We start from the raw sequence: 69,706 nt of genomic DNA, 5'->3' as shown, positions 1-69,706 counted from the left end.
ATCGATTACAGCCGAGACTACAGATAATACATCATTAGAAGTATGCTCTATTTCGTATTTTGCAGGTTATTTGGCGAAAAAATGTTGGGATAAATTTGGATGTACAGATTGTAACTTATCAAAAAATAAGGATAATTTGAATGACAAAACGATTCTCTTGATATTATTCAGGGTCTACAATGATATTGAACCAACACAGGGACTCAAAGCTCCAACTGATGAATTTTTGGATATAGTAACAATATGCTTACACATTTTTGAAAAAACGTTTCCAAAAAAGGCAGGTAAGTCGTGGATGTCGCTCTGCTGTACAGTAGATTACAAGTGGGTTACTGTAATGGATGGAATTAAATTTGAATCCAATGATATTATATCATAGTATACGAAAAACGATTCTGAACGAAGACGGTTTATCTGTCTAGGATATATTATAGATTATTAAAAATTTTCAAATCTTAGATTTAAAAAGAAAAATTTGTATGAATTTCTAGTTTAAAATAATTTGCGAATTTTCGTGATTTTCGTGATTTTTACATAATAATATGTTGTCAAAATTCAATCTTTGAATACTTGTGAATAAAAATTGTGACTATATTTTTATTTTATTTTTCACCTGCTATTGTAAAAATATGTTAGGAGCCTTATATTAAATTTTCATATCTTAGATATAAAAGGAAAACTTTTTATGAATTTCTAGCATAAAATAATTTATGAATTTTCGTGATTTTTACGTATTGTGTCAAAATTCAAACTTTGAATGCTTATAAAAAAAAATTGTGACTATGAATTTATTTTATTTTTCAATCGCTATTGTAACAATATGTTAAGAGCCTTGTATTAAATTTTCAAGCTTTTCAAGCTAACAAATACATTTTTATCGATATTAATTTAAAAAAACTAATAATGATCGAACATTTTTAGTTTGTTTTTCTCGATTATTTAGAAAAGTATTAAGAATTTTTCACTTTTGACCCACTAAAGTACCAACTAGATTCACTTTCTGATCGAACGAGGTACTGAAGTCAAAAATCGAAGCACTTTTACTGCCCCGAAACGTGATGACAGACACAAAAAAAAGCACACATCATGATAAAATCAATACATTCATCGCTCCGCTCAGAATTTAAAATTAAAAGTGAAAAAATATTTTACACCAACTAAAAGAAAAAGCATTGCTGCAAATTAATAAAAAATATACAAACTTTCAGAACTTAAAATGTTATTGTCATTACATGTATGTAATTGAATTGTAATTTAGAACAACAATATTTAAAGAATGTAAATTAGAAAATTCGAAGATTGGAAAAAAAAAGTACAAAAGGCAGATAAGTTACGTATTTTACAAAATAAATAATTTTAACTGTAATATAATTTATACATTATATATAGAGCAGAGGACTTGTAGCATTTACATATTTTTTTTGCACAGACACAAAAATAGCAGAGTGTGAAACAAATACGTTTCATGCTTCCACAAAGCTAGTTTTGAAATTGTATTGTGCATATAAATGCATATTTTACGTTTTTTTGGTTTGTAGGGCATATTTTACACTTTTATACGCTATTATATATTTTTTGAGACATATTTTACTTGAATAGATTTTTTCCACAGTGACATTTTTATTTCAAACAATACAGTCAAAATGTTTGGATAAAAATGTATTTATTTTTAATTTTTGTCGTTTAATATGGTTTTTGACTGTGCTCGGGCACACATTTTTCTTAGAAGCGATAACGATTTTATCGTACACTACACCTACGACATCACCACCACAGATACGTGTGTACACCATACGGGCTTTTATTCGATTAGGATTAAAATTAGGACAGAAAAAAATTTTAAGTGCATATTTTAATTGCACATTATGGGTTTTTTTAGAGCATAAGCGCTTACATATTTAAAGGTTTTTTAGAGCTACGATTCCTCTGCCTTAATTATATATTACATGTATAATGTCATATAATAACCATATCTAATAAAAAAATTTTAAACTTTAAAGGTATCGTATGATTTCTATCCCTGTTATTAAAATATATTATAACATTTTTATTTGTCTTCAAAATATATTTAATTTAATAATTAGAACGAAATATTTATATTTATTTATAACGCTACGTCGCGCGTCAACATGCCGGCCGTCTCAGTGCTGAAACCTGTTTAACCCCGGCACCGCACTCGGCCATATAACAGTGGCTAAAAATGAAATACGAATTTATTAAATGTTTCTAGTTCTTATCGCCATCTACCGAGAGTTTTATTGTAGACCATCGAAAAACCGCCCAGTGAGCAATCTATAGTATTTATAATCAATGCTAGTAATACCTAAAATGCTCCTAACCTAACCTACCCATTAAATGTTTAATATTTAGCGAATTTTGAATTTCAAACACATTATCTCTGAAAATAATGTCATTTTTTTTTTGTACTGGTGTGCTTCGACAATATAGTACAAATTAATTGAGTCAATAAAGACTAATGTTTTGACAGTTTGGATGGTCTCTATGTTGGACTTACTGATACAACCTTATACCTGGTTTTCCCTCTTCATCAGATATATCTACTAGTGGGCAAACAAAGTGCACATATTATTTAAATCTCATTCTATTAATGGAAGTTTCTATTTTCTGATATACCGAGTGTCTTGTGATGTACCCATTACCGTAGAGGGATACTCGTCGCCCGGATAAATACCAGTTTTTTGCCGCTTTATCTATTTTCAGCAAAATAAACTCTATAAAATAGGTATCTTAATTTTTTTCAAAAATAAAAAAATGACTTTTTAACTTTCTTACCGAAAAATTTAAGTTAATTAAAAAAATTAAATACCTGTAACTCTTGTCTAAGTGAGTCTAATAAAAAAAAAAAAAAACAGATTTATGGTATATTTGTTATCTCAGGAGATATCGCAATGGGTAAATCTTCACGGGACACCCTATATACATATAAATATATGTATTTTTTCAAGTATTACCTTCCTATGTCCTATATATATATTTCAAGTAAGCCAACTGGCCAAGTGATTTAAAACCGAAAATTTCATCTTATAATAACATTAATAACTATATCTAGGTATCCTATATAATATTAATATATTATATGAGAAATGAGAATAATATACAAGATTATACATATTATATAAAATACTATACATTATGTATATGAACCTATAGTTGTTAATATATGTAATTTTTAGTTAAAAATCACTTGGCCTACTTGAAATATTTAATAGGTCCGGGCATTTTTGAAGTATGTACCTACCTATTTTGTGTTCAAATAGACACTCACTCAGTCACTCTAGACTCATTAGACTCCCAGTAATGAAATAATTCACTCACTTTCCTGACGATCTGCATCCAAACGATCCAAAAACAATAATGAAAACATTAATTATTTATTACCGATTCTATAGTATTTGTTATACAAGATATCATTCAGGGGCGTTTTTATGGGGGTGGCTGAGGGGGCTTCAGATGTAAATTTTCTAACTCATATAGGCTGAATTGGAAATTTCAGTTGAAGAAAATACCACAGCCCCCCCCCCCCAAAAAAAAAAAATATCTTAATACGCTCCTGATATCATTATACTACAATAACTATACCTAACCTTAGTGATGAACCTTAGACCAGTAGTTCCCAACCTTTTTAGCCGGCGGTGCCCTTTTGTTTGTACAAGTTTTGTTAGGTGCCCTTTTGTGAATATCACGAGGAACGTGATAAAAAAAATACTAGTTTTCATTCATATAACTGATTTAAATAATTTTACATATTATTAACAAATTATAATTTTATAGTCGAAAGTGAAAAAAAAATTGCTTTGATAGTGAAAAACTTATAATTAATGAGATATTTGAGGCTGCTCATTTTTGGAAAGTTTGGCAATATTTTTATCTGTTTTTATCTATTATTGAATTATTCGACACATATTAGAAACACTATATTTAATATTAGATATAGGTACAGATAGTATGCTAAGTAATATTGTACGTAAAATAATTTTTTGTCTTTTCTAACTACAGTACATATTTTTCATTCTCGGACGAGCTGTGGCGCCCCTTAAATTAGCTTGTGGTGCACAGTTTGGGGACCGCTGCCTTAGACTATAAGTCTATCTATTATAATAGACAATAGACGGAGCATATATAACGCCGGCGGGGTTTTGTGGTGCTGTAACTGCAAGATTCGTTACAGTGATGTATTATTAATTATTATAAGTCAAATGTCAAAATCAAAAACCAGACCAGTTGGTAGAAGAGTTAATACAAGTTAATTCAAAATATTCGTTAAATTATAGGTACCTACCATATTGGCTTATTAAATCAATTACCTAGGTCTAGGTGTATCTAAAACTTTAGTTTTCTGATATAATAATACTAATAAAATATTCAAACTAGTGTATAGTTTTATAGTATATATAGTTATGAACATGATATAATAAAGTATATTATATCATGGTTATGACCAATTATTTATATATAATACTTACCTTTATTATATTATAATATTGAGTTCGAGTTGTTGATCGAACTTAATGTTACATTAAAATTAGACTGACCATACAAAAATATCATTGAGACAAATATTTTTAAACTTAATAAACAGTGAATAAGGTCAACGTTGTGTGAATTAATATCTGTAATAGCTAGTTAAATATTTAATAGGTATATGAATTTTGTGTACGATTTATATAACCTTCATATACTGTACTCAATTTATCTATCAATTTTTCATCTTTTTTTCTACAAATATCTTCAAGTACAGTGCATAGGTTAAGTACATCATATGTACCTATTATATTATCAATCATTATTTGTTATTGGTATGCTTGGAAAAGTACGCAAATGAGTTTTATTTTAGATAAATATATTCAAAATTGATGAAGCCGATGAGAGATTGTACTCATTTTTAGATACCATATGTAGACATTAGTCAAAATTATGTTATATTAATATTATATTATATTTTTTCATTTTCGTCCATCTGCTGTATACTGACCTTACTGGCTTATGCATAATAATAATAAGTGTTTCCAATAGGTAGGCACCTATATACAAATTATAGTAATAGTAAGTTGGCGTATTTTTATTATTTTTTTTTCTTTTAAAGATAGTTAATGTTTTGTTTGAACAGCAAATTTTTATTGGTGGCAAATACGTGGTGTTTCTTTAACGTTTCAGTTTCACAACCTTGCAGCAAGTGCTGTTGAAATAGCAGCTGCATATGCTTATATATACCTACTTAAAATGGAACAACCAAAGAAGGTTGTCCAGTAAACATATACCAGGACTTCTGTTGTTATTGCAATTTAGTAGGTAATCATTTTGCTTTTTTGTTTTTATACTTGTGTAAACGCAGACTAGGCATTCAATTGTATTTTATAAATGATTTTTTAAAATCATATATATATATTTATTTAATTTTTATAAATAATGGAAATAGGTAAGGTACTTTATACCTAACATTCCCTGCAAGACGATATCTACTTATTGTAGCATGTAAGTAATAGCTTGTGGTGAGAAAAGTAGTCTATATATGAGTATATGAATATGACTATACGGTAGCCTGCAGTAGTTATAATTTAGGTACAATAGTAATTAAAGTTGTTTATATTACAATTCGACGTACATTTTCAATTTAAATATCTACTTAACTGTTAAGTGTTAATAAAAGTTATACATTTATAATAATAATTATATTAATGAGATGCTAATAAAATAACCTCACGTATGTAGGAATATATATATTTATTTTTTATTAATTTTGATTATAATTTATAATCTATAAACTATTACATATTATTTTATAGTTGATTAATATTATAATATTAAGTAATATTCAATTTCATTATTTTATTACTTTTATTTTAAACGCATAATCATAATGTAATTAAACATTTTTTAATATGTTCATTTTAGATTCTACATTGACATTGAGGTATCATTTTTTTTTGTCACATTTTTCGGAGCAATAAAAAATATGCTTTCGTCCATGAGCGGCTTATGTGGTAGCAAACTATAGATCTAGTAAGTACACTGGAAAATAAAAATAAAAACATTATCTACAAGAATTTTTTTTAAATAATTGGGGAAAATAAAAATGAGTTAAGAAAAACAGGAATTTTTAAGCAACAGACAATATGTTTGACAAAAAATAGATTTTGTTTTTTTTTTTATTTCAGAAATGTATAACTGTATAGAGATTTCAAACGTTTATAAAATATTCATGTTAGCATTTAATAGACATGAATTAATTTTCAAAATATTTCGTAACTAATTAGTTTTTTGCTGTCGTGCTACTAATCTGTAGATAAATATTTTAAATGTTAAAAAAATTTAATTTATGTATGAAATAATAATTTTTCTTGGGTAAAAATGCTTGAAAATTCAATTAAAGGTACCATAATATACATGTATGTCGTATATACAAGAATTATAAAAAAAAGAGTTTGAGTGCAATTTCACTAATGTTTAAATATTGACGAAATATTAGATATTCACTCATAAAATGGTAATTTGTTTTAATTCAATTTTTAGATATTAGTCGTAGGAACTTACAAACTGCAGTTACCTATATAAATTATAATTTTCCTTACTGAATAAAATTATTTAGACATTTAGACTAATAGTTTAAGTTAGGTATTTATCAAAAAATCAAATCAAAATCCTTCATTTAGTTTCCTTATAATATGTTAACAATTAGGCGGACATATTATATGTCTATATTATTTGGACTTTTTCTTATTCGGTCTACAGATTTTACTTATGAAAAAATAGGTCCACGAGAAACTTTGTCACACATTATACATTCATACACAATAATATATTATTACGTTTTATCGAGTCAGATATATAACGACTTGCCCGGAGTATACATATTATTATATTATGTTCGTATGATGAACTGGCACCTGTATATACGTTGACTCAACTGTTTTCAATGCTAACGTGAATGACGACGACAAATTTTATGACAAGCCGCGAGATGAATATAATAAATAAATAAGTACCACAACAGTACAACACTGTGGGAAACCAGTGTTGAACTATACTAAATGTGTATTGTGTAGTGTGTAACGAATGCTTGCAGTGACTGGGTGACTTGAGTATAAAAAAATTTGTACACTGCATAGGTATTACCTATAGTTGAGGAGTGCGTGGTGTAAAGTGGATAGTTGGGTAATCGTCTCGCCGTATTATTTATTTATTTATTATACTGCTCCGCTCACCTTGTGGAGAGCCGGTATTGTACACGGCACAATATAATAATATATATATGTATATAGGTACCTATAGTATTATATTTTTATATTAATACAAATATAATATTACTCATTAGATATGAAAGCAATGATGTAAAAATACATTAGGAAATTGGAAAACGAAGTTCGCGGTTAACTTTATATTAAGTACATAATAGGTATACCTACCTACGTGTCACTATTCCCAATGTATGGTCGTATATTCCTGATAATTAGGGAACAGAATTTGATGCAAAATAAATATTTTAATGGGTAGCATATGGCAATGCTTACCAAGTATATAATTCGATTCATAAACCTGGGAATTTAAAAATGAAACTTTTATTTTGGATTTTTTTTAAAGCATTTTTTTACATTTTAGATCATTTTTTATAAATGTGTATTGCTTGAAATTATAAGTTATAAAAATGTACATTAAATGTAAATTGTTTTAAATGTTCCGTTTATTGTCTCGTAGATAGATTAGTTATTTTTACGAAGACCGGCTGATTGTATCTATCTATTCTCTATACGCGGCTATACGTAATTCTTATCAAATAATCTAGATAACGTTACGATACGCGTTATAAAAGTAATTGGCGTCCGATTATAAGAAGGTACTCATAGAGCCGTTTTTTAGTAAATTTTTTTGGTGTTGAAGCATTTTTTTTAAGGCATTTTGTTGTATTTTTTTAGGACATTTTTTAAATTTTTCTCAGACATTAAAGTCCGTTTCCTATAGTGATAATTAATAATTACTTCTATGATATAATTATGTATCACAAATCGTATTATATAATTATTGTTATATATTATGGTCGTTATTGAGTATTGAGTTACCAATATAATAATCACGAGCTTAAATGTTATTATAAATTATTCGTATACCTACCTATGTGTACGTAAAACTGCGTTGGAATAAATTAATATATAGGTATCATTTATAAAATGTTAGAAATTAGCTTTAGAAAGGAATAAATCTTCAATTCATGCATATGCAATATGCATATCAGTTATCACTTATCAATTATTATAAAAATACATTTAGATTTTTGCACCATAATTTTACCGTTAACTTTTATTTCTTAGTTCATGCACTAAACTTACAACTTTTAAAATTTGTATTCTTTTGTTTGAACTACAAATACATAATTACATAAGTATATCTTAAATCGTGATTTGAACCGACGATGACGACTGATGAGAAACCGATGAAATATTCTTATGTGTACCTTTACTTATCAAATATCTGAAGGTATAACTACTATAAGACGCATACGATTAAAATAAACGAATTTAGATAATAATCAGTATTAATATTGAGATAAATTCGTTTTATCTATATCGTAAATAAACGTAAGACTTTAAATGTATGTGCGATGTGGCTCCACAATGTACTCTTTTGTAGTTTTGTTGTAAAAAAAAATCAAGAAAATCCAATAAGTAGTTTCAAATTTTACCCCATACAAAGATTTTCATTTCATATTTATATAGTTAAATAATATTTTTACCTATTATACGCAACAAAAATTTCAAAAAGATGGACAAGTGATGACTGTTCACCGCTTTTCTGTAGGTACAATAGTTATCGAGCATGTCATATTATAAGGAAGTATTACTGTATTGGGCGTATTTTTATTTAAAAAAACATTTCGCTCTATTTTTAAAAACTATTACACAAAATTATTGGAACTGATGAACACAAATTTGATGTTGAAGTTTGACGTTATAGTAAGACGGACACATCGCGTATGCGGCTGTAATATCTAATTAAATTCTATAGGTAAGTCTTAACATATTAATGGACCATGATCCATTGCTGTGACCTGTAGATAGGTCGTAGGTACTCAATGTCTCGTTGGCTAAGTATATAATATTCAACACCTACTTTACTGCAGGCATGCAGAAAAGCGAATTTCTCAGTTTTTCTCTCTAAAATATATGTACCTCAATCCCATATCGTGCATTTCGTCGTTGTATCTGTTTTATATATCTAATTAATATTTCTTAGGGCCTAGCCACACTATGCGTTTTGGCGGGTCCGGGTAAATCGGGTGCGTTTTGACCGGACGGTATTCACTATGCCACACTATGCGGTTTTGTTCCTGCCAAAACAGCCTTCTCCCACCATTTTTTTTCATTTTTTCATGAACCACAACAGTTCAAATGCTTGTATAGGACTGACGTATGATTCATTTGATACTTAACATCTCATTTAAGATTTAACTATAATTATTGAATACTTAGAGAAATATTGATATTATTCAGACACTGCTTAATTTTAAATCAAAACAATTTGATATTATTTTACAAGTAAGTAATTTATATTATATTATATTTTAATTTCGTAAGCTTTACACTTTTAAAATACATTAATTTATATTTAATCATATGTAATATAGCTTAAAAGTTATATTTAAGAATGAATCGGCAAAGGGTTAAAGTTGTTGCTGTAGCTGAGGCATTCGGTTTGTTAGACGAACCTGTAGAACGGAGGTACTGGGTGCATCCAATGAATAATGATCGAGAAAATAGTGAACAATTTAAAAAATTTTTTGAGAATATAAGGCGTTACCCGGAAAAATTTTTTGAATACTATCGAATGTCAGTCTCGAGTTTTGATGAGTTATTGGAAAATGTACGGCCTCACATAACGAAAACTACCACAACATTTCGTAATCCTATATGTGCCGAAGAACGCCTCACAATTACATTGAGGTGAGTTAAATTTTAAACATCAATAATAAATTTAGTTGCATAAATTATGAAAGAAAATACTAATAATTGTTGTGAATATAATTTTTATTTATATATGGTTATAAAAAATTACTTATATTATATAAACAAATAAAAATAATAATAAACAATACAAATTTAATTATATTAAAGGAGTATCCTTTTAAATATCTGACTTAGATATAAAATAACAATAAATAATTAAATGTTACAAATATAATTTTAAGGAGTGTCCTTTTCAATATCTAACTTAGATATAAAACAAAACAAAAAATAATAATAAGTAAATAAAATACAAATTTAATTGTATTAAAGAAGTATCTTTTTAAATATCTGACTTAGATATATAATAGGAAATTAAAAAAAAAAAATTTTTATTATTATTTTTTAAATTTTTTTTTTTAAATGCGAATGTTAAAAATATAAAAACATCATATTATTTATATTATATTTGTTCTTTATTTTGAATGCGTTCGGATTGTTCAGAAGTCGTTGGATAAGAAGAAGATGTATACGGATTATTAATTAGGGAATGCGGTGGATGTGGATTGAAATTAGTTTCGTACTGTGATAAAGAAATTGGAGGGACAAGAGGTTGATTATCGGGGAAACCAAGATTATATGGTGAATATGAAAATGATTGATTTTGAAATGGATATGATGTGGATGGAGTGCTTTGATGTAAATTTGACGGAGTTTGATTGCATTGGAAAACTGTAGGTTGAGTTTCTTTGGTTTGTGTCGAAATATTTTTAAAAAACTGTAATGTTAGCAATCGGAAATCCATTTTTTGGTCACAATTTAATTTCTTATAATCCGGTAACAAAGAGAATAAAAAAGCTTTATCTGGATCAGAACTAACATTGTCTTCTTCAGAAGCGGAAGTGGATAACGAATTTAAAAGGGCTCTCTGAAATGGCGTCATTTGGTTTTTTGTTTTTGACTTCGTTGAGGTTTTAGAATAATTATGTTTTGGGTAATTTGAAGTCGACATAATCACCTCATCCCCTTCAAATTCATCTGATTCAACATTGAGATCCCCTTCTTCGTTTTCTTCTGGATCTTCCGTAAAATTACCCGTCGTTCTATATAAAGTAAATTTTTTTTTGTTACAAAAAAATTTAAAAACAAAAAGAGCGGGTAGGTGGATGTCGCTCTGTTGTACAGTAGGTTACAAGTGAGTCTCTGTAATGGATTGTGTTAAATTTGAATCCAATGATATAATATTATTGTATAAGAAAGACGATTCTGAGCGAAGACGGTCAGTCATTATATTTTAAAATGCCATTGCATGTACCTATATAAAATATAACAATATACTCTAAAAGTTTCATAATGTAACAATAAATAATATTTTTAAATTATAACAAAATAACTAAAATCGTGATTCTTGGTTTAAATATGTAATTTTGTCCAAATTTGAAATTAAAATGTCTATAAAAAAGAAATGTGTTTATATATTTTTTAGATTTTTTGGTTACAGTATGAATTATTTATGAAAATCTTTAAAATGTTCAATCTTTAGTTATAAAAACATTTTAAATTTTTTTTATTACAATGATTTATAATTTTCGAGATTTTGATAATTTTTGTCAAGATTTGAACTTTAATGTTTCTAAAAAAAAAATCGTGCTTATGTATTTTCAATATTTTTCAACTGCTATTCTATCAATATACCAGGAACCTTGAAACCACCCCCAAAGTTAAAGTTTGAAATTTTATTTCGATATTTTATTGTATTATTTCGACTAGTTATGCTGTACACAGACAAAAAAAATAAAAAAACACACACATCATTGTAAAATCAATACATTCATCACTTCGTTCAGAATCTAAAATTGGAAACTGAAAATATTCGTAAACAGTTAAAATAAGTCAAAATATTTTGAAAACGGTATGGTGTGTAGAAACTGAAAAATCGAAACAAAATTTTGTCGAAAATCAATGTTGCGTAAAAATTCCCGTTTTCCCTTAATTTTCCATTTGTTTTTCACGGTACTTTTGAAAACTACTGAAAATTTTTTACTTTTGACCCCTCAGAGTACCAACTACATTCACTTTCCAATCAGATTAGGTACTATTGAAGAAAATATAAGCACTATAATGGAATGATGAATATATTTATTTTAATTTTAATATTAAAATTGAAGAATTTTGGTTTTCGAAAATATTGAAACAAAACATGATTAAGTATTGTTATTGTATCTAATATTATTTAATAATTATAACTTTTAACAATTATTGTAATTCTTTAAAAAAAGTATAACTACCTATCAAATTTAAACAATATATTGTTACCTTCTTTTTTCAATTGTATGCTGCAAAAATGAGAGGGATTCTGCATACACATATTTTCTTTTTTTAGCGCTATCGCCACTTTTCGCCTGATTTAAGAACTTTGAGTAATGATCACGAATATGCCGCCATTTGGTTTTCATTTCTTTAACTATAATTTATTAAAATAAAAATAATTACTTAATGAAAACTAATAAAATAATTTAAATTTAATAAATACCTAATAAAAGAATTTTAAGTTGTGTTGAATAGTGAATACCTATATGTATATGTCAATTGTTTTATTATTTATCTAACATATTTTAAATTGTTGATTTGTTATTAATTTTTTTATTTTGATCGGAACGATGATTTTACAAAGACTTTTATTTTTTAGTTAGTCTGTATACATGAAAAGTAATATACATATTTCTAAATAATTTGCAATTGTTCACGAATTTGGCAAAATTCAAATTTTAGACACTTATAAAAAATTATTGTAAAATTATACTCAACTTATATTTTTAATTACACCAATAACAATTTATGATCTTGTTATATACCTACGCCTATGTGGCTATGTAATAAATTTTAACAAAAATAATTTTAGAACAACTAATCAAAATCGATAGTCTCTTATGCGTATTAAATAACTTAAATAGTGTCAAAATATTTTTAAAATATTATTATGTATAATATAAAATGCTTAATATTAGACATTTGATGAAAATATTGCATAATGTACCTACTCAAAGCATTTTTTGACTACTTATCGTATATACAGACTCAAATAAAATACATAAAGATCATTGAAAATCGAATACATTATTCGCTCCGCTCAGAATCTATTATTTATATCAGTATTTTATTTTAAATTTTGGTAGGCACCTACCTATTCTATAAAACTAAACGATATGTAATTTTTTTTTTCATTAAAGATATTTATCAACTGGCACCTATTTTGCTGCTCTAAAATTTGATTTCCGAGTTGGAAGGAGTACGATCGGAATAATAGTTAAAGAAACGTGTCAAGTATTGTGGACAGTTTTACAGCCAACAGAGATGCCTGTGCCTACCACGAATGACTGGTTGGAGATTTCAAGTGTATTTAATGTTAAAACAAACTTTCCAAATTGCTTAGGCGCTATTGACGGCAAACATATCCGATGTAAAAATCCTAGTAATTCTGGATCATTGTTTTTCAATTATAAAAAGTTTTTTTCTGTGGTACTCATGGCTGTAGCCGATGCAAATTTACAATTCATCACAATCGATGTTGGGTCTTATGGTCGAGAAGGGGACTCCAATATATTTAAGGAATGCCCATTCGGCAAAATGTTATATGCTAAAAAACTTAATCTTCCTGAACCAAATCCTTTACCAAACACAAACAACAATCCACAGCCATATGTTTTTATTGGGGACGAAGCTTTCGCTCTACATTCAAATTTATTAAGACCATATCCTGGACGTAACCTAACTGATACTCGACGTGTATTTAATTATCGATTGAGTAGAGCAAGGCGGACAGTTGAGTGTGCTTTCGGAGTTCTTGCAAATAAATGGCGTGTGTTGCATACTCCCATACAAGTGGAACCTGAATTCACTGACATTATCATCAAAGCGTGTTGTATATTACATAATTTTGTTCGTAAGAGAGACGGAATCAATTTTGAAGATGCTGAAACCCATAGCCTGGATGACATAGAAGCTCGTGGAACAGGAACTCGTTCAGAAGGCATTGAAGTGAGGGATTACTTTGCTGACTATTTTATGGGCCCTGGTGCCGTAGATTTTCAGTATAAAGTATTATAAACTGCTTATTTAAAAAGATCCTTATTATTTTATTATTGGTAAATTAGTAATAATAAATTAAAATTGTAATAGATTTAGTTTTTTTTTTTTTATTTGGTTGAAAAAGTTTTATACCCAATGGAAATTAAAAATAATTACTAATAATCTTGTAATACTACAAATATATATTGCAAATTACCTATGGTAAAAATTTAAAAATATATAACATAATATTCTGCTTACCTTTATTTTCTTTTTCGGGTTCTGTTTTTTCTGTCCAATCTGGATACATGATTTCACCAATACTGAGCCAACTTTTTTGTTTAATGAACTTATCCATGTATTCTTTAGTACCCATTTCCCAAATAGATGGGTTACTTTGAATGCACGAAATGAATTTATCGGTATCAAAAACCATTTTTTTTTAAATATTTATTTAAATATTTTAAAAATATACAAAATTAAAATAATCAAAAAAACGCAGCGGCCAAAACGCACAGTGTGGCATACACGATATAAAACAATATGTTTTGATGATACGTCCTGCCGATTTGTTTCCCGCCCGACCGCAACATGTTGCGGTCGGTCAGCAGCAGGAATCGACCGGTCCCGACAAAACGTTCTAATGTGGCACCTATAATTAGAAACTATATGGTTTGTTGTTCCGGTCTACCGGATGCGTTTTACCCGGACCCGCCAAAACGCATAGTGTGGCTAGGCCCTTAGAATCCGCATTAAACGTCACGAAATGATTTAAGTTTTTTTGTGCATAACTTATACAATTCAATATTGCATATTTATTTTAATTTTTACACGTTTGTATAAGTACCTATACTATAACATCTTATACGTATATGATCCTATGTAAATAATTTATAAAACGCCGTGTAATGACCATCACTTATATAAGTGATATACATATATATATATATATATATATATATATATATACGTACTACATGTACACACTTCACATATGCTCATATGCATAATAAAGATATCGAGTGACAGTGGCGTATATAAGGGGGGGCCTAGTGGGCTGCAGCCCCTCCCGAAATTACAGTCTTAACTGTTAACTATATTGTAGTCTCTAGGTGCTAGATAATTATTGTTAGTCGCTATATATATTATAGCCCACCCCAAAAATTATTTCTATATACGCTACTGTCGAGTGATATAGTGATATATACATATATATATTGTATATTTATTATTTACATATATTATGTTACCTATATATGAATTTAAAGTTCAACCTTATATCGGTATATGTGGTATGTCCAATATACATTAAATTCGTATACCACAAAGTTGATTGGTTATACCTTATAATAAGTATTTACTAAAATATAAAGTATATGATCTTTACCTATAGTATAAGTAAGTTCACCATATACTTACGAATAAGTACACAATTGTATAGTTACAGTATTTAATAGGTAAATATGTTAACGTCTGTAATGATATGGGTACCTATTAATAATAACGAATTGCTCTCGGGAGTCATGCGTGGGAATCATACCTATCTATATAAACTTACAAAAGACATATTTATATGTTCAAATATTATTTAAACCAGTTTTTAAAATACACAAATTATTTTGCAATGTATAACTTTTGCGAAATTTTACCTATTTAAATGTTATCATGATATCTTATTACTGAGCGAAATACACATTATGTGTTTAAACTGTTTAAAGTTTAAACCTTTAAACCGTTTAAAGTGGTGGGAACTTGCATGGATAGATCATGTCATTCATATCCCTTTCAAGCGTGACCCACACTGAAATTTCCAATCGGGGGAGTGGGGTTATGTGGGATTATAATAATAAATACGCATACGATATGCTTAAACATATTATAAACCTACAATCTACATGTCTTATAACAATTTTTAACTTTTTCATACTGTAAGCCTAACGGTGGGGAAACCCAATAAGCCAACCATGTTTATGCCTCCATTATTTTAACTTTTTAATCACATTATACATATTTTTTTTACTATCTTTCTAACCTTCCTTAAAATAAATATTATAAAACTATTCTTCGAATCTTGTTTAAATTGATTACATACTTCGATATTTCAATTATTAGGTATAACCGTATTCTATTGTTTTCGTATTTATTCTTTGGAATTCTAACATCTATAATAGCCAATGTATTGTGTATATTTATGTCATTATATTTATATATATTCATTCTCTTAGTGGTTTTAAGCCACACCAAACTACTGAATGGCTTTAATTACGCCCTTATGTAATAATCTTATTTTTACTAATCGGGAACAGAATCTAGACCATTATTGAACCTAGCTATTACCTATGTAAGTTATAAATATACTACCAATGTCTAGATTTGCATGCAAAAACATTTATTAACGGGCGTATAGATTTAAACTGTTTGATTAAAGTAATTTTTGTGTTTCATAACCTGTAAAATCTAATCAAAAAAAATTTGTTTTAGATATTTGTGCACATTTTAGCAATATTTTAGCATATTTCCGTTATATTGGATTATATTTAGTAGATATTTTCAAGTTTTCATAGTTTTTTGGAAATACATATAGGTAGGTATTAGAAAAATTTATGAAGATCGAATGTCAGTATATTCTACTCCCATGACACTCCGAGACAAGATAACCTCCTATAGGCTATATATAATAGTAGGTATGGCTACAGACAACAAACCTAAAATATGATGCTTCCGGCTTCTATAAGTATAATATCATTTCAATTTTTTTTTAAAGAACATTTTCTAGTTATACATATACCTATTTTATGTGTATAGTGTATGGTTAACAATTTTAAAAGGTTGAATTGTGATTAGATATTGACAATAGTATTGTATAAGTATAATGCGTCGATTGCGTCGATTGCCTGGAATAATAAACCTAAATAATGAACCTATGTATCTATATATTAGAGATATGCTTATATAGTTATATAATACTGTATGTCATATACTGTGTGAATATATGATATAATAATTAATAATTAACGCTTGATAGATAATACCGTAACAGCATAATTTTTACACTGCTATCACCGATCAGATGTTACTGGAAGTAGGTATGTATCAAGTGGGTCGTGGGTGTACGCTCTATTGACAATTATTGAGTGTTGTGTGTAAAGGTTAGGTACTTAGGTAAGCTAGCTGTGTGCCATGTATATGTATAATTGATTTTTTTTGTATTTTAATATTGTTTAGATTTATTTTATACGTAAAAAATAAAATAAAAACCAATGAGATATTATGTGGTGTCATGGTGGTGAAATATTTATTTATTTAAATAAAATAGTATGTACCTTTACGAGACAAAAAATAAAATAATATAATATACTCGTAGTGTAGTTTGGGTCTTCGTTTAAAGAAAAATGAAAATGATAGACAAAAATAAGTATCTATGGAACTTTCAACAAAAGATATTTATATAATAAATTAATAATCATAATATTTGTTATTTAACTAATAAGTAATATTTATATCGTTGTAAGCTAATAACCATAGTTGTTGATGCTTAACCATGAATAACAATAAAAAAAAATTATAATATGCGGGTTCATACTTTTTATGTTTTTGTAGAATATTTCGTAAATCATAAATGGTAATTTCATGGTTTAAATAATTCAGTGTTTGTATAAACTATAATATAGGTAGGTATATCATTGGCCTCCTTACTGGTGGCATTGCTCATTAAAAAATTAATAAGAAGTTTGCAGTAGTGCCACAGAATACTCCCAAAATTGCATGAAAATAAATTAATAGTTAATAACAATATATAAATGAATATTTTAACATAGGGTCCTAAGGTATACTTTAAAAATCAAAATTTGAATACACTTATTGTTTAAGGAAAAAATAGAGGGTCAACTATATAATTCTGGAGTATTCAACGTCCCGTTCGGTCGTATAAATAAATATGTAGCCACGAATACTGACCGATGCCATCGAATAGGAAATATTAGTTATTATTTTTTTTCAAAGTACATATAAGTTATTACGCGTATTATTAATATAATATTATATCATTATCCATTATTGACTTTAAATAACAATAATTCTAAATTAGTATTCATAATTACATATAAGATACATTAAAATTAAATATAAAATAATTTTTGTACAATCCAACAAATTTAACTCAATTTGAATAACAGATTTTGAGAGGTTCTAAGTGAGTTATTTACTTGATTTACCATTAATTAGATGTGAAGATCATATAGTATCGTATAATAAATCTAAGGTATATGTATGTGGAACGAGACGCTGATAAGTGATTGTTGTACAACTATCGTCCACATCATGATCACATATTCACATTTTCAATTATTTGTATATTACATTTTATTTATATACACAGTGGAGAAGTGCAAAGTACCAAATGGTAGGCGTGTCGAGCTTTAAATTTAAATACGCAATGCGCTGAACTATAACGATTGCCCATTAGATGTTCACTATTTTTAAACCATAATAATATTACACAATAATAGATATTGTTTATTAGTGAGTAGTGGGGCAAATTAATAACAAAGCTGTGGTGGCCTTGAAGGCTTGGCATGGGTTCTGTGTTCTAAAGATGTAGTGTCGGGGTCGTCAAGGGAATACATTGAAGTTTGACGAATTGAATTGGAGGCAACCAGTTTTTACTTTTTATGAAATGCCGGTAAAAATGTAATATTATCGTGTTATTTTAATTTTTAAACTTTTAAAGCTTATCTATAAGTTAGCGGTGGTTAAGCAAACTGTAATAATTACCTACTCAAATGTAGAGGTAGGTAGGTACTTGACAACTGACAAGTACTACTTGTACCAAATACTATAAATGACAATACGGGACAAACAATGATAATTGTAGACGACATAGCCCCCTGAAAATACTCGGACGCGCTCTATGTGTCAAATACTGAATTTCATATTAATATACTAATACGAAGACCGCCCAATTTTAAAAAGCTATATCTCGCTAAAAATTAACAAAAATGATAATTCGAACGATAAAATTTAAAAAAAAATAACCTTATTAATTTAGGACACTTTAAATATGGGTTGCTAATTGAAAATCAAGTTGATAATGGTTTCACTATTAAATAAATGGGTGAAAAAATAAAAATTTCATACATTTTGAGAAAAGCATGAAACAAAATATACTGAAAAAAAATGATAAAGTCAAATAAAAAAAATCATATGTCATATAAAAAATCGATTTTGTCGAAAACTGGTTTTGCGTAAAAATTTCCGTTTCCCGATTTTTTTTTTTGAAAACTACTGGAAAATTTTTACTTTTGACCTCTATAATGTACCAAGGATACTTTCCTACTTTGCTATAGGTAACCACCTCTGATGTTTGAAATTAAAACATTATTTCGACAAGTTATGATTTACACACATACACAATAAAAAAAAAACATCATTGTAAAATCAATACATTCATCACTTAGTTCAGAATCTAAAAACACCCGCTCTCTGTTTTATTTTAAGGAATCTATAAATATAATATAAATATAAATATCTATAAATAGTATCCGATAACCAAAATAAACATTTATTTTTACAAACATAAATGTTTATAATAAATATGTGATATAAGGCATATAATATCTCTTTTCTATGTAATGAGCCTTCATGAATTTAATTTATAATTTAAAATAAAAAATAAAATGCCTTCACACAAAAGTTGTTCGTTTTGGAGTTGCACAAATAACAGCCGACGAAATCGAGGTTTAAGTTTTCATAAATTTCCATCAGATGATAATTAGTAAGTGTATAGTTATTCTAATTACTCAGGTAAGTACTATAGACTCAGTGGCGTAACAAAAAATTTTGGGCCCCACGCAAAAATAAAAAAATGGGCCCCTAATATATTGTTGTATCAAATATAACCCTTAAACCAATGGTCTCAAATTACTGTGGGCCCCCCGCAACGCATGGTCTGCAGCCCTCAGTTACGCCACTGACTATAGTCAAATATCTATAAGGAGATTTTTTGGCCATTTCAAGGAGGTATCACAGATTGTACCTATACAAATACAATTATATAACCTGTGGTAGTTCATTAAGATTTTTATAATTTTATACATTTCATACTTTCATAGAAATAATTGGTCAAAAATATTATTTATTCTGTAACCAGTAATATGATTAATTAGAATAAATAATTTATTAAAACAATAAATTATGAGTGTGTCAGATACCTAATTGAATTGTAAAAAATACATTTTAAAAACACATTGCATTTTTTAAATACCTCTAATGGTTACATTCCTACATGGCATAATTACATGATTTAGTTAATAGAAAACCAAGTTAGATTAATTAGGTTAAGTTAATTAAAATAATAAGCTGTGCTGATTTACTTAAAAATAAAAAAAAGTTTAAATTTGAATTTCAACAAAAAGAAGTAAATATTTCTTCACCTGATGATATAGATTCCAGGTTTGATGATAATTTAAGTGACATGAACATCAAAGTTATACAGTTGGGTATTCATGAAGAAAATGCTATAGCTTACATAGCTGGTTGGGCTAGTTCAAAATTAAGCCACATAGAATGTGTAAATGAACTGGCTACAAAGGATAAAGACCAATTAATAACGATGAAAAACAATTTTATAACTATGAAAGAATACGAAGAATGTAACTTACTTTTACCACTTCCGGGCACTTCAAAATTTGTTGAAAAAATAGTTTGTCTTTTCAATAATAATATAGAAAATTTATTGATAGACAACAAACATGGTATAAAGAGTAGAATGTTGGCTAAAATTGAATGTTACATAAAAATATGTCCCAATATTTGTCAAAATTGTAGATTTTTATTCATTGATAAAATTTTGAATGTAACCATCAATTCTTTTATAAAAAAATGTAATAATACACCAACTTTTAAACAAGTGAAAAGTAAGAAATTAAAAAAAATAATGCATTTATAATAATGTAAGTACCTATTTTACTTGTATTGTTGTATTTGTATGTAATAGGTATGAATATTTTTGGTAAATAAATTTATTGTATATTATATTATTATATTATAATAATATAATAACTGTTAAAATGTTAAATACTTAAATATAAAAATATTATGTAATATGTATTTACTTTTACTATTTAGTAATTAGTTTTAGTATTTTCAAATACTATAAATGATTTATAGTATTTGGTATTTTACAGCTGATCAAAATTTTCTGTTACCTATATAGCTGAATATTACAAATTACAATCCTAGAGCGCGTTAGTTACTTTATCAGGGGGCATACTTATTTCGCGATTTTTGACACTAGTTGTCCCGTATTGTCATTTATAGTATTTGCTTGTACCTACCTACCTACTGCAAATTGCAATATCGATATAATATATATTTATGCATACGAATACGATTTACATTTTAAATTATCAGTAATATTAAAATTAAAAAAGATGGTTCCTTCCCTACCACGGAACATAAATATCTGGTTCTGATTCTGACTTTCAGAGTTCTGACGGTCACTAACTCACAACAGCTGATCGATTAATGACCTCGTTATCATTCGACGGATTATCATTTATTAGTATTTAGTTGTTGAACAAAATAAACAAAACACGGTAACAACTAACAAATAACAATATCGAATAGTGAATACGGAATACCTATTCCACGGACATTATACTTTATAGTCACCATTTCACTAGTCGGCAGTGGCAGTCATTGCTCACTGATTACTACTTACTAGTCAGTACTCAGTAGTCGCCGGTCCGTCGTACTTGTAATATTATTGTTTGGCTTCAGACCTCGAAGGATTTCTTGTGGGGCGTGCATACTGGGAACGTTTTATACCCAGAACGACGACGTGTTTATAGAAGAAGTTCTTTCATGTAAGTACTCGATTTAAAAACTATAATTTTTTTCATCGATCCTAAACATGATTTTAATTTAAATTGCCAAATACCTACAGTCTTGTGTTCAAAAAAAAAAAAAAAAAAATGAATCCTATTGTTTGTTTTATTTTGACACACAGGCCCTTGAAATGGCGACCAGATTTTGTTCGAAATGTATACAATCCAAATTGTATACTAGTTATTTGAATTTACCAAGAAACTTGAGTAAGTAGATTATAAAAAGCATAGATTATATTTTATTTCTTAACCTTGTCCTTGTGTTTTGAAGGTGTCTTAACCCATAGCCATCACAAAAGAGACGCTATTCACCAACGTCATTTCCAGACATCCCATAGTTATTGGAATGCAGATAACTCTGGGACAGGACGCAAGGGTGATAACACAGGTCATACAGGAATTGTTTGTCCAAAGTGTACAACTGCCAATTTAGAGTTCTTTTTAAGTAATATATTACCGACATTTAATAATTATTATGCACAAAATATATTTTATATTTTTGTATATTAGCTTCTAATCGATTTTTGAGATGTCAGCGATGCTATCATATATTCAAAGTGATTTCTGCTGAAGAAAATAATTTAAAAGATGTAACTGAAGAACAAAACAAATATAAACCACCACCAATTCCAAAAGAAGTTAGTAATTATTTCTAAAATAGTAAAATCATTATTCATTGTCGTTACTATTGCAGTAGGTATATTTACTATATCACTTACTATCTTAGCAGTCATTGTATTATAGTGTTTACAGTATTGCAGTCATTTAAAATTAAAATTAAAAAAACTATTTTTGGTTGAGGTTGAGTATAAAGTTTTGATTTATGTATTCAATCATACCCAAATTAAATTAATTTCAAAATTTAACCTATAATTTAGTATTTATATATATATATTACCTATAGGTATACTCATTACATTATTATTATTATTTTAAATATTTTTTTGATTATGATAAATTTATGATGAGTTATTAGTTTAGTATGTAAGTTTCAAAGTTCAGATATGTAAAAATAAAAAATAGTTAAGAAAAATGAATAAAGTATTTTGAAATATACATAATTTTATATTTAGGTAAATACTGTTGTAATAATTGTGTTTGGTTGCTATTAAATTAATTAATATTTAATATATATATTTTAATTATTTTGTTCAATACAGATTTTTTTGAACCTTAATAAGTATGTGATTGGTCAAGAGTTAGCTAAAAAGGTGTTAGCTGTGGCAGTTTACAATCATTGTAAACGTATAATTCATAATATTACAACACCACAAAAGAATGATATAATTGATCAACGGTTACTAGATAATTTACAAAATTCAAGAGGTAACTAAATATAAATTAAATGTTTATGATTATATACAAAATATAACTTTGTTTTTATAAATATACAATTAATTTATCTAGATTTTCCTTTTAAAAGAAGTTCTATTATAGTCAGACTAAAATATGAAGGATATTTAGCTTTTTAGTTTATATGAGAGTGATGTTATTTTTTGTTATTAAAAGATTTCTTTCTTAAAGGGGGTTCACTATATATTATAAAGAGGTAATAGTATAAGGTAGGAGTAATATGTTAATAAAATTATTTATCATTATCTTATATGATGCTAACTATTTTTTAAATACACAATTTAAATAATGATTTAGATATAAATAATAATATGATATACTTTATTTAAAAAATTGTATAAATAATATAAAAAAAATTTATAATGTTACATTATAATTTAGAGCATTTATCTAACAACCATATATTTGGAATGCCACAAATGGATAATACAAACAACAATCAAGACGAAATTAGAATTAATTCAACACTTGAAGATACGCTGTTAGAAAAGAGTAACATTATATTGTTGGGGCCTACAGGATGTGGTTTGTAATTATTCACTTTAATACTATTTACAGAAGTATAATATTAAAACATATATATCTATTATTTCAAATTTATATTTATTACAATATAATTTATAAAATTGACCATATTTTATTCATTTATTTATTTAAAATAGGAAAAACATTATTGGCTCAAACAATAGCTAAGCAATTAGATGTACCATTTGCAATTTGTGATTGTACCAATTTGACACAAGCGGGTTACGTAGGAGAAGATATTGAAAGTGTAATCGGGAAACTCCTACAAGCCGCTAATTATGATGTTGAAAAAGCTCAAACTGGTAAATACAAATTTTTTTATATTATTTATTTGTCTAGTGTTATAATAGCAATAATTTTTAAGATCTTTAAAAAAAAATATGTTTATTATTTAGGACATAAAATAAAAGTATGTCTTAATTCTATCACATTAACGTGGCTTTAATTTAGTCATTATCTTTTAATTTCACAACAATTTAATTTTCAGATTAGGTATATTATCAGTATTTTCTGCCTTCTAAAATATTAGTTTTACATCTACCAATTCTACCTGTTAGTTTTCTGTTCTTACATCAAGAAGAGTTAGTTATTGAAAATACTAAAATTATATTTTAGCTAATGGTGTATTAACTATAATTTATAGCACCAAGTACATTGGTATTTAATAATATTATATAATACCCATGTATTCAAGCATCATATTTTACCAGTCATCTGATTTATTGCTCAAAATTATACTATATATAATTTCATAACGTAACTGAATGTTATGTGATATAAAAATTATGTATTAAACATGTATAAGATTCATGGTTAGATATTTAAAAACAATGTAATAATAAGTAAAATCTATGCTGACAATGCATTATGTGTCATGCTGATAGATTATTATTATTCTATTGTTTTTACATTTTTAAATAAACACCATTGGATAGATTATATCAAAGTAACAATTGAAATTTTTTAAGAAGGCTTTGAAGATGTTTTCTGTTGGAACTAAAATTTAGCTATTTGTGTTTTCTAAACATGATTGAAACAGCTGACTTAAATTATTGGTAATTGGTATATAGTTTTGTTTTCAATAAATAATTTAAATAGTTTATCATAGGTATAACCATTGATTATAGAATAGACAGATAGACCATGCTATAGGGATTTTCGGCGACTACAATTTTAATTATGATAGCTGCCGGTAGGTAGCGTTGTATGAATTAATTTTATATTATTACTACTGACGGCGAATAATATAATATTATTCCTAGACCGGTTTGAGGTAGTGACAGAAAAAGCGATAAGCCTATTAATGACTTTATCATGGATAAACCTATATTTATTATTTTCTGAGCATTGCGCTATGATTGCCACAATCGCTAAATAGTATATTCACAAAATTGTTAATTTTTATGCCGAATTCTACTACAGAAAGCAACAATTAATTAATTTCATTACGAAAGATCAATTTTGTTTGGATGTTTGGAATGTTACGATTCAGTAAAATCTGCTTTGGGCGGAAATATTTAATTGAACATTACATACTATACTAGATTTACCATTTTTAAAAATAAAGCAAATCTTTAACCATATTGTAATTTTTAATTTTATTGTATTTTCATACTTTATAAAATACATTGTTTTGTATTTTTGTGTTCAAATTTTAAAATGAATAAAAACTCAATAACAACAAATAATATACATAATTAAATTATTAATATAATTTATAAATAAAATAATAGTTGTGTTTTGTTATTATAAGTACATACTGAATGTGTTAAGTTTAGAAACCAACTATAAGTCTATATAATATGATGAAAAACGATTCTAAGTGAAGATATACCAAGATTGCTAAACTGGATTAGAAATAAAATACTAGGTTTAAAGAATAAAAAAATTGTCTTTATTATTAAAAAAACACAAAATAAGGGTAAAATACATTTATACATTTATATTGAAGCATAATTATTAGAATAAAAGTAAATTGTGATGTTTGTTGGTTCTGAAAAGAACCGTTTAATAAAAATGAAACAAATAGTCTTAAAAAAGACTATTTAAAAATTTAATGCTAAGTCCTGAAAAGAACTGTTTAATATAATAAAAATCAATGCTTAATCCTGAAAAGAACTGTTTAATGTAGTTGATGTGAATTGTCCTAAAAAAGACAGTTTAATGTAATTGATGCAAATAGTCCTGAAAAGAACTATTTAAAAATCAAAGCAAAGTCCTGAAAAGAACTATTTAATGTAATTGATCCTTAGTCCTGAAAAGAACTATTTAATGTAGTTGATGTGAATTGTCCTAAAAAGGACAGTTAAGACTGCTTCTATATTGTTTTATGCAAATAGGTACAAGGTCAGAACAAGAAAAAATGTATTTAATTTATTTAAATATGGTTTAATATTTTTAATTTAGAAAGTTTTGCTAATTTTGTGGTAGTTGAAAATAATTTTGTTTTATTAAATATTTTACAAATTAAAAGTTGTTCAATTATGTACATTTTATGATCTATGCAGTTTGTCAATGATTCATCAAGCCATTTTTTAATTGTATTATTATTTTTTAAGCGCTCAATTAGTTGAAATTTTATTTTCTTTTTATGCAAATAGTTTTTATAATTGCTTTCAAAAATATTTAAAATTTTATTTACTACATTATTTAAACTATTTGATGGTGCTTTAAGTCCACTTTCATTATCAATTGAAGTATAATTTTTATTAAGAAGATGCAACTGCTTTTTATCATTTAAGTTTTTATCAACAAATAGTTCAAGTTGACATTGGTTACAATTAAATTTTTTCATACATTTATAGCCCAAATATCCTGCGAAATATGTTACAGAACAGTCTTCTAAAGTGACATCAATATTACTATCAGTATTATTTGAGTCCTCGTCAGATGAAAAAAAACAGAGAGATAAATTAGAATTACATTCTGTGTCGGAATCAGATGATAATTTTGAACTGTTAAAATCTATTTTATTTAGTGAACTAACTGGGTCAATTATAATTGGATTATCATCTTCTTGGGTTTCCTCACAATTTGTCGCTTTTGATGTACATAAAGAAAAAATACAATTACTTCTTATGGAAGTTCTGATTGTTCTAGCTGTTGGGTTTTTGTTATAACCACCATTTTGTCGAAAAATACTAAAGAGGTTTTCTAAAACATCCTGATTTAAACGATTAGTCATTAAAAATACAATATCATTAGATTTCTCTGCTTCAAAAAATTGCAATACACCTTTAATGGTCTGTGTAAGCCCTTTAAAACAGGGAGGTTGAGATAATTTTCCTTTTTTTAATTTTTGTAAATTTGTGAAGTATTGTGAAGCTTCTATTAAAAATTTTTTTACAGTACCTAGATCAGTTAATGCACAGAGGTATGGATTATGACTATATAAAGATTTACTATTTAAACAATCAAATAAGTTATTAATAAACTCAATAAAATCTGCAGTATTCGATGAAGTGTTACTTTGAAGTTGTCCTGTTTGTATACAAGTTCGGATTGCTGCGGCCATGGAATTGCTTAATAATTGTACTGCTAATTTAACACGCATTTTTTGAAAAGAATTAGGGTAAATATGTGCATCTGTTATTTTGATGAGAGACTTACTTTTATGATTTTGTTTGTCCAACTCATATGTTTTTTTTATATCATCAAATGAGATTATTTTATTATCTTTTATATAACAGGCATTAATTAAATTATTTCTAATACTTTTAAGTAAATGAGGAACATCAAACAAAGAAAAAATTTTATTGTTGTTGATAAAAAAAAATGGATTATCTTCTGAAATATTTAATGATTTTAAAGTGCTTTGGTTGTTTGTGCCTTGATCGCAAACTATAATTTTGGGACACAACCCAACCTCAAATAACTTTTGTAAAACATCAATTATTAAATTTTTTAAAATTGTTTTGTTAACTCCAGAATGAACAAGAAAATATGCAATTGGAAATTTCCATGTAGAGTAAATACCTCGAGCCATAAATACTAAAACACAGTTAGCACTTTTATTGGTCCTCCCATAATGACCTAAATCTTCAAAACCTTCAATAAAATCAAATTCTTTGGAATATTCTATAAATTCTTTTATATACATTTCATCAAAACAAACAGTGCAAGCTTTTTCTTTATAATCAGATGACTCAAATTTTTTTTGTATATGACTGAAAAATAATTTACTAAAACCTGGTAAGAATTTTGATTGACCAATCCAACGACGAATAGTTGATGGCCCAGGTAAATTAACTTTTTGTGAACGTAAAAATTTATATGCTGTTGGTGATTTATAATATAAGTTTAAAGCTAAATTTTTTTCATTTAATGTCCACGGACGACTCCTATCTTTTAATTGCATCGTTACCATTGCCTTAGAATTAATTGATGGAAAGTTATGCATATTTATTAAATTCTTAGCATTATTATGTGTTTTAAAAGTTTTGACTCTTTTTTTTAATTTTGAAATTTGAGTTATTTTATTATGAATTAATTTGTTTTTTAGTTTTAATTTTTGTTTTAAATTGATTTTTCTAGGTGTATCTATTTCTATCAAATCAGATTTCCTTTTTAAATTTGGGCTAGGCATGTCAATTATATTTGTTATTTTAATTTTTTGAGGTGTAGAAAAAGTTGAAGGGGGGCTCGGAAAAACTAACTCTACCATGTCTGGTTTTGAGTGTGTATATGTTTTAGTTGGGGTTGACATTATATTATACTCCTGCTGAGATTCATCATTCTGGTTAATGCCTGATGATGTAGATGGCTGTGTTTTAGATTGATAATTATAGGGAATAGCAGTATCTATCAAACGATTTTGAGTAAAATTTTGTACAAAGCTTTCGGGTGGGAAATGTTCTTGACAAATGTACCTATTGTGGAGTTTATCTGGATCAACAGAAAACAAACTTGTGTTTCCTGTGTAGATATAAAAAAATATGTGTAAAAAAAATTATAAATATTCGCAATGGTACAGAAAAATTAAAATTTAAAATTAATTACTCACCTGAATGTATTATCCATACTTCTTTTCTATCATCTTTTGGAAAACGATACATTTTTAAATTTGGAAACATTTTCTTTGATTTTCCACAATTTAAATATTGGCATTTATTTCCAGACATGTTTAAGAATTTTTAATTGTAAATGCAAATGCAACTAAAAACTCAAAAAACAAGAAAATTCGGAAAGCGGTTGTTCCACAATGAACAAGATAGTAATAAATGATAATATAATAAAATTATTATTTCCAATCATTTCAGTATATCTTCAGTTTCTTATTATTACTCTATTTTTAGATCGGCACTTCGCGATAAGCCACCTCTTCCCTTCCCCGCATATCCATGGCAAACATCTATGATGGGGGTACCACCTCCTTGCATCCCAACTACACTAGCGCTCCATAGTGGTTGCATCCTACGCATGGTCACCAAATATTAACATTGCATGGGCTATCTGTCTATTCTATAATCAATGGTATAACCAAACATTTATCTTTATAATTGTTGAACAATATCCCAAATAGTTTTGAAGCAATGCAGTTTGTTCCCTCTATTTAAATAAATGTGGGGAGAGGGGCAATTACAAAATCTGTCGTCGAAGACCAATATCTCAGCAGTCGCACTGCTGCTCTTATACACGTTAAATTCATCAACAACGGAATTAATGCATGTGTGTTTATCAGAGTGATTCATGAGGCGTAAAACACTCATTATTTATAAAAACTATTTACTTTTTTCAAAATTTTTGATACATGCTGTTCTAAAACTATATACATTTTTAATATTTTTCACCCTTACATTTATTAGGTAAACCACTATCAACTTTTGATTTTTAAATGGCAATCTATATTAAAAATATCATAAATTAATAAGGTTATTTTTTTAATAAATTTTCATTTTTCGTTAATCCGTTGACGAGTTATAGTCTCCCAAAGTTGAATGGCTTCGAGGTGGTGTTTGTCCTGTTTAAATATGTTTACCTATTTTGGGGCACAACTTAGGCTTAACTATCGTACTTACTGAATTTATTTGAAAAGCGTATTATGTTTTATGCTAGAGTACAAAAATCCCAATTGCTGCGGCCGTGGTACTGTCATGGTATAATACATTTGTACACAAACACCACCCCAAAACTATCCAACTTTAGGAGACTATATCTCGTCAACGGATTAACAAAAAATGAACATTTAAACGTGAAAATTCATTAAAAAAATAGTCTTATTAATTTATGATATTGTTAATATAGGTTGCCGATTGCCATTTAAAAATCAAAAATTGATAGTGGTTTACCTAATAAATATAAGGGTGAAAAATATTAAACATTTATATAGTTTTAGAACAGCATAGATATAAAATTTTGAATAAAGTAAATAGTTTTTATAAATATTGAGTGTTTTACGCCTCATGGATCACCCTGTTTATATGTTTGAATACATAAATTAAAAATTGCATGTGAAAATGAAATGATATAAAATATAAAATAACAATTCAAATATTTCAAACCTATTATTTTACTTATAGAACATCCAAAACAAAATGTACATTTGTACATTATAAAAATAATAATGAATGTAAGCGTAGAGCTTTAACAATAAATTAATTACTATGAGACATAAAAAATGAAAAATTTTGAAATTGCACCAAACATTTTATTCGAAACATTTATTAAATATTTCAAAAATGTAATACTAAAAAACAATTTAAAAAAAAATGATAGAATTCAAATTTTTATACATTGTTGATGATTGACATTTTATTGTACTTTATAATATTATACCACACATTTTCTGTCCATTCATTTTTATTAAAATATTGGAATAAAAATAATTAAGATATAAAATTAAAAAATTAATATATTTCATTATGTATTGTGTAAGTAGTAATTCATTTTTATATCTTCTACATACAATAATTTTCTTTATAAAAATAAGAACTACCAACAATTTGTGTAGGAGCTTTGCTTCTTCTAAACATTTAACATGTGATTTCTTATTATTAATTTATTTTATATTTTTTATCACGTGTTTATGTAGTTTATGATATGAAATATGGATAAATTTATTGATGTCTTAAAATTTATTTTTGTATAATAAAATATTTTTTACAAATGTATACAGTATAATTGTATAGAACTTCTAATCTTTAGGCCTTTTATAATATGTGCGTATATTGTCTTTAATGCCTTAATCTTTCATTAATTTTCTAAGTTGCTGACATAAGATTCTTTTTGTTTTGATCAATTAATATTTGTATTTGTTTAATACTAGTCTTTTTTGAGTATTTAAACCACAGTGCTTTAATATACTTGATTACTTGAATATTAGGTTTTATCCATATAATTGTATAAACTTATTTGTAAAATGTTTATGCCAAAAATTATCAGGACTTAAAATTGTCATTCAATACAATATACACATAATAAGGGCATATATAGAGTGATTCTTTTATCAAACAACACTCATTATTTAAAAAAAGTATTGACTTTTTTCAAAATATTTTTTTACACAGTTTCAAGTTGTTAAAAAACTAACGTTTTTATTTAAAAAATATTTTTTTTAAATATTTTTCATCCTTATCATTTTTTAAGTTTTTTACCTTTTTGAATGACAACATAGTTTTAATTTCATATTCCAAGGCAGAATATTTTTTGAAGTATTTTGATTCTTAAAAATCGAATTTAGATGAGTAGTTTATGAGTTATAACTTATAAGTATTTAAAGGTTAGATTGGCAGAGTGGAGTGGTATGGGGTTACCCTGCAAAATGTTTGTCCACTACTCCGCTTGTCTAAACTTTAAATACTTATAACTCATAAACTACTCGTCCTAAATTTGATTTTTATGAATCAAAATACTTAGAAAAATATTCTGCTTTGGAATATAAAATTAAAACTCTATCTTTTCATTCAAAAAAGTCAATACTTTTTTAAATAATAAGTGTTGTTTGATAAAAGAATCACCCTGTATATGTATGGTTTTAAATATAGAGTTATTAAAATTTAAAATAAGATATTCTGTATTAAACCATTTATAAAGAAATATTACATAATTGTTTTTAGAACTAATCATTATTTAATAAAAATGTATTGACTTTTTATAACAGTTTTCTTAGAAACTATCCAACCACTTAAAAGGCACTTCTATTTTACAATAAATCTAACATCAATTGCTGCAAAAATAATTATAAATATTATAATTTTAGTCAATTTTATAATTTAAGTTGTAAGTCAATAATATTTAATATGATAAAAAAAATATTTTAGGTATAATCTTCTTGGATGAAATTGACAAAATCGGTGCTGTGCCTGGAATTCATCAATTGAGGGATGTCGGAGGTGAAGGAGTCCAACAAGGAATGTTGAAAGTAATTTTCAATTATTAATTATTAAATATCTAATAAAAGTTAAATTAATTTATACATTGGTGGATCAATATTTAGTAATAGATGTTTTAAAAATAAACTAACAATGTTTATTTAAAGTTATTGCAAAATGTATTTGTTTTGTTTTAATCTCTTGTATTCTCCGGTGTACATGAAAAAAACCATCTGTAGAGTCTTATTTTTTCATTTTGGGTAACTCCTCCCAGCTCAAAAAAGGTTTTATTACTCAAGAAACTAGACATTTATGTTTTAGTTATATTTATTGATTATACTTATATCAATTTTTTGTATAGTATTTCAAAAGTCATGACATTTTAGATGTAGAAGATGTATTTGAATATAAGCAACCATTAATTTAAAATGAAAATGTACTCAACATTTTTAAACATTAAAAAACTAAATTAATATTGATTTACTATCTTATCATATTTTTTATAAATTTACTTTTTACTTTATTTATGAGCTATGCACTGTAAATATTAAAAATAAAGATTATTCTGAGAACAATAAATTGCATAAACTATTAATATTAATAAATACCTTTCTCATCAAAATTGAACATTGTACTAGGAAAAGATCAAGAGAGATTACAAATACTAATATACAACTATTATAAACTATATTATTACATAATACTTAACTAATTATCTTTAAAAATATAATAATATTATTAAAGTTTTTGTATGGCAATTTTCATCATATCCTGATTTTTAAAAACAGTAATATTATATTATGTATTGTAATGCTTATAGATGTTGGAAGGTACTGTTGTTAATGTACCAGAAAAAAATACAAGAAAACTTCGAAATGAAACAGTTCAAGTTGATACTACTAATATCTTATTTGTTGCTTCTGGTGCATTTACTGGTCTGGATAGACTCATAAGTCGCAGGACAAACCAAAATGTAAGGAATAAACAGCTTATTCATATTATATTATCTTAAATTGGAATTAATTTATAAATTTTTCAGAGTCTGGGATTTGGAGCAGAAATTGATAATGAAATGGGAAGTAGAAGAGCTGCTGCTGAAGCTGATCGTGTTGCCTCAACAAACTCATACACTGATATTGAAAAGGAAAATGCTGAACGAGATGGATTATTAAAAAAAGTTGAACCAAGAGATTTAATTCAATTTGGAATGATACCTGTAATTATATATTTATTACCAAAATTAATATAACATATTGATAAGATTTATTGATGTGGGATCCTATTTAAAGTTTAATTTGGATTTTAATATATTATTAAAATATTAATTTTTTCATATAATAGAAATAATCATAATAAAATATTCTAAATTACTGAATTACATTATATTTTGATTAAACTATTGATAATTTATTTACTATAGTTATTTAAATTAAATTATTCACAAATTACTAGAAATAATAAAACATTTTAAATCAAATTATTCTTATTAAGTACACAATTTTAATTTATGTAAAAAGGAATAGGTAAAGGAAAATAATATATTTATTTTGTTGTATAAATATTTTATTTTTATTCAATATTAATTTTATAATATTATTCCTAGTCTTTACCATATTCTCACTAGACTATGCCACTATAATGTTGCTTCTTTAATAATTTTAGTTTGGATTGGTAAAATATTGCTTTATAATTGATAGAATTTATCATTAATCAGTACTTCAAAACTATTTATTAATATTTAAGTATTTTAACATTGCTATTCTCTGGTAATTTGACAGAAATAAAGGTTTATTTTGTTATGAACGATGTGTTGTTAAAATATAAATTAAAATAAAATCTAATGTTTTATTACAAATACTTTTAATATAGTATATTTAATACATGTTATTTTTTTTTTAACAGGAGTTTGTGGGTAGATTTCCAGTTTTGGTCCCATTCCACTCCTTAAATAGAAACTTGCTTGTACGAATTCTTACCGAGCCGAAAAATAGTACAGTCAAGCAATTCAAATTACTGTTTGGATTAGACAAAGTTGAATTAACATTTACTGATGAAGCACTTAAAGCTATTGCCTCACAAGCCCTAGAAAAAAAAACTGGAGCTCGAGGATTACGAGCTATTGTGGTAATTTTAATTCTAAATTCTTATTTTGTATAACATTTGAGCACTGGAATAATTAGTAACTTAAGCTTTAACATTTATTTAAAAAATACAGTGAACACAATTTAATTTCTTAATTATTTCAATTAAGTATAAAAGTCAAATCAATAAAAAAAAATGTGCTTACATATTATAATTTTACTAGACTGTTGTACCTAATAAACTTTTTGTAATAGTTCAATAATAATTTATATGAAATATTACTTACAATTTCTGCAGGAATCCATTTTGTTGGACCCAATGTTTGAAATACCTGGATCTGATGTAGTTAGTGTTCATGTCACTGAAGATGCAGTGAATGGAAAAATGAATCCACATTGTATAAGAGGCCGCCCAATTGATGAAGGAGATGCCAAAATGGATACAAGAGCTAAAGTTGAATGAATTAACACTGTTTTAAAAAAATGTTTATTTATTATTTAATATTGCCAAAAACTACTAAAGTTTGTTAAACATTTATAAAAACCTTCATTCAAGAAACATCTATTTCTTGTTAAATTAATTTTGTTTTTTGTCATTAAATTATTTTAATATTTAGGTTTAAAATGTTTTGTATATTGCATTACAAGAGTATAGATACATAGTTTATGTATTATTTGTGATACTATATGAGATATATAAACAAGTATTCATAATTAAATCAATTCATAACAATAATACTAATAATTATTTTACTTTAGAATACCTAGTTATGTTATTAATAATTGACTTATTTGTGGATATGTCTCAACCATCGATTTATATTAGGTTCTTATGTTGTATGTAAAATTACTATTATTATGCAATATTAATATTTATTAAATTTAAAAAAATTAAAAAATTTTCTTTTAAAGTCATTAGTTATTAAGCAATAAAATGTGTGCATTATGTACTCACTTATGTAAAGAATTCTATATTCATTAATATTATTAATAATTGTTGAACACAGCTCACAATTATAAATACTGAATCATAGATAAGTAATAACTTAATATCTTAAATTTTTATATGTATGCACTATAGATTACTGGATTACTGGATATACAATAGCCATTGATAAGTTGGTGCTGAGTGCATGGTTAACTTGTCAGTTTGTCATTGTATATGAATAATTAAATTTAAATTCGAAGAAAAATTATCGCCAACAAAAAATGATTCTGACTGATAGCCAATATATTTCAGTTATGTATTTATATTGTTACTAAAGTAATCTATAATTAAGTAATAATCTCGAAGGAAACCTCTCTATCAACCACATTGTCATTAAATTCCCAAAATACTTTGGAGCAAGGAATATTTTCAACATCCATCCGACTTGCTTCCAGCGAAGAATTTTTCATTATATTTATTTACACTACAAATCGTAAATATTTTTAAATACTACATTCCTGTTTATATTTGTTACGATTATAGGCTATTAAACCACTAGATGTGGTAATGTGGCTAACTGAAGCCTTTATCCTATGATAATAATCCTTATAGGGCAAAGATACAAAATTATTTACAAATTTTAGCGATTTTAATGAGTAAAATATGATATAAATAATCAGTATATGAGAAATTAATTTGAACTTCATGTAAAATTGTTAAGCTTTTTGAGCGGATGAATCTTTATTTATCGACACTTTACAATTTCAAAAGTCTATAAATAATATAAATAGCATAATATGCTGACAGACTACTGTATAGATGTAAAGTCCATGTGATCAATAGTTCCAAAATAGTTACATCATGTACATATGGAAAATGATGAAATAGACATTGTAAAAAATTGAAGTCACACTTAAGAGTTTAGATCAGTGGTTCTTAAGCTAAGGCCCTCTGGTGGTCTCCAAAACTCATGCAAGGGATCAGGGTCACAATTAGTGTTAAAATATTGATTAATAATGATTATCAGTGCCGTAGCCAAGCTTTTCTAGGTAAGATTGTTTTATGGTATTGCAAGGCTTAAAGTTCTAACGGTAGGAACTGTCGAGTCTGGTAATAGTTTGATATTTCAGGAAAGGGACTTACTAAGCCCTTAGACCTTTAGTTACGGCATTGTTGACTATGCTAATAATATGAGAAAAGGTAAAAGGTATTAAAAGAAAAAGTTATTCGATAGAAAATATTGATGAGTGGTCAGTGATTTCTAAAAGCCTTTCATCAGCCATCAGGGGTCGGTGTTCTACAAAAATTAAGAAGTGCAACCTTAAACTTTCTTAATATATTGTATAATAATGATTGATCTAATAGTTAGGTACACAAACACAAATAAATTCGATTTTACTAAAAGTTGGTTTTGCATTTGCATTGTGATTACTGGTTATTATTATTTTTAACTTCACAATTTACGAGTAATCATAAAGTAGGTATAGTAGGTACTTATCACCTATCTTATAAATTATAGACAATAATAATTTTGAGGATTTCACCCATCTGTTTTATATTTTATTATTTTTTAACTTTATATTACACTTTAAAAATAAAAATATTGTAAATTTAAATGGATATCATTAAATTACTCACATCTATAATGTTTGTAATAAATAATTTTACTTTAGATCGCTAGATACCTAATATCATTCAAAAATTATAAATCAAACATTGCTTTAGCTTTGCGTAGTACCTACGTGGGATTAAAAGAGAAAACAAAAACATATTATGCTAACATAGTGACATCCTCTCAAAAAATTAGCTAATGTCAAATAATGACATATCATAATATTTAATTGGCTATTCAGTATTTTATGCTAAATAATTCAAAACATCAGTTTTTTTACGGATGTTTTTTAAAAAAAAGAGCGTGTTGCAATAGTACATAGGTACGAATAAAGTGAAACTTATTTACAGAGAGTATAAAAAAAATGGTTACCGACCATCACGGTCAAATATACTTATTTATATAATATTTATATTGGAAAAATAATTAAAATAACATTTTCAATTGAAATTAATTTGTTTTTAATTATTATTGCACAAATATAAAACAAATGGACCATTATTCACTACTGTCGAAACCTTGTAGTGTCGAGTAAGCCACGCTTTTTGGTCGTAATAACAGCTGATCCCATGAATCCGACTGCGCTATCGCATCTATAAAGATGTTTCACATCAAAAATGTTTAGCAGGTATAATAATTTATATTGAATTAGTTCTCAATAAAGTACATAAGTTTTAACAACCAATTCATTTTTAAAGCTTTAGAACAATTAAAAAATAATGGCTTGTTTGTTTTATTTTAGTCATAAAAAAATAAACGTATTAACTTAGTTTTCTCATCGAAACATTCGAAACTCTTGAGTGGAGTAGTTGACGCTCCAGATATGTCAGCGAGGATAAATTTTAATGTTCCCGGTGCTAATTTCCGTAACTTTTATTCTTCCGGTCCGTAATTTTGTGCAACAAATTATTTGTATAATGAACCCGTTTTGTGTATGATGATATTATATAGCTGATGGGACCAATTACATCTAACCAATTTCTTTTGTATCTAACTATTTTTATTTTTTATTATATATAATTATTTTTTTCAATGTTATACATGTTATCTACATTTCAAGGGCCTGTCCGGCTTATTACTATAAATAAATAAATAAATGGCATAATTCTAGTTTAGCCCCCAGCGATTTTTTGAAACTTTTTTTTTGAAAAATGAGTGTTTTTGTATGCTTTTTGTAATGACACTTTAAAAAAAGTCACTCAATCTTCTAATGGGAGTCATGTTCAAAAAAACTTCAAAATACTCGATTTTTCATAAAATCGATAAAAGCTTTTTATAAGCTTGTAATATTAAAAATTGCTTTTAATCAATTAAACCAATGTATCTAAATCATATGATCCATTTAATATGTATACAAAGGTGCTCGAGTATTGGTAACGCTTGGGCACATCTTGTTGAGAATCGGCCAGACCGACGAGGCATATTAGCATATCCTTGTGTGTTGGTGGAGTATTGCTGTTGCCGTCAAGACATTTTAATCACTGAACACGTCTTTATTATTCACTGTACAAGAGGATATCAGATGGGTAAGTAGATCTTTGATCAAAGTCCAGAATTGTTATTATTAATTGCTGATATTTTTTGCCGGTTGCATTCATGAGGGAATGCCAATAAATAAATTAGATGATTATTTAAGTAACTATTGATAATTTTAGTATTATACCTAGCTTTATATTTTAGTATTTTACTATATAATTGACTGTACATTTTTATGTTCAATATCAAATTATATATAAATATAAATTTGATGACCATTTTTTGTAATTAAAATTTAATTCGAACGAATATCATACAACATTTTAGGTATATATAAAATTCCTTGACAGGCTTGTCAGGAAGACGCTACACTGAGTACACTGCAGGCATTTGTAATCGTCTTTCACTCCGTCTTACAAACGTACAACATTGAAAATTGTACGTTCACAATTATACATTTTACTTTGAAATTTCTAAACTAAAAGTGCAATTATCTCTTATAATAACATTTTAAGGCAAGGTTACAATGCAAGGCACCTCGGAGGATTTTATTGATAATATTATTTGTAAGTAAGCTATGATCATTTTAAAATTTACAAACAAATAATAGTTTAAAAAATGATCATAACTTACTTAAGAATAATAATATCAATAAAATCCTTCGTAATTAAATTATTTCCTTACGATTTTTAAGTGGTAAATTCACTGTAATTGTAGATTACATATAAAATACTTCATTACTGAAATTATTAATCGTAAATTCATTATTAATTTATCAAATAAATACAATTAATAGTGACGATTTGTAGGCCCGGTCTCGTGTGTTGGTATCTGGGAAAGAGGTCAACACACGTGGTTAATGATGATTATCCCAAGCGTTGCCCATGTATTAACACTGCTATTAACGACAATTGGTGAAGAAAAATAATTAAATAAATTATTTCCTAAAAATTCCTATTCAGTTGGGAATTAAACTTCCATCAGCTTTATGAGACATGATCTCATTCTCATAACTTGATTCAAATGACGTATTAGTCCGACGTTGGTCCGACAAGATATGATCTGAACGCTGAACGGGTAGGTACTGGGTATAGTGGGTTATAGGTATCCCACAAAACAATGAGGAAATTTTAAAGCGATAAAAATTTGAAACATTTGATAACGGAGAAATTCGGACTATTTTTTTTGTCAAACGAAGCTTTAAACGTTGACAAACATATCCACCTGGGTGTATGCAAGTGCAGCGCTTCGGTGCAAACATAAATTGGCACCCTCGTGAAGCCCAAAGGTCCAACTCACTGGAAATATGGGAGATAGATCCTCTGATTAACAGTGATATAAACTAAAGACTAACGAGACGTGTCAAAGCCACACACTTTAATTCATAATCAAAAATAAATAAATAAATATTTTAATAAAATATACTCAGGTTATTTGTTTGTAACATTATATTGTACATTTTCTACACACTAACTGCTTATGATCGATATGTTACGGGTAAAGTAGGAAATCCGTGCACTATATAATACAATGAGAATCATTATTTTAATACTCAAATTGGTCATACCTATATTATATTGACCGGGCAATGTACTAGATTGCCTTGACAAAGTGTACCCTGATCCTGTCCAGATTCAAGTGGGCAAAATAAATTAAATACAGCATGCTGCACAAATTTATATCGAAAACACGAACCTATATCCGTAATCTTAAGAGGACGTCGCACCCGTATGTGTTGTGTCCGTCGTACAGTTTAGCCCCGTTAGTTTCAAAATTAAAGTGAATTTGACCTCTTATAAAATTTAAAGATATTATCTGTGTTCATATTCTGTACCTCCATACTTTAAAATCAGAGGAAGACTTAGAAAAACCTCTAGGCTGTGGTCGGAGATGTCATCGAAAACATAAACGAGAAAGACGAAAAAAAAGTGATGTAAGTGAAAATGTCTGCGAAAAACAATTTTTTTAAGTATTCTGTAAAATGTTTTATTCAATTTTTAATATATTTAATCTACAGTGTCCAGGTAATGTTAACTTATTCCAACTTTGCCCATGAAAATTAGGCATTGGGTCATTGTGCCGGGTCACATTGTGCACAATGCCTGACTTTATACTTTGCCCGTAACAGATATACAATTCTACTATAAATTCAATTTTGATTTATCTAGACACATTTTATGATGTTTTAATAATATGTACATAATATATGTTTTAAGATTTAGATCAGCCCCGCCAATATATATATATATATATATATATATATATATATATCTTTACATATTATATCACACAAAACATCTAAATTGATTTTTATTGAAAATCCTACTATCGAATTTTCTAATATAAAAATAACTTCGTCTGTTGTGAGAGTTGAAATGTCACCATTTTTAAACTCGTAATTTAAAATATTTGATGGCCGTTCAGAAATATCATCCACAGCTTTCTTTTTAATAGCGTTACTGGTTTTCTTTCTAGTAAGTAGGTAGGTACAGGCAGTTATGACATTTTAACTATACGGACTCAATTCAAAGATATTAAGATAACAAACTGGACTCAATTCAATATCATCTGTTCCAAAACTACAGAGAACTTTGAACTTTTGTCCCCCCAAGGCCTCAAAGTAGTCCGAAGTACTAACCAGATAACATTTTCTACCAGATACCACCATCGAAAATTAAAATCTTATAATTTTTATAACTATAAAAAGAGATGACTGACACAACATGAGAATAAATAATAAACACGCCATTGTAAAATAAATACGTTCATCTTTCCCCTCAGAATTTAAAACATAATTTCCACGGGTGTTTCGGGCATTCAAATGGTATGACCCATAATAATAGTCAATATTTAGTAAACCCCAAAGAAGAAGAAGGATAACAGTAACGTCAGTAACGTACACAATCCCTAGGGGTCTACTATAAGTCTATAAGTCCATATGGGTGTAGGACTTTGACCTATTAACTTAGTTTATCAAAATATAATACAATAATAATTAATATGATAGCGATTTACCCTATATTATTCACTCCTTAGATCATGTATATGATCTAAGATTCACTCAAAGTGTTTACCAGTGATAACGACCGTCATGTGTATATTCTTTTTTTTATATAGATAATACATTATCTATGTTTTTTTTTATGTACGTTGATAGTATATAGTGATAGAATTGATAGGATAGGATTTGATTGTTTGAGTTTGACTAACTTAGATGTTGAAACGGAATTGTTTACTGTGCTTATAGTGTATAAACTGCACAGGAGTGTCAGGAGTCCATTTCTCATTCATACGAAAGATTTTTCTGTAGAACTTCTACTTTTTGTTACTTAGATTCACTGGACCAATACCCTAAAAAAAAGAAAACACATCAATATTTGTCGTTGCTCAAGACATGTAAAAGAAAAATACACCAATAAAGTCAATACAGATTCATAGCTAGGTACTTACAGTTCGCCATGTCTCATATTGGTAAATTTGGGCTACTCGGAGGAAACTTTAAAAAACCGCCTCAGAGGAAAACTAGGTATGTGTATGAAGTGTAAAACGAAATGTAGCTATATTTTATCATTAGTGTATTAACAATGGATATGCTTGGTTGTTTTAGATTGAATCGTTCATATGAAGAGTTAACTCCCATATCTTGGAGTGAGTATTTTGAACACAAACGCTTTGTTGACATTGATGGAAACAAGTTTGCAACCTACTCTCTGGGCAATGTTGAATCTGTGCTGATTGTTTTGCTTCACGGTGGAGGATTTAATGCCCTCACATGGTCTCTTTTTTCTGTAAGCATTCTCATAATTTATTCATATATCATCATTTGGTAGTTTTAAATTGATGTTAGTTTTATCAGTTTTATGTAATTATGTTCCTATTTTTTTTTTGTGTACAGTGTTTATATATTATGTAGATATGCATGTAAACATTAAGCAATGCAAACACATTAATTTAGTCTTTAAATACTTAATTTTGTTAACAACTTTAATGTTAGTGAGTATACTAAGACGTATTCTTGTGATTGCTTTGAAAAATTAACCCACCTAAATGACATTTCATAAAGTTATAACTTGTTTTCTTCAACTCTTCATCTAATATGTATTAATAATAGAAAACACAATTAAATTCTTTTACTACTCAAACAAGAAAACAATTTTAATCTATGACTCAAACTTATCTAGATATTAACATGATTTATAATTTAATATTTAATACAACATTATTATTTTATATTAAATTGTGCTCAAGTATTTCAAATGGCTGTAATGTAAATTTTTTTTTTTAGAAACATTTAGTAAAACAATGCGAATGCCAAGTTTTAGCAATTGATCTTCGAGGACATGGGAATTCATTTACAACAGACGATAATGATTTATCCATGACAACTTTTACTAGGTGCTATATTTTGAAATATATTAAAATTTATGTTTAGAATATTTTAACTGAATTTATTAAAATGTATTGCAGTGATATCATAAGTTTACTACGTAAATCATATCCAGACAAAATGCCATCAATAGTCTTAATGGGTCATAGTCTCGGAGGAGCTATTGCTGTAAATATTGCTTCTACAGCAGAATCAGATTTGCCAATTATTGGTTTGGTTGTTATCGATGTAGTTGAAGGTTCAGCAATGGAATCATTAACTAGTATGCAAAGTTTTTTAAGAAGTCGTCCAAAATCGTTTAAAAGTTTAACAGATGCAATTTCATGGGGGTATGTACATAATATATCATGTTTAAGATTTAGATTTAAGAGGGCGCAACACCCGTATTTGTTGTCTCAGACTACCAACACGTAACATAGCAAATTTATATTTAATTAATATTTAGCTTAATTATATATTTATATTATATTAACTCTACACATTTTCAAAAGTTATTAATAGAAAGCTATACCTTCTTAGTGTTAATTGTATGTATCTTGTAATTGTTTGCAAATTTAGAATGGGGAATGGTCATATAAAAAACGAAGAATCTGCCAGAGTTTCTATTCCAGGACAGATAAAAAAGTAATTGTATAATATACATTAACTTTTACTTAAACATCACTAATTATTATGGTTTTAGTACTGCCACTGGTAAACTTGGTACAGATGAATTTGAAGAACCAATAATTGAGACTCCGGTATTAACAGAAGCTGTCTCAGAATCCCAATATTCAATTGATTCTATTATAGAAGATGAAGAATTTGGCGCATCTTCATTTTCTGTCAGTATAACTAACCATTAATTTTATAAAATACAGATAAGCCATTCTATATATAACATTGGGATCAACAAATTGCATTCAGCCGTTGGGTCAGTGTCTGTTTACATTTCGCTAAATATAAACGGACATGGCAAACCTAACAACTGAATGAAATTTTCTAGTTCCAACATTAAAAATACAATTGCATACTGTATATCGTAAAATTAATGAACTAAACTAGTGAATAATAATATTGTAGGTACATGTATGTTAATTTATATGAATTTATGTTTTCCAGAATGAAATATCATTGGGTAATTACACATGGAGAATTGATTTGTGTAAGACAGAAAAACATTGGCCTGGATGGTTTCAAGGACTTTCTAAAAAATTTTTATCAATACATGCGCAAAAATTATTATTACTGGCTAATATTGATCGCATGGACAAAGACTTGACTGTTGGTCAAATGCAAGGTAACATAATATTGTGTTAATGAATGATCACTCATAGTAAAAGTTAATTAAATGTCTATTTGTATTATTCTGAATTGTTCATCAATTAGAAAATATTTTATTTTATTTTACACCATTAGGTAAATTTGAAATGCAAGTATTACCTAGAGTTGGACATGCTGTACAAGAAGATGATCCGGAAAAAGTTGCTAGTATCTTGTCAAATTTTTTGGTACGAAACAAATTTGCAAATCCAACTGGAGATTTTGTTCGGTAAGTCTAAATATTTATTTAAGTTAAAAACATTTTGGAAATACAGTGATGGTACATGCTTTTATTTTTAAATACTTAATAAAAAAAAAAAATTACGATTAGGCCCATTTTAGAATGGTCACAAGTCTGCTGATAAAAATTAATGAAAAGATTAGGTTGTATGTTATACATTCACATCACAATTCATTAATGCAAACAGGCAGCAATTGATTACAATTTATAAAATGGACATAGATAAAGTAATGTTTATCAAGTATTTTTTTAAATAATTCTTTCCATTTGAACAATATTGTGTTATTAGAATAGTCTAAGATGAATTTGAATGCTTTTGACAAATTCAGTTAAACATAAATTTGTTATATGTTGATTTTATATTTATATTGTATTCAATAAAATTTTAAATGTGTGTTGCAGTATTCTTCCTGGATGTTAAGATACGTTATTCAAGTATTCAGCTAATCAATGGCCTTCTAAAATTAATAAGAGTATTGTATATGTCAATATAAGTTAGAAATATTTATTTATTTTTAATACAAATGCTTATAACTATAATAAAAATATTTAATTATATAAACAATTATGACAAATGACAAATATATAAGTGGATGTACAAACTGTATCCTATTAATAATGAATATTGTACTTATAAAAAAAAAACAAGCATGTGTAATATATTTTCCTATGCAATTAACAATAATCTGTACTTTTATACATAAAAAATTTGATTTCGTTTAGTGTTCTTAATACAATTTATTTGTGTTATATTTCTTTTGAAATGTAGTTTTTCATTAGTCATATCAATGAAAAAATTTAATTTAAGTATCTATTGTAAGTATTTATGGATTAAAAACAAATAAGTTACTCAAGTAATTAAAAAGAGACACAAACATTTAATTAAATGAAACTTAATTCAACCTAAAGTTTATTATTAATTAGGAGTTTTAATTTCATGTTTCAAACAAATTTTGAATGCATCCCATCCTTCATTTTTGGTGTATGACTAAAACAAAGTGCCAATATAAATTATTAAAACACATATTTTAATTTATTAAATAGTATATAATAGTTGTATAATTATCCAATATTTATTGTAATAAATGTTCATTAAATCATACTGGAATTTTTAATTCAGCAATAGCACTATTTATAAAAAAATATGTCATGGACTTATAATAATAAGAATTCGTCTCAAGTCATTGAAAAAAGTACCTAAATTGAATCAATTTAATTTTGATATTTTTAAAACAATTATAAATGGTATAATGAAATATTATAGCACATTGGTACCTTGAATCCTCTATTCAGCCGGTCTTTCATAATGGCAATAAATTCTCTATAACTCAATTGACCATCACCATCCTCGTCAAATATGGCGAACACAGTATGCACAAGATGCTTGCTCAAACTGGTTCCTGTACATATCTTAACAGCCCTATGAAATTCATCTGTAAATTAAATAAAAATATTATTGTATTGGAGTCTCTTCATCTAAATTATGATCGGTATTAAACAAGTGCATTTTAACTGAGTTTCTAAAGTAATAAAAAATTGACAATATTTTTGTTTAAACTGTAATATAATAAGTATATTTTTTACAATACAAACAGATTAAAAAAATTCCACAACTTCTAAAATTATACTATTTAATAGTTTGTGAAATATGTAATTAATATTAATTAGTATATTAAGTGATTTCTAGCACCTCAGCATTTCATATTTGTATTAACTGTTTATGTTATTCAGATACAAATATGTTATTACTTTATTACTTATTACTTTATGCTAAAATATATTACCTTTAGATATTGGGTGATCGGCCAGTGTATACATTCTCATAGCTATAGTAAAGTCCTCCAAATTATTTAAGAATTGACAAAAAACTTTAAACTCGTCAAATGAAATGCCTGGTGGAATGCCTTTGTCCATTTTGATTCTCTCCAACAATCGGTCTAGGTATGTATCACACCTATTGTAAATATAAATATCCAAGTGTCCAACTTATAAAATCATACATAATAGTGCATAAAATTAATTTAAAAAACTTACAGATCCGTATCCAAGTGAGTGTATCTTAATAATATTTTGGCAAAATCCATTTCACTTATGGTGTCTCCTCCTTTGGCAAACTGTTGGAACTCCATTTCAAGTACTTCAGTTTGTAGGTTTTCCATAAAACTAACAAAAAATATAAATCATATCTTTATGACTATTATACCATATAAATTCCACATATTATAAGTTATATGATTAGGTATTTAAGAGTTTAATATCCATATTTCGTATTTGTTTGTCGTCTCAATCTTACAAACATGTGACATAGCAAATCGATCCATAATCAAATTTTGGATAAGAACATTATCCTCGAGTCTTCTTTTTTACTTGAAGGAAAATGTTCAAGGTACTGAATATTTACATCAATAAATTAAATATATATAGACACACATATAATCTGCTCATAATGATTTTCGTGTGATTTATCATAGAATTCAAATGTAATACATTCGTGATTCGTACATAGTAATGGTCTACTCGATAACATATGCAGAGTGATTTTTCACGTGTTTTAAAATTGTTTTTATGAAAATCTATACCAAGTGTAGTAGTGTAAAATATATAATGAGCAAATAATTTAAGCTAAAAAATTAAAAATATGATGAAATAATTTATACCCCCCCCTCCCCCCACCACAACCACAAAAAAACTTCCACAACTGTTTTATTCGGAGGAAGTATATTTCAAAACATCTCGATCATGAACTAACTTATTTTTATACAGAACCGGCAGAATAGCGTCCGATTGAAATACGAATAAACCGCGGGAGGATTATTGTATACATAGGTACATGTGTACCTAACCTAACCTACGAAGAGAACGAATTTAAACTGCTTAAAGCCTGTCATCTCATCTTATAAAAAATACCAACAGTTTGGATTTTATTACGCACAACGCGGCGACGGTGTAAAATATAATACATATTAATCATTGAATAATTATTACTTTCTGAAGTCTTCGTACAGTAATACGTTGTCTCCCTTTTTGCCGAAAAAATGGACGATCAACGTAGTGTCAACCAAATGCTTTTTTTGTAGTCCCTGAGCGTCGTCCACAAAATCGTCAGCGTCTATTTTGTTTGTGTCGGACTTGCCATCTTCCACGCCGTGTTTGTCCTTCCAAGACTGGCTGAAGATTTTTTCCATCTAAAATCAAACGTCAAATGTCATTCGTGCACAAATTATTGTGTTAGTATTATTAAGTGAGTATAGTAGTGTAGTGTATAGAATCAAAATTGTGTACAGTATGTTTATTAAACAAAAAATATTTTCTGGATAAATGAAAAAAGTCGTAAGCGCAACACGCAAACATAAAATTTACACATTATAGACACAAGTGTGATGTGTGTGTGTGTAGAAAGCAAAGCAAATAAATACGTAAACAAAAAAATAAAACCGACCAAATCATCAGCAGCGCGGTTAATGATGTTTGAATCTTCATCCGGCACCCGTTGAACGACAGCGGCTTGTTTCGTAGATAATTGGGATAACTGCAATATCACATTTATACATCGAAGCACCCATTCAATTTTTAAGCCACGTAACATTTTGTACCTCTCACCAGTTTGTCACAATTTACATTATTGTTTAATTTTACTTTGCCGGATAATAGGGTAGACAAATTTATGGCGACGCTGTGCCGTCTTAATTCATAAGAATGTATTATCAATTCACAAATATAATATACATTTTTTTTTTTAAGGGTAGAATGGATATGTGCAACAGGTGAATTTATAGTTCTCGAAGCACAATGATTATATTTTTAAGATTCATACATCGTCATTCAAACTAATTCAATGTGATTTTTAATATTTTTTCTAGTTTTGAAGAAATAAAATATGATTATAACTATTAGGATTTAGGAACATGAAAAGTATTCGACCGGCATCCGGCCGTATGGGAATGCGAACGGCGCGGCGGGTCACATGTTTGATAACATTACGGTGTTAAATATTTCGAAATTTTTCTCGATACTAAAAAAAAATAAAAAAATCAGGAAATTAATGAAAATAAAATTTTGAAACGTTAATATTTTCAGAAAAATAAACTCTACAAAATTACTATGGTCAATTTTTCTGGAAATAATTAAATTAAAAAATGTATTTTTTTTAATTTTTTACCAAAACATTAATTAAAAAATGAAATAATTGTAGTTCTTATTTCTGTAAGTCTTATTACAAAACCAGAATTTAGATAGGTATCATCATTGTTTCGGGACACACTGTTAGGTTATAACGGCTATAAATTTACATTTTTTAAATTTCAAACATTTATAAAGAAACTTATTTAAATACAACATAAAACCTCAGAAGCAATTCTGGGGTTGTGCCATGCACACAATTTTCGTTACAACTATTTTTAATCATAAAAGACGCTACATAAACTTAATTATTATTGCACTTTTAGGTATTTAGTTGTTATAGTATCAAAAAAATCCTGATTTATATCGAGATTTACAATTGTTTGTACTTCATGGAAATATCTTATGTGAGAGAGACCATTATTATAACCAGCCCATCCATTATAATGGAGCAATTATCCAAGTTGAACTTGTTCAATTATTGAATGTTAAGTAGTTAGTCTTACCCACTTTATTAATAAAATTATAAAATATAGAGCTTTGGTTTTCCCAAATATTCCTTTACGTACATATGGGAACCGTGGATTTTAGGTACCTAGTCCGTGGGTTCTGAAAGTATTCTTCCATAATATAAATTTTCTGATTTTCAATATTTTAATAATTTTTAGCTTAAATAGTAGACTTGGTACAACGTAACTACATATTATGCCAACAACTATTTTATTTAAATACATAATTTATAAACATAATTTTAATATTTTAACTAAATGTACCCTATTGAATACGATACTTAATATTTAAATACCATATAAATGTAAAATAAAATATTTTATACTCATATGCTATATGCTTATTAGTTTGTAAAGCACCATATTATAGTCGTAAGTATAATTAATTAGACAGGTATTACTATTGTAACTATATACATGCGTCCAATAATCCACTTAGTAAATTGTATGTACCTATACGTATTATTCTAGTATATTATACAATCACATATTAATAGTTTAGTCTGTTTAGGTTTATTATAAATTTTGTTATTAAAAGCGTACAAATTACGTCGACGAACCACGAACAGATATATGCAGGCATGCAACAAGACGAATACCAATTGTTTAGGTAGTGCCGTAGTGGGGAAAAGTGATGTGTGTTCTTTATTCTTTGTTATTGTAATATATAGGGATGATATTTGTTCAGTTAATACAATATAAATAGAAACGACATTTATATAGTGAGTAAGAGAAATCAAAATTAACGTTCCAGTTACCCAGGCAACACAAAGTACAGACAACAAAAAAATCATGGTATTTATTTACTTTTTGTCTAATTTTTTTTATGAATATGGTTTATAGAACATTGATAACTTTTTATTACCTGTACGCATTTAAATTTAAGATGAGTGGAGTACCAAACAGAGTAGTATTTAATTTTCTTAACTTAAAAATGTAAATGATTATAAACAAATTACATATTGATTGATTATTTTATATTTTTACGTAATTTATATGAAAAAAATCAGCTTCAGAAAATGGAACTAAAAATATAGATTGCTATTAATTAATAGTACGACAATTCCCCCAAGAATCAAAATAACGATATAATTTTCAAAAACAACATAGGCACTTCCTCAAATCAAATCTTCCACTCAATATTATACTCTCTCTCTATATATATATATAATATCTACAAACAAATTATTCACCCATCGATGACCTACGGAATTCTGATGTAGGGTAAAACATCAAACTTTAAAATATTTCAATCATTCCTGTAAATTTAATTTGCCTCACTAATATCATTACAAATGTCCCCTGGTACGTTAGAAATCTCTCCCTGTCTCCCTTCACTCTGACCTCAAAATTCTAACTATTCATTCACTAGTCATACACTATATTATGTATTGTCTTTATAAACCATTTCACGAAAACACATCCAACCATTCCTAACCTAACCTTCCCTTACACATCTTGATAACCCACCAGTCACAACGCTATTTTAATTGAAATTGGTGTAGGAACCTCCAAAACATTTTTAAAAAATTAATAAAAATTAGGTAGCTTAGAATTATGAACAAATTTGGTTTTTATTTTCATTATTTTTTTCACGTAATTTACAAAATATAACTTCATGCTTTTAATATTTGGTATAATTTGCTGTCATTCAGTTAGGTATATAATAATAATTGATTACAAAATACAAAATTTGTGATAAGAAGAAATTAGTATTCTATTATTAAAATAAGTCATAACTCATAATATAAGTATTATCATTGATTATAAATACTAGTATTTATAATCAATGGTATTATAAATACTTTATCTGAATGTAATGAGTTATAAAATTAAATTTACGAAATTCTAACGTTTTAACTATTTTTTAGTATAGAACAACTGTGTATAGGTAACTAACCTACTATAGCTCATCATATAGCTGATCAAGCAATCTATTTTTCCATTAAGAAAAAAAGACACACATACTTACTATTTTTAATTGTTAATATATAGTAAGTTGTTACGTTTATTTTAAACTCTTAAATTAGTAAATTATTTATTTTGGATTCGACTCGATATTTTTTAAACTTATTTCTAATTTTCCATGTTTACCTTTTCAGTAGAATAATAAACACCATTAGTATAGGCTAACATGCATACGTAAAATATTTCGGCAGTAATAATAATTATAAATTAAGTGTAATTATTGTTTAATAATAATAATGATATTATGTGATATGCGAATATGCGATCTTAATATAATTTTATGTATATACTAGATGTTCCACAACGAATAGATTAGTTGTAAATTCCTTAAAGGTTTCTTTCAGATTTTTTATTTAGGTACTATACTATACGATGAATCGCGGCATATTCAACCGTGACTACCACTAAGTACTCTTAACCAGATGCCACCCTATTATCCGTATTTAAAAAGTATAGTAAATAATAACCATATTATATAGACAACTCACTCACAATTTCTTTAGCATGTTTATTAAGATCTATTCTGAAGGCTGGTTTTCCAGCTAGGAGCCGTGTTATCTGATAAAACATAAAATAAATAATAAAATAAAAGTAATGTGAACAGCGACATTAAAAAACCCAATATATTTTTTTTTTTAAACGATAAATATTTAGTGAGAACAATAAAACATTGAACAATAAACCTTTATATTTATTGTACGATTGAACAACGTTCTGTCGCTTGATTCAGATATAGACATATAGTTACCTGCATGATAAAATAAATAAATTCGAATCACTTAACTTATGTATTGTTGTTTGTAGTCAATTTGTCTAATAAAATCGAATAAACTAGGTATGAGATTTATATTCAAATGCAAAAGAACTAAATTGAAAAAGGTATACAATTGAGGCATTGAACTCATTTCAATTAGCTATACTAGGGTGAAAAAATATATTATTCTAGTTTATTGATAAAGGCAATACGTATATCATTTTAACTGTATACTATGATAGTAAGATAAAATACATATCTATATCAGTGCATGCAATATGAACGTTAAACCACTATAAGGAAAGTATAGTTACGTCCAGAAATGATAAAAGTGAAAATATATAAATGAAAATGGTGAAAACATGCAGGATGGTATAACTCAATGTTTCAAAAATACAGTAAGACTCCGATCACTGATTATTATAACATAATAATATAATTTAATTACATTTTGTAGATAATTTATTTGAAATCAATTGAAAAATTAAAACCTGAATTAGTTTAATCTTTGTATTACTGTATTATTAAAAATAAAATACTTTTGGGTACTATATTACGTATAATAATTAATAATTTTGGTGGTTATGGTATATGTGCAATAATATTATTCTTACCACCAGAAATTCGTTTTTGTCAACCCTATGGTTACCATCCGTATCAAACATATTAAATGCTATACGAAATCCACTCTGTGGTTCTGCAAACGGTTTTAAACTCACAGTTAGTATAAAAGATACTACGAAGCCGAATTGAATTTTGATCTACTTACTGGTTAACACGGATAATAAAAACAAATATTCTGTATACGAAATTATTCCTTTGTCTCTGAGTGTTCGAAAAAGTTGTGAAGATCCATTTTTTAGCTCAGGCACTTTATTTCGAATTTCATCCAAGTCCTTATCTACCATCAAGTGCCTCTGAAGCCGAGCTAGAAAAAAACACAAATTTAGAAATTAAATGTGTACTTAACCTATATTATATATGCATGTTTTAGTGAATAGGTATACAGTAAATAATATACAACTAAAATTTACGAAAAATAACAGATTTTCCTCCAACAAATGTACTTATAGTTATTATTATGTTTTGTTTAAAAGATATTAATCATAAGAACTTAAAACTTTTCACCATTACATATATTATATTATTATTTTCTATATACATCATGACATTTTTAAATATTTATACCTACTATTTTTAAGTTTTAAATTTCATACTGCGCGATTAAGATTTTTTTTTAAATTCATGGTACAGCATAATGACAGACAAAACATTCCAAACACACAAACTCTTTAATTTTATAGTATCAGTATAGACTATATTTAAATTTAAGTGAAATAATAAGTTTTTTTGTACCTCTAGGTTGCTCGTCAACGAATGATTCCAAAAAGTCTTGCGGAGTCATATAAAGTTGTCCATGATATTCAACTGAAGCGAACTTGATAAAACGTTTCTCACGTGATGTCAAGTGCAGACCGCTTAGATATTCATCATTTTCTCTCTGTATAATGTAAATAAATTGTAATTGTGAAATAATAATCAAATTCTAAAATTGTTTTTACATATTTTTTGTTATATTGTATAATTTTACCGATTTGAAAATCAACAATAATCTACATATAATATTAACAGGTAACTAAAAAGTAACTAGGTATATTGTGTTGGATAGTGTTGTATGAATAATAATTGGAAAATAAATTATTTAAGATCATAATTATTAATTACTATTAAATACAATTACAGTTTTTTTTTTACATGTATTATATTATTTATCATACATTACACATTTTCTACCTGTTATAGTTAGAAGAAAAAATTAACATTAAAATGTATATCATTACATTATCTTCAAATTACTTCAACGAATTATATTTTAAATTTCTACATGTTTCATAATATTTTCTTGTACATGGATTGATTTCAATGAAAATACATAGGTATTACGAGTGAATATTATAGTTAATATTAATTATTTGATAAACCAAAAGACCCAAATCTTTTCGTATAGAAGCATTAGGAGAGGAACGTCATACGGGCATTTGTTTTCTCTGTCTTATAAACGTTCAACATGGCAAATTGTACGTTCTCAACAAACAATTTTACTCTGTTATTTCTAAAATTAGAGTGAATTTACCTCTTATAAAATTTAAAAGAAAGAATATTATCTAGCGGATATCAGATAATTTTATTGATATTACTATTCTTAAGTAACTTTTAATATATAATATATAAGTATTCCAAAATGCACTATTTTCTCAGGACGTAGCCTCCATAGTACCTATCCTATACAGTAGGTGCTTCTTACTTTTTAAAACTTGATGATGATCTAATATACACAGTGGCGGCGCTAGGCGTGGGCGGTGTGGGCCATTGCCCACGGCCTCACACCTCAAAGGGCCTCGCGTTCTATAGGGTTTTATAATTAACCATAGAGAAATATGACAGAAGTTAAAAAAATTTTTAAAAGGGCCTCTTTAAGTCTACTTCGCCCACATGTAACTTTTACCTCGCCACGCCACTGAATATACATATACAAATCAAATTGAACAAAACATATTACACAAGTAAGTAGTAACGCATATACCTTTTATTTTAATAGAACGTATTAAAACAATTCGTACGCATATTTATATTTACAATTTATTTTACTTTTATAATTGTTTAATGTATTACTTGTGAATTACAAGAAAATAAGACATATTTAAATACAATATTATTGTAAAGTATAAAACATTACAATTTGTTATTATTATTGTACCTAAAATCTTTATATTTTATAACTATAATACATAATTGTAAACATTTAGTAATATTTTAAAGGTTTAAAATCATTTTTGCTGAGATAAATAAATAGTTTTTTTTATCAACAGGTGACCAATTATAAAAAGTCTTATAATGAAAGTAATCCTTATTTAAGTAAGTGACGATTGTCCAGAAGTTAGGGTAGTTAGGTCGAATATCATCTTTGATTTACCATATTAATATTATGTTATATTATTTATTTATTCATCAAGAAAATTAGATTCATTGAATAGGTTTGTGAAAGGTCAAAATCTATGTCTGAGTATAGTTTACCCTTAACCTGTGATGACAGACCCTTGTAGCAGCTGCTAAAATAACAAACAATCATCCCAAAAAGTATTTTTAAAATTAGTTGTAAATAAATATAAGAACGAAATTGATCGATTTCTTCCTTCTTCACCAATGGATTTTATTTCACACACGTGGGTCATTCCAAGCGTTTGTCAACAAATGCGTCAAAACAGATGGACTATCAAACTTTCTCGGAAAAAATACAGCTGTTTCGGACACCTTTCAACGCTATTTACATTCAGCCGAAAAAAAATACGAGAGCAATAAAGAAGATTCAACAGTTAAAACTTCTTGATAAGAACAATAATATTAAGGGTATATAAATTATCAAGACACAATTTAAATTAAACATTTTTACACTTTTACCCTTTTTTACCAAAAAACATAGCTCGACGATTGATTGAACAATCAATCATGGTGTCAAAATGTACGTGATGTTTAGTTTCACACGACTATGATCTTGGAAATAAATCTAATGGGCTGTTAAAATAAAAGATATTGTGAAGACAACAGACTATTAAGGAGAACAACAAAGGGTTGTTTTTATTGCTCAAAGACCGAAGCCATATTTAAACATTTAAAACAATGAATATTTACGATCTCACGAATTTTAGATGGTATCCAACTATCCAAGGAAAACATTATTTAGCCATGTATAGATTGTAGGTATTACGTATAATAAGCATGTCGTACTCCGGTACTAGTGTCATATATTATGTAATACTACATAAGTATTTGAAATTACCTTTTTATTATTACTTGTAATATGCGACTACATAGGTATATTATGATTACAGTTGTCAGTTACAGTGAGATGACGATAAGCTATTTGTTACATCGTTACACCGGGCTAGGGTTGGTTTTTGGGTTAGAGCCTTAATAAGTGACTTTAAAGGTAAATTAAAAATCCCCCGGTACCTATGCGTGCTATATAAAATAATATTTGACTAATGCATAGTTTTTTAATAAATATAAAAGCCAATAAAAATAAAATATTTTTTTTATTAGATTAAATTAATTATTGACACTATAAAATATTGGACTTTGTCACTTATAATAAGTATATAAAACCTACAACTATTTTAAAGGCAATAAAAAATTCTTCATTTTTAAATATAGACTATTAATGAATCATAATGACAATATACCTAAATCTTTGAACTAATAAAGTTAAGAATTTAAGATAACTTGTCAATATGTTACAAAACTGACACAAAGCATTAAATTAATAAAAATTAGATAAAGCAATATAATATTCCACAAAACGTACAATATTATTAAATGAAGTATAATTATTAGTCTGGACTATAGTGTTGCTTTTTTAACTTAGTAGATTTAACATGTTATCACTTTATCGATCTAAATAAGTATATTAGTATATACCTAGAATCTAGGACATTTTGTTCACATTAAAAAAATGAACACTTGTCCCCTGAAAATATTAATATAGGATGTTTGGTTACCAGAAATTTGTTTACATTTGGTTAGAAGATCAGCAAAAACATTTAGTATAGAGGCCCAACATTATATGAGGCGGCGTGGAAGGGGGGGGGGGGGGGTGCGAATAATTTCTATTTCTCACGTGAGTAACAATAAAGAAGCCCTCAACGAAGACGAGAAACGACAACAATTATCCTCTTAATTTATAAATATAATTTACATAACTAAATGTAATCTCATTTACTAAATCAAACGTTGTAAATACTAAAATACTGAATTTCTGTTATATATATAGTATTATGATAAATATCTTAAATAACATTAAATAATATAATAGTAATAAACTAATAACTATGGTCTATGAGTAATAAGCGTGGCTGCTGAAGACGTAAATTCGTGATAAAAATTTTTATAAAGATTTTACGAGGATAGATTAGTTTTTAGTGAAAAAAAACTTAAATTGTATATATTGTAATATCACATTAAATGACGATCATAAGTTGTCAGATAGGTAGCTATAAGTATATTTGAACCATAGGACCAAATATCCTATGGTTGATGTTTCCCAAATGCCTATCACAGCGTTTACCGGGTACGAGACGTTCATAAACTTATCTTTTTATGGTGACGAAATGATCGGTACGAACTGTCATAGAACATAACAAACTCATAATAATTCTAAGAAAGAAAAGTAATAGATATTAACATAACATGAAAAATATTCTAATATTTGTAATAGATTAGGTTGTAGGTATTTACTGCATTTGTTTTAAGTTTTTATTTTAAGATACCAAGTAATAATAGTTGTAAGGTAAAGTTTTCAACGCAAATAACTGGTTTTATGAAATATTTGTAATTATTTTAATGAATTAGTATCATAGGCCCGAAATCATACTCATTTGTCTTTAATTTATATACGTTTTTTATTTAAAATACGAAACATTTTTCTGAGTGATAGATACTTGCCATTTGGAATAATTTATCAAGCAGGCATATTCGTACATCGATAGTCATTTGTTTGTGGATGAATAATAAATAAATAAAAGATTGAAAAGACAAACTCTCTATTAGTATTTTCAAGTTTTAGCATAATTAAAAACGTACAATATATATCGATAAATATATTATGATGGAATTAATTTTATCATGAAATAAAATTTAGATAAACATTCTTCAATAAATGTTTAACTTGACATCAAACTTTTTTTTTTATTAATGTGCTAGCAGGGCGCAATAGTTGTTACTAGTGTGTTTTACTATATTTATGTAAGTAGCTCTAAACATTGAACAATAAAGTAACAACAAAGGGGTAGACCGGCCACGTTTAGATAACATCAGTGTTATAAATGGCCGGTTGGTGAGACACCACAGGGTATTTTTGTCGGCTGTTTCGTCATTGTTTTTCTTGGTTAATCAAAAATTGTTACCCGTGGCATACTGATTTTGTTATATCGTTATCGTCATCTTTAATTATGTGTAAATACATAAAATCTTACAGAACGAGAAAAATCTCTTGAAAAAAAACACTTATAAATATTCCAACTACGATTGCTGTATGTCCGACGGCACATGCTTTTCAGTATATCTATATCTTGAAATCTTTTGAACAACAAACATAGAATTTATCTACATAAAATTTAGTTATAGATATTATATTGAACTATCCATATACCACTAAAAAAAAAAATTTCAATTTTATTCTTATAATTTACAATACTAAAATATAATATATAATTTTTGTTTTAAGTTGAAATAAATTATACTGACAAAATAATATTCTGCAGCGATATTAAAATGTTGGTGAATAATTGTTTAACAATATATTACTATATTAGTATAATAAATAACAATGTACCAAGAGCCTAGCAAACAGTAACCTTGCAGAAAATTATTTTCGAAAGGCATTTAATTTTTCATCTCTAATTTTCTTTGAGCTGGAATATTTATCAATATTACTTTATAACACAATTTTTCATGAAAATAATTTGTACCAAACATTTTTTCCACGGTGTCTTTTTTGGACCAAATATAGCCACGGTGTTCTGCTGTGAATACCATGAAAGACTTATAAACTATAAGACTATTCATTAATAATGATTTTTTCAAAAAAATCTATTCGTCTTAAATTATTTTTTATGAGCCTAAAACCGCGGTGCTTTTAGAAAGTGCTCGCGGTGCAGTTTGGGAACTGCTGATTTATAATATATTATTTAAAAAAATGAAACTAAATAATTATGAATGGACTAGACATAAATAGTTCAATTAAAAAGAGCGTATAGTGGGTAACGCTCATCTGTACATTTGGTGCCTAGAGAATCACTGTAATGGACGTGTTAAATTTGAATTCAATGAAATCATTGTATTGTGCATTTGTGCACGAAACTTTTCTGAGTGCATTGAAAAAATTATTGAAGTTAGCATTATTTTGACTACTTATTGGCCATAGAGAAAAAAAAAACATAACACTAATCTTAAGAAAATATCATGTAAAAACTAATGTCAGGCTAATAACCTAAGTTGTTGAAGCCATATTTCTTTAAATAGAAAAAAAAACATACATCATTCAATCATTGTATACATTTAATAAATAAGCTTGACAAATTCTTTTAGAAAAATTAAGTAGGTACTAATGTAGATTGAATGATTTATATACTATATATATATATATATATATATACTTATAAATATAAGTATATGTATATACAAATATTTAATTAATTGAACTTCAGTAGTTATTTTTTATTTATTTATATGCTTTCATTAAAAATCCAACATTATAGCAATGCATAGCCAAATAGGAACAAATATGTTTATTTTGATATTATCATAAAATATTGTTACTATTGTTTTTTGAATAAGGCATAAGTCATTAGTTATAAGTTATAACACTTCAGTACGGTCATTTGTCAATAAATAAAACCAATGTAAATTTCTTTTGTTGACAAATACAAATAATACAAGTTTATAAGGTAGTTCTACATTAACTAGTAAAGTTTAGATGAAAAGCTCATCATCTAACTTTCTAACAAATAATGTAAGTTTTGTGTGATACATTTATTTATTGGCTAATAAAATCAACTTGTATATTGTTATTAGGTATTACTAAGGCCAAAACTTGTAAGCATTTGCATATTTTTATTAGTTGGTCAAAAAGACAGCTAGTTGATACCAAAATTTGTTTCATAACCTAATGATGGTGTAAACAAAATTATATTCTACATATTTTTGCATATAATGGTATTTTTGTATTTTAAGGGTATACTTTACGCTTTCTTAACTTCATCGCGGTTTATACTGACGGATCAGTCTCCCCTCTCTCCGCTGGATATGCGTTTTATATTCCTGATCTACAACTCTCCTTTAGCAATAACCTTCCCCCTACGTCTTCTTCCTTTACAGCTGAGTGCTATGCCATCACCGAAGCCTTAAAACTTATCCAAAATTTCCCCCCCAATAATTACTTAATTGTATCAGATTCCATGTCGTGCCTCCAAGCCTTAAATTCAAACCCATTTAACTCTCATCTGTCTCCACTTATTCTTCGCATCAAGTCTCTTATTTTTACATTAAATCAAATTAACTATAACATCCACTTTCTTTGGGTTCCTAGTCATACAGGCATATATGGTAATGAAGTTGCAGACCACCTGGCTAAATCTTCATCCAATCTCATCTTTCCTTCCATTTATCAACTCCCCCATTCTGACTTCACACCTCTTATAAAACTATACTCTACTAATATTTGGTTCTCTCTCTGGAACAATCTACCTGCTGAATTCGCCTCAAGTTACAGAAATATTACACCAAATATCCTTAAAAAAACCTGGTTCAATAACCTACACTTACATAGACCATATATAGTACAATTTAATAGGCTACGCATAGGGCATCACCTTCTACCCAGCCACTCCTTTAAACTTGGCCTTAATGATTCTCCATTCTGTACTCTTCACCTGAATGAATGCATTTGTGACTTATCCCATATTCTACTTGACTGCCCTGCCCTACAACTCAAACGCATTATTTTAGTTAATGAACTTAAGACTCTTGATATCCCCTTAAATATCCACTCCATACTTAATACAAAATCTACTACCGCCATTAAATTAATAATTACCTTTATATTGGATGCTGGCTTTATTATTTAATATGTATTATAATGTTTAATGTATAATGTGTTTTATGTATCATCTCTGTAATAGTCGAGCTGTCATAGTTGTATACTAATAGCTAATAAAAAAAAAAAAAAAAAAAAAGGGTATACTTTACAATTTAGTACATTTTTTTTAGCATATTTAGGATTTTAAAGGCTAAAAAATTGAGAATCACATAATATTCATAGAAATATTTTTTTTTTTTTTTACTCAAATACGTTACTATGTGTTATTCAACTTATAAATAAAAATAGGTAAGTAGCTAAGAGCTAATCTATATCATATAACAATATCACATTATATAATATTTTATAGTATCTACTGTAGTTGTCAGTCGGGGTTTATACCTGTGAGGTGGATTATTAAATCGATTGTTGACAGTCAAGGAAACAAGGAAATAAAATAAAAGTAATTTCATAGCCATTAAAAAATATTTTTATATACAATAATTGGCCAATGGTTTAACCTTATTTCCTAGACATTAATGTTTGGCAGTGCCATTGATAGTAAGATATTTATTAATTTATGAAAAATGTCCATTGTCATGTTATTTTTTAGTATAAGGTTAAAAAATTTTAGTTTACATTATAGGTATCTATATATTTTATGAATAATTATATGATGTGTCTTCAAACTAGGTACCTATGTAATATAGGTAAATCATAAAAGTGTAATTCTAATAAATTAGGTATCTTATCTCAATGAAAAATGATTTGGTACAATAACTCTGTTATAGATTATGATTGTGCCCGAATGCGTGTATCAAAACAAAATGTTTTTCAGATGCACTATCAACAAAAGTACCTATATAATACTTACTAATTTAATGAAATACATTAATGGTAATAGGTTTTACTTACATCTTTCTTTGAATAGGCATACACTTTGAAGTCAGATGTAAAACCATATGCTATGAAACTTAAAATTCCTGCTCCTGCGATCCCAACAACCTTTGAGTATTGTTGTAATTTTTGAGAACCCGTAGAAAATCTACGACCAACAGGAACACTATTGATTTTATGCAGTTTTGTTAACTGTGCCCTAAATCTCAACACTTTAGAAGAATTCATTGCTCTAGAAAGTTCATTAATTATACTAAATATAATATAATAATCATAATCAAACAATTATGTAATAACTAATAACTAATAAGTCAAGTTTTCTTGTTTACTAAATTTCATAAGGGAAATAAATAATTTAAAAAAAAAAGTTAAAAAGTTAATAATATAATGATAATATTACATCTGTGCTGATAAATTGATAAGTTTTCTGAGATCAAAATTATGATAGTAAAACATATGGCAGTTGTTTGATACATTCCAATAATTACTAGATGGCGATAGTAAAGTATTAAATATTAAACAGAATTAACTATAAAAAAGTTATGAACCTACCTATTTTTTTTTTATAATAATTATAAATTAATAACTTTAATATTATTATTATTACTACTGGGCACTCAATATCGGGCACTTGCACATCAGGCACACGTGACTACGTGAGTTGTGAGTATAGTTGCCTACTTGAGTATTTGACACGTCAATCGTCAAGTTGCATTAATTTACTTACGTAGGTATAAGGTAGGTACCATAACTTAATGCCAATTACCAGTTTACCACCTATAAATTAAAATATAAACGCAATAACGTAGATTACTCTACACGAAGTAATAACTAATAGTAATCATAGGCGTGCGTAGGACTTAATGGTAGGTGTTGCTGAACATTATATTTAATAAGTCAATACATATTATTTATTTGATTAATACTATTAGTAGGTAATACAAGTACCTATTTATAACCTATCAATGTAAAAAATGCATGTATCTAGTATAATTGAATCAATTGTTAAAAAATAATTACTTGTAATAGCACCATGTGTGCTGAAACATTTTATGATTATAATAAATAAAAAAAACAAAATTTATAATCAATGGTTATACCACAGATTATATAAAAATGTATTATATATATTATATACATAATCTGTGGTTATACCTTTTAGTGATGCTGTGATAGCCCATAGTTATAGGTAACTAAAATATTTAGTGCCGCTTCTACCTATCTAATAATGGTTGAGCGTAACCGTTTTCTGCTAAAATAATCATTTCTGATTCGTCTTTAATCACCATGGCTGTTTTTTGCCAAAGTTGTATCCCGATTTCCGCCAAAGGAATTGATAAATTATTTGAGATATTCGTTGAGAGCTCCTTGTGCGTTATTAATTTATTATTATATCATCGATAAAATTGAACCCGTGGTCTGCGATAATGTAAATTTAAAAACAAAATTCTATGATGTCACGAAAATATTGAAGGAATAACAAACAATACTGTGTACATTATATTATGTTAATATACAAAAAATTTTAATTTTTACATGCGTATAGCGTAAAAACGGCATTACTCGGTGGACGTGCTACGAAAAAGAGTGTGCGCTGCTAAAATGTTTACATAAAATAAATAATATGTACTGGTCAAATTTGAAGGTAGTCATAAAGGCATAAAGCAGACCATATGGTCCATAATGCAATCGAAAGACGTCTAATTGACTGACAAATTATCAATTCAGCCTATAAGCGTAAAGCAGTTGTAGAAGATGTAAGTAGGTACCTATGAGGGCCAAAAAATTATTTTACGTGAAATTGGACAAAGTTGATTATAAATACCAAGGTATTATTACTATTATTATTATTTAGGTACTATTTATAATCAATGATACTATTACTATATTTCCGTCAAAGACGTTGGTCGTGTACGAAAGCCGACGAAAAATTTTTCCGGCTAATCCAACTTTTATGACAAACTTGTTATGTTTCTAAACATAAATCATAATATTTATACTTTTATAGGTTTAATATTATAATATGATTTTTATACGTTTTATTTTATATGTGTAAAATAGCGGGGTATTCGGAAAAAAGGCCTCGTCATAAGAGATAAAAGACCCGGAAAAAAATTAAAAAAATTATCTTTCATTAGGAAATTTGATTAGAATCTTTATTTACATAATATTATATACCATACCTACATAGTATATGTCCCAAAACTCCCCTATCATATGGTTTTTTCCTACAGTAATTTGTAGGTTAAATCTAATTGAATACCTACCTAAATACAATATTTATGTATACTTTTTGCACACATTGCAGCATGATATATTCCCAATAAAATTAATTAAATTTTATTTTATCTTGAATATTATGAAGATAACTATTAATTATTATATTTTATTAACGACCTGATCTGTTATAATAACCTACCCATATTTTATTATAGTTTTATGTTATGTCACGTAATTTATCGTGTTGATTATTTTCAATTGAAAATTATATATACTTTATAGGTTCGGGTACCCAATTAATTTATTGTATTTAAATTCTCTTCAGTACAGTTTTTCATTTTTGTAATTTATCGATTAACTATTTTGAATTAAAATTTAGAAGTGCGGATTAGAAATGGGATGTAATTCAAAATATCAATAAAAAATTTCAAGTTTCATATAATGAACATTTGTTCAATATTCATAAAGAATGTAAAAATATGGTTTGTTGGAGATGGACAAAATCAAGTTCAATGAAATGTCAATGCACTTTAAAAAACCGTTTTGAATGATGATGATCCAACTTTATTGTGTATTGAACATTCAACATGTTCACATATATAAAGCAAATGAAAATATGGTCTCCACCGTAAAAATTCAAAAAATCATAAAAGCAACAGCCCAACTAACCAATTATGTATCTAGTTAAATTTTTTCAAGTGCAATAGGTACTAAATGTTCTCGATGCTGTGTCAGCCGAATTGCTGAAGAAAGATGAATATTTAAAAAGGACTATTCGAAATCATAGAGGGGATGATACAAATTCATAAAAACCAAGGTGGCAAGGTGTTTGACAGAAATAATTATTGAAGGTATTTCATACTTTTTAAAACAATGTTCTAAGTGCGTATCACAGCAAATTTAACTTCAGAAGTTCACCATGTTTATTTAAATTTAAATTTAATGATATAATACGAGTATAAGTAGTTTGTTTAACTATTAGTAGTACAGTAAGTTGAAATAATATTTGTCGATCGCCGATGACATTATACATTTTAAAATGCCATTGTGTGTATTGTTCATACAACTATAGATATAATAATTTAATAAACTTCAAAAGTTTTAAGTTCCTGCTCACGAATAATGTTTTCTAGTTACAATAAAATACGAACTTAAAACAATCAAATTTCCTATAATCCTACGGTAGGTACTTATAATATATTATGGATAAAATAGAATTTATTTTTTAAAGAAGATATTTATTTTACTTAACATTTAATAGGTTATTATAAAAAATATGAATAACTGGACAAGAAAGGATTTTTACTACACGAAGTGGGCCAAATATCAGCGATAGAATCATTATGTTTGCCACCGATATAGCCGATATAGGGTTGTCTTTATTAGCAGAGTCTGATTCGTCGATTAGCGTAAGAAACAAAAAAAATCAGTATTTGTTATAGCTGTGTATTGTATTATTGAGCACAAAAGTCAAGTTACGTATTATGAGCAATTGTTTAGTATAATATTAAATGAATGTCAAACTCACGATTTGTATCCAGCTTCAAAATCAACATTTACACTTGGATTTTGAATAGGCCGTAATTAATAAACGCTGCTAAAAATTTTTTTCTTAATTACATTGAAATAAATTAATGTTTTTATAATTAATATCAGTTAACTCATAGGAAAGTACAATAACTAGATGTGTTTACTACTTACAAACAAGATAGCGAGTTTAGAAAATATTGTGATAGAATAGTTTAAGTTTTTCTACTTCTGGATATTGGATAAAGTGCTAGATGAAATGACGTGTTTAAAAGAAAATAAACCACCTCATGCAGAAGACTTTTTGTTTTATTTTTATTATGCAAACGAAATATAGAAGAGAGTATAGGAACTGCACCATTATAAAAATATAACCAATATTATGTCAAAAATGCTAAACATAAAAAAATAAAATAACATATTTTGATACCAATATTAATATATTTTATATAATTATAATTATTATGGTTGATTTTTTGACTATATTTTATATATTTTTCAAAATATTTAAAATCGTCAATAATTAATATTAAGTAAAATTATAACTGTGATTATAAAATTATAGGTAATAGTACCAAGTGCGGCAAGTACTTAAATAAAAATAAACTAACATAATAATACGTTTTATAATACAAATTGTCTATGTCAATAAGTTATTTTTTTGATCTACATTTTTAAATACTCTATTCTACTTATTTCTTACATTTTAATGTAAAATCATGCCCTAATTAGCTGACTCCTGGATTTCGTATTTAAAGGCGAAGAATTCTTCTTCATATATTATGTTTTTGATTTGTGATTTTAATAAGACATAAATTACTATAATATGAATTGAGCAACGATGAGCAACATAAAATCGGTTTTTTAAAATATGTGATAAAAGCTGTGATAAAAAATACAATTCCATGGGCATCAATCTTTTAATGTATATAAGTCTACTCAAACCAGTGTGGATATACGGTCTGCAGCTATATGGAGTACCGCTAAAAAATCAAATATGAACAAAATTCAAGCATTTAAAAACATTGATGTAAAAAAATTAACTAATACACCTCTCTACATCTCAACATTTTCTCTACAATCAGACCTAAAACTAAAAACAATAACTATAATAAGTGATGAATCTAAATGTTTCTATAAAAGATTTTACAACTACTTGAATTATCATTCAAATCCACTTATCAAAAATTTGGCCTCCACCTAGACGCCTAAATCGTAAGTATTAAATATAAAACAAAATATATATATATATTTATAAAACAAAAATAGTTAAATATAATTATTAAGTCATCATAGAAAGTGTAATCAATAGGTGGCTTCTTTCATTAAAATAATGTTACCTGTCAATTGTAATTTTAGCCTATATTTTTATTTTATTGATGTCATAGATTGTATATTACTGGTAAAAAAAAAAGTTTTATTTTTGAAAACAAGTCATTAAATGAGAGGAAAAAAGAAAGCATTATTAATTATAATAAACAAATGGTTTTTATAAAAAATATAAAACATTGTTTTTTAAGTTACATATTTGAAATTTGAATATCCTATATTAATAATATCCATAGTCCAAAATTATGAAATGCAGAGTTGGTAAAGAAGATATTTTGTTTGATTATATAAAGACTCATTGTAAAGGGACCAAAATAATTAAATAATTAAAAATGTTAAAAAATACTAAATTCATATGACTATCATTCATATTTAATAAAAAAAGAATTCTAAAATCAATGTATTTTATTAGCTGATAACATGCAATAACTAATAATAAGAGTATTAAGAGGACGTTTCACCCGCATTTGTTGTCTCCGTCTTACAAGTGCGTAACATTACAAAAACTTTTACGCGCGGGAAAGAACAGAGAAAGATACAGTTATAACTAAGAAACGAAATTTTCACCACATAAAAAGGTGAATTTTGTCTGTGCAATATCGTTTTTATTTTTTCGATATCACTTATACAACAAAAATTCTTATTGTTTTATAATACATTAATTTTGCGTTTTTTAAGCATGAATAACTTTTTTTGTAGTTCTGATATCGAAAAAATAAAAACGATATTGCACAGACAAAATTCTTCTTTTTATGTGATGAAAATTTCGTTTCTTAGTTATAACTGTATCTTTCTCGGTTCTTTCCCGCGCGTAAAAGTTTTTGTAATGTTACGCACTTGTAAGACGGAGACAACAAATGCGGGTGAAACGTCCTCTTAATTATTTTTTTTATTAACATCAAATGATCCCAATAAGTAACATTAGTAAAAACTATAAACCCGTTAAATTGGTTGATAAAAATGTAATGTGAGATTGTATAATATACGTGAATACTGCATAGTGTATAGGTTATAGGTACTTGGTTAGTTTTTATCTATGTAATTTTAAATGAATAATATTTTTAACCTTTTATATTTTAAATCAGAAAATACACCTCTAGGCTCTAATCATTGTAGTATAATAATTATAATAACTAATCAGCTTAGATAAATGTAATAAATTGGTGTAGGTATTTAAATATGATTTGCATAATAGCGACTATAGGTATGTGTTGTATCTTAAATTATATTTAGTTACATTTTATTGACTTTGAATTTTGGCAATTTAAATAAAATCTATTATATTCTGAGCGGAGCTATTGATTTTACAATAATAAGTGTTGTTGTGTGTGTTTCCGAAGGAACTTTTTCTAGTAAAAATATGATTTGATCATAAACTTCGAAAGAGATTTTTATTCGATAAAAGTGTGTCTAGTAAATTCTTTTGAGAGGTAAAAATATGAAAATCTGATCACTTTTTAAAATAATTTGGAAAAATATAAATAAAAATACGATAATTTGTAAATATTTTAATATCATTATTAAAACAATGGTTTGATTTATTTTAGTTGTTTTATATTATAATTAAAAAACTAGATATATAAAATATTTCGATAAAACAATTTTGAATTTTTTTGAAAAGCTTAAACAGTTAATATGAATGGTTTCTTATAACTTATTAACTCTGAAATTAAAAAATATAATTAAACTGTAGATTGAAAATAATTTTGTCTTGTGTTTGGCATTTTATATGTTCACAAAATTGGATATTTACGCGTAAATAATCTTCAAAGTATGCTTTATTCTTTGAAAAAGTCACCTATTTATATTTGGAATTTGGATGTAATGTAAGGTAAAATAACTAAGAGATAGAATATAATTGTTAATAACAATTATTTACCAATAGATGAATTCAATGGCAAATAAACAGTGTGATAATATATGTTACTGTGAAAATCCTTACAAAGAAATCTATGTCATAAACATTTTAATTACTACGAAATTAATTTTTTTTTTTTTAAACTGGGAAAGTTACTCTGCTGTAAAATAGAATTTGAGAGTGATTCGTCATTGAGTAGGTCATTGTAATAGATGCGTTAAACTTGAATTAAACGAAACACTGATTGACGATTTTGAGCGAAGATTATCCAGGCTTTATTTCTGATGATATATTATTATGATTTAATTGTATTACATAGTATTACGATAGGCTAAACACAATGCCAATGACAATATCAAAGCATATTAATGTTGTTAATTTAAGTATTATAAGTCAATACCAATATGCCGCATTGTGCTGTATTTCAATGCCTACTTAATATTAATTAAAATTTGTTCAACTAGGTATAATAATAACGAGATAACTAAAATACAATTCTTAATTTTACGTTTGATAAATTCAATTTTTCAACATTTTACTTCAAATGTCTGTATTATTTGTATGTATATGCATATTTGAGATTTTTAATTGTTCTAAGAATACTATATGTCTATACTTATGAAAAATCTTGTAACTAATATATTTTGAAGTCTTATTAGTAATAAGTTATTACCTATAATAGGTAGTTGATACAATTTGAAGCATTATTGAATGGTTAAAAAAAATTATGCCTAATTATTTTCAATATTTTTGCATTGATATGATAACAACTATTATTTCATACACGATTCTATGTGTCTTGTACTCAATTTTAAAGTTTTATTACTGACTTAAAATTTTTTATTACAACTGGAAATTTAAAAATTTAAAATGCCTTAAAATTGTTCGAAATAATTCGAAAGCAGAAAATTGCGTGGTGTGGATGGGTTATGATAATGTATGTAATAGTAGAAATAGTGGAATATTCCTATAATTTCTTAATTACCTATATATTATTGAAAAATAACAAATTATCAAAAAAATCCAAGGATAAACCGTTATTATATATTTAAGTAGGTATTTAATATTGTTATATAACATATGAACTACAATCACTCATAAAACATATTTGTGGCTTTGAGCAAAGCTTTTTTAAAAATATTATCTGTAAAAATAAATTATGAAGAATTTTCAGAATTAACAAACAAAACTATAATCGTTTATAAATTAAAGATAAACTAGATAAAAAGTAGGAAATCATAAAATATGTTGAACATTATTGTTTATCTATATGGTAAATGCTAATATAAATATTCGGTAAAAATATTTTTTGACTCTACAACTATATAAGTCATAATAAAAAAGGCGATGTTTTAAAAAATTGGTTTTGTATAGACATGTTATTATTACATTTTTGACCTTTAAAAGGACTTAAATGGACATTCTTGTCTCTGTGTCTTACAATTGCATATAATAACATAGGAAATGTACGCTCGTCAAATCACATGTAGCTCTGTTAGTTCAAAAATTAGAGTGAATCTATCTATTATATTTAAGTTGAGATGACATACGTCAGTTAGACTTTATTTAATAAAAAAATGAAAAAAAAAATCTATTATATTTATAATACTATTGATGGTAATGGAATGTAATCTGGTATGTTTGTATGTGGGTTCCTCAGGATGGATTAGGTTTTAAGTGAGCTATCAGTATTTTTAATTTACGCAAAACTTAAAATCGAACTATCATAAAAAAAACTCTCTTTCAAAAACTAATTATGTTCTTACCATCAA

The 69,706-nt window shown here is 26.9% G+C and overlaps 5 protein-coding genes and 1 long non-coding RNA gene across 8 annotated transcripts; 2 read left to right on the top strand and 4 right to left on the bottom strand.

Annotated features, from left to right (window-relative positions):
- Positions 1-10,372: 10,372 nt before the first annotated feature.
- On the bottom strand, positions 10,373-14,743 carry LOC149057872 (uncharacterized). The gene is made up of 3 exons (XM_089224575.1): positions 14,283-14,743; positions 12,270-12,417; positions 10,373-11,056 (listed from the first exon to the last, which is right to left on the bottom strand). The coding sequence occupies exons 1-3, from the start codon at positions 14,455-14,457 to the stop codon at positions 10,417-10,419; spliced, it is 963 nt and encodes a 320-aa protein (XP_089080701.1). The 5' UTR covers positions 14,458-14,743; the 3' UTR covers positions 10,373-10,416.
- A 5,628-nt stretch (positions 14,744-20,371) lies between these two features.
- On the bottom strand, positions 20,372-21,316 carry LOC149057871 (uncharacterized). The gene is made up of 3 exons (XR_016191057.1): positions 20,681-21,316; positions 20,453-20,602; positions 20,372-20,391 (listed from the first exon to the last, which is right to left on the bottom strand). It is a non-coding gene; the product is annotated as an uncharacterized LOC149057871 (long non-coding RNA).
- Positions 21,317-21,475: 159 nt separating this feature from the next.
- On the top strand, positions 21,476-34,911 carry ClpX (Caseinolytic protease chaperone subunit). Its single transcript, XM_089224045.1, has 12 exons — positions 21,476-21,886; positions 22,030-22,114; positions 22,179-22,352; positions 22,418-22,545; positions 23,068-23,233; positions 23,642-23,785; positions 23,923-24,087; positions 32,044-32,144; positions 32,915-33,067; positions 33,134-33,310; positions 33,997-34,218; positions 34,474-34,911. Exons 2-12 carry the CDS (start codon positions 22,039-22,041, stop codon positions 34,636-34,638), a joined length of 1,671 nt encoding a protein of 556 aa, XP_089080171.1. The 5' UTR covers positions 21,476-21,886; positions 22,030-22,038; the 3' UTR covers positions 34,639-34,911.
- LOC149057870 (uncharacterized) lies at positions 25,657-29,258 on the bottom strand. The gene is made up of 2 exons (XM_089223726.1): positions 28,788-29,258; positions 25,657-28,699 (listed from the first exon to the last, which is right to left on the bottom strand). The coding sequence occupies exons 1-2, from the start codon at positions 28,903-28,905 to the stop codon at positions 26,163-26,165; spliced, it is 2,655 nt and encodes an 884-aa protein (XP_089079852.1). The 5' UTR covers positions 28,906-29,258; the 3' UTR covers positions 25,657-26,162.
- A 6,438-nt stretch (positions 34,912-41,349) lies between the features above and the next one.
- On the top strand, positions 41,350-45,223 carry LOC107168183 (protein phosphatase methylesterase 1). Its single transcript, XM_015517501.2, has 9 exons — positions 41,350-41,717; positions 41,799-41,979; positions 42,477-42,586; positions 42,659-42,907; positions 43,137-43,202; positions 43,261-43,402; positions 43,680-43,857; positions 43,977-44,109; positions 44,524-45,223. Exons 1-9 carry the CDS (start codon positions 41,650-41,652, stop codon positions 44,540-44,542), a joined length of 1,146 nt encoding a protein of 381 aa, XP_015372987.2. The 5' UTR covers positions 41,350-41,649; the 3' UTR covers positions 44,543-45,223.
- Positions 44,001-61,357, bottom strand: MICU3 (Mitochondrial calcium uptake 3). 3 transcript variants are annotated; one of them, XM_089222773.1, is made up of 11 exons: positions 61,019-61,357; positions 52,828-52,972; positions 52,241-52,399; positions 52,086-52,168; positions 51,210-51,275; positions 47,561-47,650; positions 47,107-47,306; positions 46,156-46,284; positions 45,906-46,075; positions 45,397-45,554; positions 44,001-45,109 (listed from the first exon to the last, which is right to left on the bottom strand). In XM_089222773.1, the coding sequence occupies exons 1-11, from the start codon at positions 61,226-61,228 to the stop codon at positions 45,038-45,040; spliced, it is 1,482 nt and encodes a 493-aa protein (XP_089078899.1). In that variant the 5' UTR covers positions 61,229-61,357; the 3' UTR covers positions 44,001-45,037. The 3 variants fall into 3 exon arrangements, with proteins under 3 accessions (XP_089078899.1, XP_089078900.1, XP_089078901.1); XM_089222774.1 differs by lacking the exon at positions 47,561-47,650; XM_089222775.1 differs by lacking the exons at positions 47,561-47,650; positions 51,210-51,275.
- Between the last annotated feature and the right edge of the window lie 8,349 nt (positions 61,358-69,706).

This window comes from Diuraphis noxia, unplaced genomic scaffold (assembly GCF_037042655.1).
Source record: "Diuraphis noxia isolate RWA-SAM2 unplaced genomic scaffold, SU_Dnox_SAM2 contig0003, whole genome shotgun sequence".
Classification (NCBI taxonomy): domain Eukaryota; kingdom Metazoa; phylum Arthropoda; class Insecta; order Hemiptera; family Aphididae; genus Diuraphis; species Diuraphis noxia.
This window is presented reverse-complemented; position numbering and strand designations above follow the sequence as displayed.

What these genes read in the sequence shown, in the direction of transcription:
- LOC149057872 (XM_089224575.1), bottom strand. Translation starts at nt 14,457, where the DNA reads ATGGTTTTTGATACCGATAAATTCATTTCGTGCATTCAAAGTAACCCA. An exon ending in ACCCGAAAAAGAAAATAAAG is followed by an intron (nt 12,418 to 14,282) that starts GTAAGCAGAATA and finishes AATAAATTATAG; the next exon opens with TTAAAGAAATGAAAACCAAA. An exon ending in CATACAATTGAAAAAAGAAG is followed by an intron (nt 11,057 to 12,269) that starts GTAACAATATAT and finishes TACTTTATATAG; the next exon opens with AACGACGGGTAATTTTACGG.
- ClpX (XM_089224045.1), top strand. Translation starts at nt 22,039, where the DNA reads ATGGCGACCAGATTTTGTTCGAAATGTATACAATCCAAATTGTATACT. An exon ending in CACCACCAATTCCAAAAGAA is followed by an intron (nt 22,546 to 23,067) that starts GTTAGTAATTAT and finishes TGTTCAATACAG; the next exon opens with ATTTTTTTGAACCTTAATAA. An exon ending in GTTGGGGCCTACAGGATGTG is followed by an intron (nt 23,786 to 23,922) that starts GTTTGTAATTAT and finishes TATTTAAAATAG; the next exon opens with GAAAAACATTATTGGCTCAA.
- LOC149057870 (XM_089223726.1), bottom strand. Translation starts at nt 28,905, where the DNA reads ATGTCTGGAAATAAATGCCAATATTTAAATTGTGGAAAATCAAAGAAA. An exon ending in AGTATGGATAATACATTCAG is followed by an intron (nt 28,700 to 28,787) that starts GTGAGTAATTAA and finishes ATATCTACACAG; the next exon opens with GAAACACAAGTTTGTTTTCT.
- LOC107168183 (XM_015517501.2), top strand. Translation starts at nt 41,650, where the DNA reads ATGTCTCATATTGGTAAATTTGGGCTACTCGGAGGAAACTTTAAAAAA. An exon ending in ACAGATGCAATTTCATGGGG is followed by an intron (nt 42,908 to 43,136) that starts GTATGTACATAA and finishes TTGCAAATTTAG; the next exon opens with AATGGGGAATGGTCATATAA. An exon ending in GACTGTTGGTCAAATGCAAG is followed by an intron (nt 43,858 to 43,976) that starts GTAACATAATAT and finishes TTACACCATTAG; the next exon opens with GTAAATTTGAAATGCAAGTA.
- MICU3 (XM_089222773.1), bottom strand. Translation starts at nt 61,228, where the DNA reads ATGAATTCTTCTAAAGTGTTGAGATTTAGGGCACAGTTAACAAAACTG. An exon ending in TTTATTATCCGTGTTAACCA is followed by an intron (nt 52,169 to 52,240) that starts GTAAGTAGATCA and finishes AACCGTTTGCAG; the next exon opens with AACCACAGAGTGGATTTCGT. An exon ending in CTGTACGAAGACTTCAGAAA is followed by an intron (nt 46,285 to 47,106) that starts GTAATAATTATT and finishes ATTTTTTGTTAG; the next exon opens with TTTTATGGAAAACCTACAAA.